This window comes from Xenopus laevis, chromosome 2L (genome assembly GCF_017654675.1).
Source record: "Xenopus laevis strain J_2021 chromosome 2L, Xenopus_laevis_v10.1, whole genome shotgun sequence".
In the NCBI taxonomy this organism is placed as follows: domain Eukaryota; kingdom Metazoa; phylum Chordata; class Amphibia; order Anura; family Pipidae; genus Xenopus; species Xenopus laevis.
Genome location: NC_054373.1, coordinates 62980151 through 63052239, shown reverse-complemented (window position 1 = coordinate 63052239; position 72089 = coordinate 62980151). Strand labels below are relative to the sequence as shown.

General features: G+C 37.9%; 1 protein-coding gene across 1 annotated transcript; it reads right to left on the bottom strand.

Moving 5' to 3' along the window:
* Window positions 1–27995: 27995 nt before the first annotated feature.
* Window positions 27996–54121, bottom strand: guca1c.L (guanylate cyclase activator 1C L homeolog). Its single transcript, XM_018245703.2, has 4 exons — window positions 53846–54121; window positions 37452–37601; window positions 30999–31086; window positions 27996–29757 (listed from the first exon to the last, which is right to left on the bottom strand). Exons 1-4 carry the CDS (start codon window positions 54038–54040, stop codon window positions 29624–29626), a joined length of 567 nt encoding a protein of 188 aa, XP_018101192.1. The 5' UTR covers window positions 54041–54121; the 3' UTR covers window positions 27996–29623.
* Between the last annotated feature and the right edge of the window lie 17968 nt (window positions 54122–72089).

Below are 72089 nucleotides of genomic sequence, written 5' to 3'. Positions count from 1 at the left end.
GACCACATCTCGATATCTTGGTATCAAGAAAAGAGGCATTATCCTGACTAGTGTGGACTGTAAATTTTATACATGGTAATGAGAAATTAATCTCTTCCACAAACATCTAAAGGGACCAATGTAGCCCGTCCACAATGCAAAAACATCATCAATGTATCGAAACCACTTACGACAATGCTTCAAAATCTGTTGTTATACATAAACTGTTCCTCAAACCTGTTCATAGAAATGTTTGCATAGGACAGGGCCACATTGGACCCCATTGTCGCCCCCCGTGTCTTGAACTGGTCTTGAAATATGGAAATAATTATTATAAAGTATCAGTTCTAAACGCTGGAGAACAAACTTCTTTTGAGCACTAGCCATTGCTGGATCTTGGTCCAACTCGATGTGGATGGCCTCCACACCTCCCATAAGGTGTAGAGGCTCACCACATCAAGTGTGACCAATAGCATTACTCCTGGTAAGTCTTTTAACTTCTGTACTCTTAACAAAAAGTCACCTTTATCTCTAATATATGATCGATGTGACATAAGGATTAATAATCTGATCCACAAAGATAGAGAGAAGTGTAGGCCTCCAGGTGGATTCTCCAATTTTTTATGTATCTTGGGCAAGACATAAAATGCAGGTGTTATTGGTTGATCCACTTGTAAGTATGTAGCTAAAGCCCCATCTATAATTAATGAATTAATGCGTAAATTAATTTTTTAGTAGAATTAAGGCATGCAGATTCCAATTACGGAAAGACCCCTTATCCGAAAACCACCAGGTCCCAAGCATTCTGGATAACAGGTTCCACACCTGTATGTGTAAATATATATATATATATATATATATATATATATATATATATATATACATACACACACATATATACACACACACCATGTCAAAATGACAGCACTCACAGGAGTTTGCACAACACAACTGTATTAATCACAATAAACCTCACTTTTGCTTGATTAATACAGTTATGCAAACTCCTGTGAGTGTCATCACTTCGACATGGTGTATTTCATTATAGCCCTGACACCCAGGTATAATAATATGCCTTTGGTGCAATCTATTCTGGATTGTGTGTGTCTGTGTGTCTGTGTGTGTGTGTGTGTAACTAGCCAGGTTTAGATGTCGATTGTTGATAAATGAGTCCTGTAACTGAAAATATCTCTGCTCACTGGATCTTTCACTGAGCAGCCAACCTTTAAGTAAGCTAAGCATGACTTTCCTAGCAAGAGTGCAGAGCCCCTTATTATTTGTATATAAATGGAGCAAAGTTTTTTGACATCACACGCTGCACTTTGGCACACCATATCACAAAATAAAATAGCATTTATTTTAGTAGTAAAATGGTGTCATAATGATATATTAAAACTGGAGAGCCTCAGAGCCTATTGCATAGAATACACAGGCCCGGATTTGCGGCAAGGCCGCATAGGCCCGGGCCTAGGGCGGCAAAAAAATAGGGGCGGCATGCTGCCCAGCCGCATTATGGGGACGCGTGCGTCCCCATTCATTTACAGCAGCTGCGTCGGCGTTTTTTCGGCGGCGCGCTGGGAAAGTGAGGTGAGGTGGGCGCTAGGACCGTGCGGCCGCCTGGTCGGACCGTGCGGCCTAGGGGCGCGCCTCAGTGAAATCCGGCGCTGAGAATACATTTGCTTCAGCTGTATTTTTAAAGAGAGATAGGGGGCAAAGGAAAGAGAGAAGAACCACTAAAACCAGCAGTTTCCATTTCTAATGTCTGTTCATGTACAACTAAATATTATATGGCATCAGACAAGTAGCAAGTGACATTTAACAAGATCATGCATCAATGATCACAGTGACTAGCAGTTCCATGCATTGCTTGCTTTTGATATTGGGAGTTGATCACCTGAAAGGTCTTTTTCTAAGGTCCTATTCTCATATATATATATATATATAAAAGGGTACAATCATAAAATGTGTGCTAACTATGTGGTGTTGTTATACTGTAGAGACGCCAAGACTTTGATGTGTTAAGCAAGTAGTAATTTTATATTGTCCTGAAACATGCTGGGTTACTACAGTGTCCTGTGCTAATGTCTTCAAGCAGTTTCTTTATTAAAGTCAGTATTTGTATGAACCAACCCCTGTGGTTGCTGAAGTCTTTTTTGTGTGCACAGTTCAATTATTTTATTTTAATCCATCATTGCATCATTCCTCTGTTTACTTTGTTTACATGCATGTTTACTTTATAAATTCATTTAAGCTTATTTTGCAAATTATGTGAATGTAATATAAATGGTCACCAGAGGGGGTCCAGGGAGTTCTGGGGCATCCAATTTGAAAACTAGGAATTCGGCTCTTAAAGTTACGGCTCTTAAAGTTACTGCATTTGTTATTTGCTGCCTCTGGTAACCAGTGGGGTGCTGTTGTCTGAAACGAGTTTCTCAACCCACCTCATTGGCTCAGCGCCGCTGTCAGTTAGGTATGTGGCTGAATCCCAGCATTTTTTGCAGGGATTTTTTGTCCAAATCCTGATTCTTTAGCTGAACTGAATCCTAAATGCCATCAGAATTGTAACAAATATGTATAGTTTCCAGTTTGCTGCCCAGTTTCCCAACTTAGACAATTCACTCTGCAAAGTGGCAGCATCCTGCATGGAGTTCTGCACAATTTAGTATCATCTCTAAAAATAGAAATAGTACTTTCAATGTCCACCTCCAGGTCATTAATACACAAGTTGAAAAGCAAAGGACCTAGTACAGAGCCCTGCAGTACTTCTCTAACAACACTGGTCCAATTAGAACATGTTCCATTTACCATCACTCTTTGTAGTCTTTTAGCAAGTTCTCTATCCAGGTACAAATACTATGTTCCAGGCCAACATTCCTTAATTTAACCAGTGATCTTCTGTGTGGCACTATATCCAATGCTTTAGCAAAGTCTAAGTAAATCACATCCTCTGCCATCCCAGAATCGAGGTCCCTGCTTACCTTCTCATAAAAAGAAATTATGTTAGTCTGGCAAGATCTATTACGCATAAAACCATGCTGCCACAAACTCATAGTATTATTATTTGCTTTGAAGTCCAGTATCTTATCCTTTATTAACAATTCAAAAAGCTTTCCTACCACTGACGTCAGACTAACTGGCCTATAGTTTTGAGGCTGAGAACAGGATCCCTTTTTGAATATCAGCACCACATTAGCAATTCGTCAGTCTCTCAGCACCATGTCAGACCTCAATGAGTCCTGAAAAATTAATAAAAAGAGGTTTGGCAATCACAGAGCTAAGCTGGCTTAGTACCCTGAGATGAATACCATCTGGCCCTGGACCTTTGTTTATCTTAACATGTTCTAGTCTCTTTTGAATTTCTTCATGGACCATGTGTCATTGGTTGTATTACTAGAATTGGGACTATTAATAAGGAAACCTTCATTCGCTGGTTCCTCATTTGTGTAGACAGACAAAAAATATGATTTGAGAATCTGAGTTTTTTTTTTTCTCATCAACCAGCTGACCCTCCTCTGATATTAAAGGTCCCACCCCTTCCTGCTTCTTTTTTTACTATTAACATATTTAAAAAATAATTTTGGATTATTTTTACTGCTTACTGCAAAATCCTTTTTCATATTTATTTTAGCTTGCTTGATAGCTTTTTTTGCATGATTTATTGGCCTCCTTGTACCTTAATAAATGATTCGCCTGTCCCAGCTAACACCAACACTTCTATTGAACCAAAAAGGTTTTGCTTTGTAACGACGTTCCTTGCTTACAAGGGGAATATACTGACATGTATATTTATTAAGCAGTATTTTAAAGACTTCCCATTTTTGTTCTGTGTTTAACCCTGTGAAAAGCATTTCCCACTTAATATGTTGCAGAGATGCCATTATACTGTCAAAGTTTGCACCTCTGAAATTTAGTGTTTTAGTTACTCTCTTATAGAATTGCTTCTGCAACAGAATCTTAAAGGAGACCATGTTATGATCACTATTCCCTAAATGCTCACACAAATGTTAGAGATGAGTTCTGTATTATTAGTTAATACTGGGATCCCCAACCTTTTGAACCCGTGAGCAACATTCAGATGTAAAAGGGGTTGGGGAGCAACACTAGCAAGAAAAATGTTCTTGGGGTGCCAAAGCAGTGCTGTGATTGGGCATTTAGTAGCCCCTATGAGGAGTGTCAACCTACATTGAGGCTCTGTTTGGCAGTATGCCTGGTTTTTATACAACCACAACTTGTCCCCAAGCCTGGAATTAAAAAATAAGCACCTGCTTTGAGGCCACTGGGAGCAACATACAAGGGGTTGGAGAGCAACATGTTGCTCACGAGCTACTGGTTGGGGATCCCTGAGTTAATACAAGATCCAAAAGAGAGTTATTCCTAGTAGTTTCTGAATGATCTGGAATAAAAAGTTGTCATCATATTTACTAGCTTATATGTACATATGTACTAGCTTTTTCTGTCTGGCAACCACCTCTGTTCAGGGATGGTTTCTCCTCCTTGACATGAATTGCCTCTTTTAAACCAGCGGCCTTCTTTATCCAAGATTTGGACATTGCTATCTTCAAAGGAGTGTGATCCTTGTCCTTGGACTCTGTATCAGATGCCACACATTCCGCCCTGTGGTGCAGAGTTCTAATGACACCCAGTTTGTGTTCCAGCAGATGGTGGAACAGATATTGATCCATATGAGTGGTTTTCCTGTATACTTCCATTTTCATGTTACCCCCCTCTAAAGCTGGCCATAGACGCAAAGATCCAATCGTACGAATCCTCGAACGATCGGACTGCCCCATCTCCCGACCTGCCATTAACCATTCAGATCAAACAAAGTAGAAAAGAACAGATCAGCCAATTTTTTGCCCCTGACAGCAATCATATGAAAGTTATGTCCGACAAAAGTCTCCCACTGAAAATCGTACGATCGGCAATACACGCAGAGATATTATCGGCAGCCGACAGTAATTTTCTAACCTGTCCAATCGACCGAACAACTGATCTCCGCCGGACGAAAAATGTCAGGACTCTCCACACATGGTCCGAAAATCGTACAAATCCTCGATTGTACATTCGTATCTTTACGTCTATGGCCAGCTTTAGATGTATATCAAACAGTCCAAAAAGGCAACTTTGTTCCCATGGACATCTTCCCTTGGGATCTTGATGTTATTGTCCACTGACTCAGTGTAGTTCCCTGGAATGTAAGTAAGGCTCTTGTTTCCTTCAAGTACAAGTTAGCTACAATGTGAGAGACTGGAGAACCCATTGCACAGCCATGTTTCTGTCTATAAAAAAGGTCCTTGTACTTGAAGTATGTGGTGTTAAGGCACAAGTCTAGCAACAAATATACTTGGTTAGGACTGAGCTTCGTTCTGCTGCTGAGGGTGTTATCTTGTTGCAGTCGATTTCTTACATTCTCAATTACCTCTGTCGTAGGTATACATGTGAACAATGAAGGGACATCATATGATACCATTGTTTCAGATGTCACCTCTCCGAAAAGTTACAATGCACCATTGTGATTGGATTTATATGCCGAGGACTTCCCACACCAGACTTGCCACACCAGCTGTTCGGATGTGTAGTGAAACGTCTTCAATGATTACTCAGCAAGTTCAGTTGTTTTAGAATAACTTATATTAGATATGTCTGATATTTCCTGTAATCAATCTGTTCTCAAAACAAGTTTGTACTCCAAATGACTTTACCCTACAGATTTTGTGCTTTGTAGTGTCAGGAAATGGTAGGGGGCCCTAAGGAGGAATAGGTAGGGAAGGTGAATCCTTCAGGCAGGAGCTGATACTGCATGGACAGGAACAGGACAGAATGGATGAAGAAATTGTGACTGGATGGAAAGGGGCATAGAGGGTGAATTATCTATGATTGGATGTAGACAAGAATGAAGCAGGTTGAAGAGTCAAGATGGTACAGGAATAGAACCAGATCAGGAATTGGATGAAGAATCTAGGACAGAACTGGGCGGGTGTAGAACCAGGTCAGGATAGGGATGACAAGGAGGACTGGAGTAGGACAGGAACAGTATAGTGCAGGCGAGGAGGCATAATCTAAATAAGAACTGGATCACTACTGGGGAGCAGAAAAGACAGGACTGTTAGCAAGAGTAGAACCAGACAGGACTGGAAGCAAGGAGTAAGACCAGACCGGACTAGAAGCAAGGAGTGAGACCAGACAAGACTGGAAACAAGGACTAAGAAGGGTAAAAGTACAGGAGCTAGGCCACATTGTAGTAGCTAATGCTCAAGCAATGACTATGAGGCGGGCAGGGCTATATATAAGGCAGGGTCTGCCCTGTTTCGCTGACCCCAACCCACCAATAAGCATGCTGGGGTGAATTAACTAAGCCCAGGAAAAGGGAATGAGAACTTGCTGACTGCTCTCCTGGCCGGTGGTTAGGCTGAGCAACATGGAAGTCCCAGGATCAAACACCAGCAGAGCCTGACAGTAAAGGGAGAGGAAAGGGAGTGGAAAAATCTAAAGCCATAAGTGATACAACTATAAAATTGCCTGCCTGTATTTTTGTGGAACTGAGCATATTGTTAGTAAGCAATACTAAAATTGTATGGCTTTATACATAGTCTCCCCAACCTGAAAATGATGTGAGATAAAGTTAACAACCACCTTTCACATCAGGAGGACCCCTCTGCTTCTTTATGCCACCAGATCTTATAGTAAGAGCACCAAGAAGAGAGTTCTGGGCAGACAAGGGAACCAAACGTGTGCAGGAAAAAATGGAGAACAATTCGTTGTGGTCGAGGGATAGGCCGGGTCAATACCAATCAGGCAGAGCAGTACAAAATAAGGAGTCAGGAAGGTAGTCAAGGTCACAGGCTAGGTGTAATGGCTTACCCTGATAGTCTAGTGGGGGGATGGCAGGGACACCGGAGATGCCCGTGCGTGGCGCGCCTCTGCTGTGTAAATTGGCGCATGCGTGCTGGCGTGATGATGTGAGCGCGCAATGGCGCGAAATTTGAAAATATTTAAAGGGCCATTATGCAGATTCTCATTGCCCATTATAGGTTTGTTCCTGGTGCCTTTAGCTTTTGCTATTCTGATTCTGAGCTTGATTCTGATGTGACCTCTGCCTGTTCCTGATGATTCTGACTTCTGTATCCTGATCCATTGACTGAATATCGCCTACCTCTTCTGCTACATCCCTCTGATTGATCTCCCGGTTTTGACCCTTGCCTGCCTGACCTCGCTTTGATCGCTGCCTGCCCAGACCCGGCCTGATTTGTTTACGCTCACTTTCTGCCTGCCTCGACCCGGCCAGTTCCGACTACGATTCTGTTTAACACCTTGTACCACGACCTTCTGCCCAAAGACTTTGCTAACAGTCGTGCCCCTCTGCTTATCCAGAACCTCTAGCCTTGCACCTCTCGTTTAAGTCCTGGTGGCATCCAAGTAGCTGAGGGCTCCTCCCGAGGCCAAAGGCGGTCACACTACAGGTGAAGCGCGAGCCAAGACCAGGGCACTTGGCATTTGTTCTGGTGTTGGGTGCTGACCATGACACTAGGTCAGAAACAGTTAAGAGAGACAAGAAAGCACACCCAGGAACTATAAGAAATAGACCCACGATGGGCAACAAACAATTGGCCCCCTTAAATCTTCGAACTTTACGTCAAGCACGATGATGTCCAATGCAGCTCACTGTCGAAACAGTGTCCAAACCTTCGAAGCGACACATGCGTTAATCAAATGCAAATCGTTGCACGAACGGAGAGGAAGTGGTGGGCATCCCCGCTGCACCACTAGACCTCCAGGTAACTTGAATGTGAGACTAGAATATAAAAAGTAGATGGAGCGAATAGAAAGATAAGCAATACAATGTAGCAATAACAAAAGATCTGTAGGTTTACAGAAGAACTGCCCCTTTAATACCTCACCAGAGGGATTTATGGGCCACATGGAAAATGCCACAGGCCATAGACTTGTGTAGGGGAAAAATCAGTAGTACCCTTACTAGGCTGTTGAATTGCCTGTTGAGTTGCAGTTCTTTATGATGCTCAACTGCTAATTTTAATTTACATACCTGTAGGTGGCAAATTAAATGTGAAATGTAGAGTGTATCACTCCTCACTCCCCCTTCTGACGTGATTTAATTATACTTGTATGGTTCTACTCTAATCCTATTGGGTTTATTTCATATTTAAATGTTTTTTAGTAGATTTAAGGTACAAATGACAGAAAGACCTCTTATCTGGGAATCCCCCAGGTCAAAAGTATTACTGTATTGCAAAAACACACTGCCGTTTTATGTGTAAAAGCTGTAAATAATTAATTGGACCCCAGAAAACAATGTTTTTCTGCAAAGTACACATATTAACAGATCCAATATAAATGGCTAAATATGTTTTTTTATTCCGACCTTCCAATCTGCTAAACTAAATTACACAGTGTATTTAACAACGTATTAAATTTCTGAAAATTGTCTCAACTTTTATTTTTTAGCAGATATTCCCCATGTATCCTTACGTACCAACATAAAACATAGTAAATGTAAATGCCAGGGGTCTTCCAAACAGTTTGATGCCCACTATGCATAAATTTACCAAACTGTAGAATGTACTAAAATCACAATTAAAACCGAGCAAATCAATATTTTTTTCCTGTCTAAATTAATGGCCAAAATCACAGTTTCAATCGTTTTGTTATTCTCGCCCAGCATTCATAGTAACTAGGTGAATCAGCTAGGTGGGCCATTGCCAAAATCTTATCATATTTGTCTGGTTTATGATGTATAAGTTCAGAATGTTTTTTTCATAGAGGAAATGCACCATATATTTTTTTTTCCAGAAGCGTTGAAAGGCCAATTTTCCATTTTTTTGGCTTTGGCACACCTGGAAGTAAGGCATATATCGGAGACTGGTTTGAATTCCCTTTTGATAAGGGTCTCTGCATTGCTAAATAGTAATGATAGCCAGGGGTCTGGCAGGACCTCTTCTTGTAATAATATGCTGATTAAAGGAAAACTATACCACCAAACAATGTAGGTCAATAAAAATATATTGCTTAACACAGCTTATATTTAAAACCCTGCTTTATATATATAAACAATTTTCATTGGGTAACACTAAATAAAAAATTGCCATTTTAAGAACTAAGGTCCGACCCCTAGGATTATACAATTCAATCTGCACACAAACAAAGGACATACATAAATGCTATGTTACATGAGCCAATTAACGGACAAAGTTCTGTCTTTTATTCCCACACTTTTTTCTGTTACAGAATAGAGAACTGTATTCTTTCTCAACAGGTAATGTCTGAGGGAGCATACAGACCATCACAAAATGGCAGCTCAAGGTAAAAAAAGGCACTATTTATTGATATCTATATTCCAGTTTGGTAAGATTATTTAATAGACCACTTAACATGATATAAACTATCTGTTGTTTATGGATAAATGTTGGGGGTGTAGTTTTCCTTTTTTTTTTTTTTTGTAACTTATATTTTTATTTCACATCAAAAAGGAAAATACAAGGCAGTAGCATGTTCGGTACAGTCATAACAGAGGAAGCATATTGAACAGTACAAGATCACAAAGACACGTTCACGTCCACTGCTTATTCTCACAGACCATACTAGATATGTCAGGCAGTATCTGTACCGATTAACAGTAAAGCAATTGTACAAAACAATACAGTAGAAAAGAAAAAGAAGAAAATACAGAAAGAGACCAACTAGAGAAAAAGGGTCAGAGGCCAGTAGGGGGGGAGGGGGGGTCCTAGTTCGCTAATTGCAAGTGATATTGCTAAACTGTTTGCGAGTCAAGTTCCAGGCAGAGTGGAATTCGAGAATAGTTCCCATGGAGACCAGATCTTAAGATATAGAGGGACTTTATTTTGCAGTCTAGCCAAGTTATATTCATATTGCTTGATAGTATTAACCCGGCCTTTGACTTCTTGTATGGAGGGAATAGAGGAGGTTCTCCATTTGGCCGCAATGGAAATGCGAGCCGCTGAAAGTATCTGATTAGCCAATTTCTGAGTGTGTTTCGGGAGACGCTTATAAGGTTTCCCCAAGAGTACATGCAGTATGCATTTATCTAAGGTATGGCGGGTCACCTGATTTAACAGGAGTAAAACGTCATCCCAGAATGACAAAATATGAGGACAAAACCAGAAAATGTGGGGCAAGGTCCCCCTGTGCCCGCATTCCCTCCAGCAGTTAGGGGAAGTATCCGGGAATAACCGGTGGAGCTTGACCGGTGTGTGGTACCAGAACATCAAAATTTTAAAGATATTTTCTTGTTGCCTGACACATGTAATCCCGCGTTTAGTATTATCCCAAATCGCTTCCCATTCCTTGGTATCAATCGTCCGCCCTACACAGTCGTCCCATTTGGGCATATAGCTGTGCCTATTTTCCGTACCCGGGGAAGGGCTAATCAGTAGCTTATAAATGGAAGAGATTAGACCTTTTTGGGGTAATCCCTGAACTGCTAGACGTTCAAAGAAGGAGAGCTGTTCTTCCCTCTGCGGTACCAGTAATGGGGTACAGTAGTGTCTCAACTGGAAATACTCATACCATGAAAGTGAGAGATCTGGCGCCCTACCCAATATCGCCTCTCTCGTAGGGAAGGTGCCAATGGCTTGTGAGGTTAGATCCCGTAGAGTGAAAAAAGGGGCATCTTTCCAGCGTTGCAAATATTGTGGGGTCAAAGCCGGTTGGAACTGAGGGTTACCCAAATGGGAAAGTAAGAGGGAGGGATTGGAGGCCAGCCGATGTTTAAATCTCAACTTCCACCAAAGTTTCAAAGTAAGCTCTGTAGACTTAAGCATCGGCACTGGGGGTCTACCTTTGCCAGGGCTGGACCAAAGCCATGCATTAGGGTGATAGGGTCGGAAGTGGTGTGTCTCAATATTAGCCCAAACAATGTCTGAGGACCATCGGGACCATCCCAAGACCTGACGGAGTTGAGCTGCCTCATAGTAAAGCCTAAGCCGGGGCACCCCCATACCACCCATCTGAACCGGGGTTGTTAAGGTGTGTCTATTGATGCGGCGTCTTTTCTTTCCCCATATAAAGACATGGAATAGTGCCTGGACCTCCTTTAACATCGCCTGGGGGACAGGGATGGGCAGGGTCTCAAAGAGGTAAAGAAATTTAGGGAGGATAGACATCTTGAGAGAGGCTATCTTACCCATCCAAGATATAGAGTAACTAGCCCACTTCTGAAGTGTAGATTTTGTCTCATGGACCAAGGGTGGGAAGTTATATCGAAAGAGATCACCGTATCGAGGCGCAATCTTTACTCCTAGGTGGGTAATATAGTCTGTCTTCCAATTATATTTGAAAGTGGCCTGTAGTGCTGCTAAGGACGGAGCAGGGATAAGTAAGGGAAGAGCTTCAGTCTTAGTCACATTAATTTTATACCCAGAGAGAATGCCATATGTGTCTAACAATTTATGAAGGGATGGAAGGGACACATGTGGGTTGGTTATCGTTAAGAGCACATCATCCGCAAAGAGAGCGATTTTGTGGTGATCAGGACCCACCTCTACTCCCGTAATGTCTATATGATTGCGTATATGGGCAGCAAGTGGTTCGATACTTAGTGCATAAAGGAGGGGCGAAAGAGGGCAACCCTGTCTGGTCCCGTTTGAAATTTTAATTGGGGTGCGGGAGTGTCCAGGCAATTTCAGATAGGTTGTGGGGGTGCTATATAAGGCCTGTAAGGCCTGGAGAAAAGGCCCAGTTAAGTGAAGGTGGCGGAGAAGCGTAAAAAGATACGACCAGTCTAGGCGGTCAAACGCCTTTTCGGCGTCCAAACTCAGTACCAGTGCTTGCCGTTTTTGCACTTCCAGTACATTGAGCAAGTCAATTACTCGTCTTGTGTTGTCCCCTGCCTGGCGGCCTGATACAAAACCCACTTGATCCGGATGGATCAGCTTGGGCAGAAGGGGGGCTAGGCGGTTAGCTAGAAGTTTGGAAAATAGCTTCAAATCGGTATTCAAAAGGGCGATGGGCCTATAATTGGTGCATACCGTTGGGTCTTTACCATCCTTAGGGATTAGGGTGAGAAATGAAGTCAAATCCGTTGGGGGGATCGGGGTTCCCTGCAGGTAGCCATTATATAGTTTGGTAAGATAAGGTAAAAGGGTGAGGCGAAAGTGTTTATAGTATTGATAGGGCAACCCATCAGGGCCTGGGGCTTTATTATTAGGTAGAGTCTTAAGTGTGGCTAAGACCTCGTCTTGCGTAATTTCAGCGTTAAGAGTGTCCAAATCAGCATCTTGAAATTTAGGTAAATTTGCGTGGTGTAAGAAATCTGATAGTGACGGGGAGGGTGGCAAGGAACCCAACGGTAAGCCCTGTCTCAAATTGTATAAGGTAGAGTAGTATTTATGAAATTGCGCAGCTATATGGTCTGGATTATGCATCAATGTGCCCGAGTCATCCCTGAGCGCAGCAATGGTGGAACGGACTTTTAAGTCCTTTAATTTGCGAGCCAGGATGGTGTGTTGTTTGTCACCTTTCTCATAATAAGTTTGTCTAGTCCAGAGCAGTGCCTTTTCGACTACAGTTTCTTTCTGGATTCGGAGTTGGCTACGAGTTTGGATAATCTGTTCGAGTAGGGTTTCAGAGGGGTTGTCGTTATATTGAGATTCTAAGGTGCTTAACTGGGATAGGAGGTCTTGTTGTAGTTGCATGTGTTGTTTTTTTCTAGCAGAAGATAGAGCAATAAAGTGACCTCTCATAGTGGCTTTATGTGCCTCCCACAGGGTGGTCAAAGACTGGACAGAGCTTTCATTCATAGCAAAGTACTCTTTTAGCAGAGTTTCCATTTTGGTAAATGTATCCGGGTCATTTAAAATAGTTTCATTAAGTCTCCAGTGAGCTATTTTGGGTGGAGTGGTATGTAAGTCAAGGGTCAGAATAATCGGAGAGTGGTCTGACCATGTAATTGCTGCAATGTCTGCAGTAAAGTGGAGTCTAAGGCAGGGTTGCGAAACAAGAAAGTAGTCTAGACGCGTATGTACTTTGTGCATTGCTGAATAGAATGTATATTGACGGCCTCGAGGGTGGTCTATGCGCCAGGAATCGAACAAGGTTTCCTTATGTAGTAATTGTCGGAATTCTTTAGATAGAGTGTGGGCACTTCTATCTGATGAAGGCGATGATCTGTCCATAGATTGGGTAAAAGAGATGTTGAAATCACCTCCAACAACCCTATAGGGGGCAGTGGAGGTAGAAATTTTGGTAAGTAAGCTTTTGAGAAACCTTATTTGGCCCCGATTAGGTGCATAGACATTTGCAATGAGAAGGGGGGTGTTGGAAATGGTACCCTCCAATATAATATAGCGGCCATTGGGGTCACTAGTGACCCGTGTAACTTGTAACGGGCAATCCTTATGTATAATAATGGCCACCCCTGCGTGTTTGGTAGTAGCTGAGGCATAATATCCCGTTGGGTAATACTTAGATTGCAATTTAGGCGGCTTGTCTTGAGAGAAATGAGTCTCCTGTATTAGAGCAATGTCTGTTTTGTGGAGCCTCAGTTCTCGCAGGGCCAAGTATCGCTTAGCAATAGTGTTAAGACCTTTACAATTAAGACTTGTAAAAACAACCATTTGTGCAATAGACAGGAAGCATAATATCACATTGAAAGCAAAGGAAAAACATACAACCCGGTAGCCTCGTAGAAGAGAAACAGTGCGTAGAGACCAGGGCACTATGCACCATCGGCTGACAGTGATCAGCAGACATGTCGCCACATTGAAGAGTGTCTGGAAAAATATAGGAACAGATGGGTCTTCCGTATAGACTAGGCACGGCAGGGAAGTCACTGACCGGAGGGAACAAACAGTTAGTGCAAAAAACAATAACAGTAGCAAAAAATCTGCATTTGGCCCATAGAGTCATCAACAGAGAAGTAGGACGTTGAGTGAACTGGGAAATAACTAGGGAGGAAAAAACACAAAAAGAAAAAGAGAAAAAAATAGAGAGAAAAAAAAGAAAAAAAAAAAGGGGGAAGAGGTAGTTTCAGTACCGAACCTAAACACCCAGCCGGTGCAGGTTCAAGGGGAGCAATCCGTGCTCCTTATGGGGGGCGTAGATGACAAACCTGGAGAGGCACGTCCAGATGGTAAAAGATGTCTGGAACGATCCGTGCAAGTCCGTAACAAAAAGGGTGACAAGTGTAAAAGCCCTCTAGAGTGGGTAATGCAGAAAATGTGGTAACAGCAGCCTTCAATCTGGTTTGGAGGGGCTGCCTCGACGATCTAGGGAGGAGGATGGAGGCGATGTCGACTGTTGACGATATGAAGACCCTGGGATCTGTTGCCATTGGGGACGAAGTGGAGGCACCTCTGTGTCGGTCCGAGCAGTCGGTCGAGGCTTGTCTTGTAGGCCTAGAGCTGCGAGGAAACGCTGTGCGTTATCTGGGTTCTGTAGGATGTAGGTATGCCCTTGGCGCTGTACCACTAGCTTGAAGGGATAGCCCCAGCGGTACGGAATCTTCATTTCACGAAGATATGCAGTGACAGGCTTAAGCTCCCTCCGTTTGTTCAGGGTAATCGGTGAAATGTCCGCAAAGATTTTGACTTTGTGGTTGAGGTACGTAATATCTGCACTGGTGCGGGCGTGAGCAAGGATAAGTTCCTTTTGCCTGAAGTAATGCAGGCAGGTCACAATGTCCCTGGGCGGTTTAGTCGGAGGAGGTTTTTGGCCCAGTGAGCGGTGAGCTCTGTCGAGCTTCCATTGATCAGGATGCACGGTCGGGCATATAGCAGAGAAGAGGCCGCCCAGATAGCTTGGGATATCCTGTGCCAACACATCCTCCGGCACTCCTCGGATCCTAAGATTTTGCCTCCTAGACCTGTTCTCTAGGTCCTCATACATGCTTTTAAGTTGTTGCAGTTCGTCCCTGAGATTCACGCTCTCTTCCTCCATACTGGCCTGTTTCTGTATGAGGATATCCGTAATAGATTCCAGCTTATCAGTGCGGCCCCCTAGGTCAGAAAGTTCTGAATGGAGTTCCCTCACGGCTACTGCAACAGCATCAGTGACTGCTTTAGTGAGGGCTGTTGTGAGAGTATCTTGCAGGTTTAGTAACTGCGTAGTGAGGGACCGTGTGGTAACTGGGACCAAATCAGGGTCCTGTTCCAGGAAGGCCTGAGAGGGCAGATCCAGGGCCTGGAGTAACTGCGTGTGTGGTAGTTGGGAGTATGCCGATGACTGACCTGTATGGGATCGCTGGGGGGACTCAGCGTCCCGCTGGGAACTCGTCAGGGAAGAGCGTGGGGAGGGAACGCCACGTGCGCACCCGCCATCCGCGCCATCTTGGGCCTCCGCGCGTCCCTTGGCATGGTCCGCCGTCAGAGATCGCTGAGGGGAGTCGGAGTCCTGCAGCGAGGCTCTCGGTGAAGACCGAGGGGTGGAATTCTCCGGCTGGTCTCTGTCCTCGGCGCCATCTTGGAGCGCCATGCGTCTCTCTGCTCGGCTCGCTTTGTGCAAGTATGGGGACATAGTCACCCGCTGCTCTCGCTGCTGTCGCCGTTTCCCCGTCATCTTGCTGCCTAAGGACTCTTGAGGTGTAATGAGCCCCGTGGATATAAAATGAGCTAATGAAAAGTGCTTAAAATCGGGGTTTGAGGCACCCTGGCGACGGAGCTCTCAAGGAATGCGTGCACTCGCCACCATGTCAGGCCACGCCCCCCGTGTAGTTTTCCTTTAATCCCAAAATTTCTTTCCATAATGTGGATATTAGTGGACAGGTCCACCATATGTGTAATTAATATCCTTCCTTTCCACAGGCCTTAAAGCAATTGGATCATAGCCATAAATTTTGCTCAGTTTAGATGGGATCAGATACCAGTTGTATAGCAGCTTGTAAGCACTTGCTTTAATGATAGTGTTAATGATTGCTTCCCTGATGCTATCAAGGATTGATTGCCATTGGTCTGTGTCCAATACTGCATTTAGTCTCTGTTCCCAGCACTTCATACTCCGTATTTTAAGACCAATGTATTCAATTATATAAAAAGTATATCATTTATTTATCAAACAGAATTCTTAAAAACTGGCCAGCCAGGAAACACATTAAATACATAATCAGTAATATTACATAAAAACAATTATCAAGTTACTCCAGGTGGGTGGTCGCGCGTTAAATTTTAATAATACAATAAATATGAAATAGCAAGGAAGGCTGTGAGTTAAAGTTCTCCAACTTAGAAAAGTTATTTTGTGTTTAGAGTGTAAGTTATAGTTATCCAATACGGTAAACCGGTATACGGTACAAGGTACTTCTCTCAGTGGATTATCAAGCTAATTTGTATAAGGCTGTAGATGAAAAACGGGTTTCCAAAGGGATTTGCTGGGGCGTCCCCCACTACCTCTTTTTTTCCAGCTGTAAATGCTCCCCAAAATAACTGGATTGATCTCACCAGATCCTGCGTTCCGGTCTTTCCTCAAAGGCACCACTGGGCATAGACTTTTCGTGATAACCAGCCTGTTCACGATTTCTACACTTTGCAGGTACCTTTTTCCCGAAGATCCAAAATGGCGCCTGGTTCACGTCAGCGCATGCGTTCCACTGCAGAGCGCAATTTTTCGAATCTCCTCACAATTTCTACTATTTTACCGTCCACAAATAAAGCAATTTTAATATTTTCTTGGTTATCCATATGTCTTTTAAACTGATTTTCTGAGCTTGTGGTTTGACAATACAGAGAAAAGGAGGGTGACATTGGGCATCCCTGCTTTGATTTGCAGTGCATACCCGGGCGCCCAAGGCAACCCTGCCGACTACATCTCCCCCCTCATGAAAAGAAGCCGAGCGTGTATGCATGCTCAGAAGATTGCGCACGTCCCGGAAGAAGAGATAGCTGCCACAGGTGGGGAAACAAGGGTCTGAACTAGGGGCAAGGCGGCAGAAGAGTTACGGTGTTACCACCTTTGCGCCCCTCCACCCTTGCATTCTAGGCACTTGCCTCTTCTGCCTACCCCTAGTTCTGGCCCTGCAGATGGATTTAAATCACATGACCGCCTCACAGAATTGTCCGTGGCATCCACAAAAATGTACAGTTTACCAAGTTGAATGCTTCTCCCACATCTAAGGATAGGAAAAATGGATAGAGGAGCTTTCAACATAGTAGAGAAGGTGTGGAATCCTCCTTGTAAGATTGTAATTGGTGGTGTCGCTGCCCACTATGAAAGCCATTTGATCTTTAACATCTGTGTTTATTAATGTTATGGGGCAGTAGTTTTAACAGTACATCAGATGTTTAGGGGATTTGAACAGAAATAATATATTTGCTCTTAGCATGTCAGGGGGTAATTCACATTTATTTTGAAGAAGGTTGCTAAATAGAGACGGCATATGTTAGTAATTCTTTTACTAAGTGTTTGCAATGTAGCATTGTGAAGCCATCAGGCCCAGGGGGGCCTGTCACATCTGAGAGTCATCTGTAGACAATATTGGAAGGACACACTTCTCCAAGTATGCCTGTATCAGAGTTGACAATTTCTTATGTATCAATACTTTAACTAGTACGGTATACACCTTCTATATGCCTTCTCTCTTTTTCCTTTTTGGTGGGAGACCTGGATTGAAAATACATACTATCACATCTCTTGGTTGCACTTTAGGGCTTAGTTTGGGCCTCAAGGCCCTGTTGGCTCTGTCCATTTTAAATTGCTCTGCTCTGTATCTAATCTGCTCTGCATCTGATAGGAGCTGATGGAAGATGTCCATGAGTAGGGTCTTCATGTTTGTTAACTGTCTCAGAGATCAGTTCTCAGCATCCTATTGGGACTAATATATGTGTTTGAATTGTGAGTATATGGTCGCTATATCCTTGTCCACCTGATGTGTGTATTCCATAATGTCCTCCAGACACTGCTCAAGTTCTCTGACTCTTGTCCCCAAAGAGGTAATTTTTAAATCTAATTGTTTAGTTGTTTTAGTAGGCTCCGCATTTGCCAGCTTTTCTTTATTTTGGAACAATAGCTGGAGGTCTTGTTTCCTTACCAGTTCTGTAGTCTCACCTTCTGCTTGGTCTCTAAATTGGGTGCCATCTTGATTTTTCTGGCTTTGTTGAAAGAGTTGTCAGAGGTCCCTAGCAGTCAATAATTTGATTTTTGGGGGCATCATTTTAACCCTCTTTTGTTTTGGTGATGATGATATTGCGATAATGTGGCTAGCAAATAGGTGAAGCTTAAAGTTAAAATGCCCCTTACTTATTTTGATATTAACCTGCCCTCTTACCCATATAACCTATTTAAGCACATTTTAATATTGTGGCTGGTTAAAGCTTCCGTTATAACATAGTAATCAGTACAGAATGTTAGATAAAATTCATACAGCCTTAGGGAAATATTGCTTACATTAAATTGTAAACCACTTTTCCGCACATCCTAAATATAAATCTTCTAGACTTGGAATCAGTAACATGTGACTTTTTTCTGAACTCCATGCTTCACTTATGTGTTTATAATGTATGGGATTTGCTTAAAACAATTATTTAACAAAATTGTTGTGTTTTCATTTATTTTTGTAGCTGTTTAAAGATTAATTTTCCCTCAGGTTAGACTGAAATGTTTATTTTAGGAACATTTAGAAACATAAATATAATTCAATTCTTATAACTACATATGATTTGATTTAGCCACCAAGATTTATGTTAAAAAATAGTTTAACCCCCAGAATACAAAGGGGGGTTGTGGAAGCATGTCATGGTTAAATAAATAAATTAAACCATAATTCTAGTTAGACCGATCTGGCCTAAATTGCTTCAAACATACAAAAATGGAATGATCAATACACATTCCATAATCTCCTTTCTTTTCCATATTGACAAAGTCCGGTTTCTCAGATAAAGCAACCGGAAAGGTCTACGGAATATAAGAATTAAAAGCTCAATTTATTTTGAATTCTACCAACACATGTGAATGGTCAGATAAGCCAATTACCCCTAAATCTGCTGATCGAACATTGTTCAAAATATCAGTAAAAGCAAATATATAATCTTTCCTGGAACCCACATTATGTAGGTGGGAAAAAAGTTAAATCTACCGCTGAGGGGTGGACAGTTCTTCAAATATCAATTAATCTAGCATTTTTTAGGAAGTTAGAGATCAATGAAGACTTATTAAAGGAAGGTTTCTGGTTTCGACCACACTTATCCAGAGAAGTGACATGAGCTGCATTGAAATCTCCACCTATGATTAGCCTGTTTTGGGGTAAAGAGGCAATTTTTGAGTCAGCATTGTGTAAAAGTTACTGTTAGGGGCATAAATGCAACAAAAATTACAAATTTTGTTATAATTAAGGACTTCCTGGTCAGAAAGGTGCATCTCTTGAAGTAAGACAACATCAACCTTGTATTTTGCACTCAAAATACTTTTTCTTTTCACAAATTTAACCCATTAACATTCCAAGTTAATACTTTTAGATTACTCATTGAGGGAATAGGATAGGAATTCAGACCATTAAAAAAAGGCAGCAAGTGTTAAACATAGCTTTTTGTCAGCCAGAAAGGGCAAAACAATTAGGGGCAGATTCATTAAGGGTCGAATTTCGAAGTTAAAAATACTTCGAAATTCGACCCTCGAATTGAAATCCTTCGACTTCGAATATCGAAGTCGAAGGATTTAGCGCTAATCCTGCGATCGATCGATCGAAGGATTTTTCGTTCGATCGAACGATTAAATCCTTCGAATCGAACGATTCGAACGATTTTAATCCAACGATCGAAGGAAAATCCTTCGATCAAAAAAAGGTTAGCAAACCTATGGGGACCTTCCCCATAGGCTAACATTGACTTCGGTAGGTTTTATCTGCCGAAGTAGGGGGTCGAAGTTTTTTTTAAAGGGAAAGTACTTCAACTATCGAATGGTCGAATGGTCGAATAGTCGAACGATTTTTACTTCGATTCGTTCGATTTCGTTCGAATTCGAACGAATTTAACCAATTCGATGGTCGAAGTACCCAAAAAATACTTCGAAATTCTAAGTATTTTTCATTCGAATCCTTCACTCGAGCTTAGTGAATCGGCCCCATAATGATAAAACGGTAAATATTAAAGAAAGAGAAAACAGGAAACCAAAAACTTGAAACAAAATAAACCACCCTAAAAGTAGGGTCATCTTAACCAGTTAAGTCACTTCCTTTTTACTTCAAAAAGAAGAAGGCAAAATGCTTCTCTCGTTGAAAGAGGTAGCCCAGCCAAGCATCCGCCATAATTTGGAAAAAATTATCTGGAAAACCTAGAAAGAAAGTGAAAGAGTAAATCAACAAAATGAAAATCTCCTAGAAAAGTTCATAATGCCAACATAGTATTGGGAAGGCAAATCTAAGAACCATCAAATCTTAATGCTCGGGGGAAGGCGATCTTGGAGATGTCGATCTGTCCTTTGGGTTTTTGAAGAGTTGCGAGATTCAGTATTTTTCACTTTGAGGAATGCAAAAATCTCGAGTTGACTCTGTTTCTTTTGTCAGAGCTGAGGAAGATCCTGAGAAGTTGAGTTGCAGGATGAAGTTCTGTGCCTGTGTTGGCTCATTGACGACAAAGGTTCCTGAAGAATGAATAATCTTTAGTCTGGAGGCATAGTTCAAAGAAAACTAATGTTAATCTTAGATAAAGCTTATGGGAAAGGATAGCTCAGTAGTCTTGGAATAGCAGGATTTTTCCCCATCTACTTCAAGGTTATTTAATTTCTTGTAAATTTGAAACATCAGAGTTTTTTCAGAATAATCCAGAAACTTGATAATGACCGCACGTGGTCTAAGAGTAATGTTTTCCCGAGGCGGACCCAAATGAAATACCTGCTCAATTTATATGTTTGGAATTCTATCATGAATGAAAAGCGCTATCGAGATAGTGTCATTAGAGCATCTGTGTTGTAAAATTCAGGGATTCCAATAAATCTCAGATTATTCCTTATGGCTATTTTCTAAGTAATCAACTTGAGTTGTAAATTGTAAATCTAAAATTTTTTCTCCATATCTTTCAAATGTTTAGATGTGGCAATAGAGTCTTCCTGGACTTTCGATACGGTTTCATGAAGATCTTTAATCTGATTCTCATGTGATGAGATTATTTCTGAAATATCACGTACGTTTTTCTGTAGATATTCAGTAGCTTTGTTGATTGAAGACTTAATAGAAGCTTCAATTATAGGATTTACCAACTTTGCAACTTCCTTTGCAATAGTCAGATAGTCAATACTTGAACAGCTGAGTTGACCTGTGTTTTTTTGAGTAGAACCTCCAAACGAGGGGTAGAACTCCTAACCTTTACTGGGTCCTATTTTATTTTTGTCAGAGGATTCGCCATTCGTTTTCTCCATGTTAAAGGTCAAAGTGAAACAGCACAAAAAGAATCCTTCAACCTTCACTCTCCTCTCCTTTCTTTTTTACATTTTACTCTTTTTTTTACCCTTTTTCTTTTTTCTTACTCCACCTGATTATTATCTCTCCCTTTTTTACTTTTTTTCCCCTTTTCCTTCTTTTTTTGTTTTTTGAGTTTATTTTGTTTTTTAAGTTTTTATTTAAACTTTTACTCTCCCCTCTTCTTCAACAATTGCAATAAAAATAGAAGAAGCTTAGGTGAGATCAGTTCCAAAAGAATTAAATTATTTCGCTATTACTTGGTTGTAGAGAATAAGATAGTAACTCCAAAGATATGCACCACATAGTTTCTTTTAATTTATCTTTCCAGGAAACTGATGACTGATTGGAGGCAAAAATCAATAAAAGCAGTCACTTTTGAGTGTGTGGAAGTCTCACCTAATTAACCTAGGAGATAATACCCGGGCTCCATTGCCATGGGAAAAGCCCAAAAAACTTGAAAGTTGACACCAATAGGGAAGATTAACATGTCACCTAAGAGTTTTCGAATTTAAATGAAACTTTTCCCAATTCTGCAGAGCTATAGATTCGTAGAGTTTCAATGAAGCAATCTTTGGTGCTGCAAGTGAGGGTAAAATGGCCTCCACACCAGCCCACTCCAGCAAAACTACTCTTCAGGTAAGGAAAGATATTCTCCTTAGGCTTGTCAGGGAGTCACTCCAACTACATACAGAAAAGGCTTTACCCTCTGTATCTGTAACTTCCTCACATATCTTCAAAATAGGTGTTGCGCACCTCAGGCTAGCCCCACAACCTCCTCACTCCTGAACTGGAGCTTGCTGGAAATCAGCATTGGATTGGAGAGGACATGTCAAGTAGAAAAAATGGGGTTTCTGATTATAAATTGCAAGAGTAAGCTGATGGTAAGATGGAGCTCTACCTTTGGCGCTCCTTCCACTATAAAGGCAAGTCCTCTCCCTACTCTCCTAATGTCAAAACATACCTTTAAATTAAAACAGATAAAAGGTAAAGCAATGAAGGGTTAATTTTTTGAGCTACAATTCTATACCATTCTAGCAGCTTGATAAATGAATGTCTATTTTAATTATCACACAAATCAAGGTACATAATCGCTGCATAACCTTATATGCATTAACATTATTGAAAATATTTTATGCTACTGTGTTAAATATTTGATTATTAGGTTATTTTGATTATTAGATTACAAGTTGGAGACTCAGGTACTGAAGATATATGCCATGTAATTATCACATACAGTACCTCCCAACAATGTAAAATTGTGAAAAGGGACAAAAAGTAATGTTGGCCACACCCATATTGTGGCCAGTACCACAAATACCACACCCATTTTACACACTTTAATTTGACTGGTTATAGAAAGTTTGAACACATTTCTGACCATCGAAGAGCCATGCTTTAAGTGTTATTACAGTTTTGCTAATAAAGGTGAAATTCCCCACACTGCAAGTCCCATTTCCCCTAAAGGCCAGTTATGGATTCTTGAAGATTTGGGGAAAGTGCCTATTCTCTATTCTAGAAATTCCCAAATGCCCAGCATAAAGGTCAGTTTAAATCATATTTGGGAGAAAACGTACTTTCTGTTCTAGGTACTCTTGAAACTAGCCAAATAGCTAATACAGCTCTAGCTGTAACTTTCTTATCAAGGGTTGCCTGACCATAGATTTGACCTCAAGTGTGCTTTAAACGTAAACCTCTGCTCTATAAAAATAAACTTAAAACTTTCTCAATAATAGTAATAAATTGTAAAATTGTAACTGAAATTTACTAATAAAGTATAATCAAGACAAAAATGGAATACTTGCGTTGACTTTTTCAGTACTTACAGGGGAGCCATCTTCAAAATTAACCTTTACTTTAAAGTTTACCTTTAAAGTTATAGGAATTTGTATTGACCATCACAGTTTTGAATTGTGAGTGCCCTGAACATTCGTGAGGCACAGGCTTGCTGTTGGACAATGTGTACAATTATGAAATTTCACCAAAGCTTGATGGCTGCAGTGTATTTAAAGTAGATACATATATAGTTTTGGCACCCTTGGCTGTATTACATAGTTACAGTAGTTAACTTTGTAAGTAAAAATTAGGAATCGGTATGTTTAAATTTGGAAATGTTAATGCCCAGTTACATTTTATTTCACAAACAATAATCATAAATGTTAATTGTTGCGTGTTGCATATGCAAAAGGCTGAACACCTTTCCACTATGATAAACATTGTGCAAGGGCCCTAACCCTAATGACCTTATTAATCCTTAATAGCCATTAGGAGTTGTCTTCTGGTGAAAACTGCAGAGCTTAACATTTCTGCCCCCCCCCCCAACTTTGGTCTGACACTCAACAATCATGGGTTCCTCTAAGCAACTAAGTGAGGATTGGAAAATGAAGCTAGCTGATGCCTACAAAGCAGAAGAATGCTATAGAAAGACTGGAAAATTCTTCCAGCCCACAAATTTCACTGTCATCAAGACAGTTAAGGGGAACTGCAGAAGTCAAGGCAAGATCAGGAAGACCAAGAACTGCTGGTACTTCTCATATGCTAACCAGAAAGGCAAAGGTAACCCCTCATATGACTGCAAAGGACCTACAGGAAGGTTTGGTTTGCACCATCCCTACTGTGCAGCTTTGTTTGTAAAATATGATCTGAATAGAACAGTTATCAGATGGAAGACTTATCTGTGACCTCAATGGATTCCATCAGCAAATTCTGAACACCAGTGTGTAACAGTCAAAACGTTAAAGCCAAAAGGGGATTTACAAGCTGTTCCAAAGGGGATGCTACTGAGTACTGAGAGTGTTGAAACTTTTCCAGATGCCAAAATTACTATTTTCATTGTTCCTAAGTTTTAAACTTTGTAAAATAACATGTAAACATGCATTAACGTTTACAAATATGTTGTTTTTTACTCACTGATTCCTGCAGTACTTGTTAATTTCTTTGAACTTACAGAATTTACAATATATGCCTGTTTTGTATAGAGGGTGATTTTATCTGGCTTTAACCCTTTAATGCTGAAGTGCTTTAAAGGAGAACTAAACCCTTTAAATGAATTGGACTAAAAATGTCATGCTTTATATACTGAACTTATTGCGCTAGCCTAAAGTTTCAGCTTCTTTACTGCTAAAGGGTTGTGGTTTCCTTGGGCTGGTACAGAAGTACTAAACATAATGTACAACATTTATAGCCTACTTCTTTCATTTAACTTTCCTTGTCCTTTAACAGCCCCGCAACAACACAACTGGCTGTTTATGTCATTAGTAGTCAAAGGATTTCTAACGGCCCCATTTCTTCAAAGTCTGAGTGACTTTTTCTAAATCATAATTTATTTATGTTTTTAAAATATGTGCACTTTATTCCTTATCCTTATGTTAGTGTGCAACTGACCTTTTGAGCTTTTATTTTTTGTTATGTCAGACTTCATTATAGCTATAGTTATTAATTCATTATGGGTACAAATTATTAAGTATAATCAATAAAAAGTATACATATGAGCCATTACTAAATTACTGTCTAAATAATTGATAGGTAAGCATTACACAGTGTTTTACTGAACTCACATTGCAAGCAGGAAACCAGTTAGATACTGTCTTATAATCTCCATGAGGCAGGGATAAAATTGGTAGAATTTACAATGATATAGTGCTGCATGTTTTTGTGCATATAATGTACATGGTCGTGAGGTTACTGTGTTTCTTGCTCTATTTCCAAAAAAAAATACACTACCCAATCATGGATTTTACTGTAAATCTGTTAAAATGTCCAAAACAGACAGTCACAGCCAAGTGCTATGCTTATGGCATATGCTGGCAGTGATGGGTTCTGTTCAGGAACCCATAAAAAACATTTCTGAGTGGAGGCTGCCATGGCACAGTGCTTTACAACATGCATTTCACATATATGTTTGATAATTTGGCCACTTGAGGTCACAGTTTTGCATTGCTCCCTTGTTTTGGTTATTTATACTAATCATGTTGCTGTCCTGAAAACAATACACACGGTTTTATTGAAGCTGGAGTGCTGTCTATTGGAAGGAAAGTCATATATTTTGGTGGAGCCCTTGTGAACAGGCTACATGATGTGCACCTGAATATAATTTAGGCCAAAACAGTAAGTGTGGTTTAATTGGAATTGTGTACTAATATCAATACACATGGAGATAATTCAAGCACCCAGAGAATACCCCCATTTCAAATGGGATTCAAATAACACTTATATAAAAAACACCTATATACTGTCTGTTTAAAGCCTGTAATAGGTGAATCATTATACCAATGCATTATCCTCCCATTAGTGTGCACAAAAGTATCTTTGTGCATACTTCCACTCCTACTCACTGTCCTCCACTCTAAAGGGCCCTTTTTAATAACATTCAAATTTCTTTTTTTTCTCTAAAACTCATATATGTAATATAAGGCATTAAGTTTGCCAAGGAGCAGCGACCCATGGCAACCAATAAGATGCTTGCATTAAAACAGGTGACTAGTAAATTCCACCTGCTGATTGGTTGCTATGGGTTACTGCACAACCCCATGAAAATTTAAGATTTATTAAGGGGCTGACCCAAATTTATGTATTTTTTTATGAAAACAAAGTTGACCTAACTCACTTCCACAAATGAATCACTCTACAAATCAAGCGTCAATTTGTATCATGCGATTGATGTATCCTGAAAACTCAATTTTATCAAATTTTCATTGAGCAAACTTGACTTTTTGGATTATCAGATGTAAACCGGACTTTTTCAGATTATTCATCGCAGATCAGAATGTCAAAAAACAACTTCAGGGACATATGCCATTGACTTCTACATGACATTGACATGAGGTCTCTGATGAAGTGCAGTGACACGAAACGCGTCAGTCCTCATGGCGCTGTGTAAATTGGTGTACCAAGATGTTTAAATAAAGGAAATGTGTTTTAAACGCTGAATTGGAAACGAGCGATTCTGTTCTAAGAGGGCCCTGGAGTGCGCCGTCCAACCAATATACTGCAAGCTGTGGATACGTTTTCCTTGGTGACGGACTCAGGGCGGCAGCACCTGGGTCACAGCACATCCTGGGTAAGATTTTTTGTTGAAAAACGGTTGATGTGAGGGGAGTTTGTACCGCTCCAATTTTATAGCGTGAGGTCCGGGGCATTGAGCACCCGGGCCATAAATTTTGAATGGTGAGCGAGTGCCAAATCTATTTACATACCAGGAATTGTGGCCATAAATTGTGAACGGAGAAATTCCTATTATAGTGCTAGGATTTGTGTTTATTTAGGTTTGAGATGGAGTATTTTTCGCAGCTTTGGGGTATAATGAATCTCTAAAAAAATTGAGGATTTTTTTTTCACAAAATTCAACTTTCCTACCTAAAAATCAAGGTTTAATAAATGGGCTCCTAAGTGTAAGAACCATGAAAAACTCTGATACAAATATTCGCCAGATAAAAGTTGTTAAGTTCCTATACAGTAACACTAAAAAGGCAATAACTAATTCTATTATTTGATAATGTAATATACAGTTTTAAAAAATAAGTTTGCACGTTTGCAAATAAGTTTGCAAGTTTAAATTGAACCCTAGGAACCAAATAGCTGCTGAAATTCCAAAGTGGAGAGCTGCTAAACAAGAAGCTAATAAATTTAAAAATCACAAAATATAGAAAGTGAATACAAACTGTAAATAGTCTTAGAATATCAATGACTATATAATAGGAAAAGTTAATTTAAAAGTGAAAAAACTCTTTAATACATGCCCACATTAGATTTGGCATTTTGGCTGATTGTGGCCGAACTACAGAACTTTAGGAACATGTGGGGCAGGCCAGTTTTGATAGAGAACCCTGTAATTCTATCAGATTGCTGATACCCTCTCTAGTGGGTCAGCCATGCTCTTGCATTAAAGGTGCATGTGGAAAATTAGCAATATCTTTTGGTCTAAATGAATGGAGCAGAAGAATATGGCTATCCATGTTTAGGTCAGTTGTTTGATATCTGTACATTGGCACATCGGATACTGTAGAGGGTCAGCTGGTGATTGGCCACCTTAATTTTTGTTAACTGTTTTACTCTTGTTGTCAATGAGCCATTTAGGGTTATCTTATATGGGGCACTAATACTAATCCTAATACTGAAGTATAACTAGAATCTCAGGCATAAAGCAAGACAGGACTTCTTCTACAAGTAAAGTTTTTTCAAGATGAAATGCAGACAACTGCAACCAGGTGACAGCAATGCAGTAGGATTATCTCTGTACGATTCAAGACAGTTGCAGGCACAAACAAATTTCCAAATTCACATGTTAACGTATACTACATTTTCAGTTTTACAAAATATACAAATATACACATGACATGAATTCATAATCATTTAACAATGCACCTTTTAATTTACTGATATATTATGTCTCCTAAACAATAATTAGATCATTATTCAAAATAATGATTTCAATTATTAATCTGCACAGTGATCTATTGTAATACAAAAAACACATTATTTGAGGGCTTAAACTTTAAATGTGCACTTAAGAGTTAGTTATAATCACATACATGTTCAACTTATGTATGGTCTTTAAGGTCAGATCTTCTTTTCAAATTTCCAGATTTATTAGGATTTCATGGCACACAAGACTTTAGGCACAGAAGGTAAGGGAGTGGAGGGGGGAGAAAGATGGTTGAGCTGCTATAAAGTGGGAATGGAGGATCCCTTCAGCACTGAAGATATTTTGATCTTGCCTATTTCTGACCATGTTAAAAGCTGTTTTAACATTGACTTAGAGAATTATTGCTCTTACTCCAGTGCTAAAAGGGTAAACAATCATTTGCTTGCAGTTGCTGTTTGACTACACTTGAGCTTACTTAGGTAACCTGTTATCCTTTAGAACTGTTGCAATGTCACCTGTGACCTGAAACTTTTTTCTGACCATTCAGCTTGCTAATTTTTATTCCTTCACAAGGGTTGTGTTTTGTGTATGTGCTCTTCTCTTTATACCCAAAACAAATTACTACTAAAAATAATCTGAAGTAAGTACAGGTATAGGATCTAATATTCAAAATCTTTTCCAAATAAGGGCTCTTTTCATAATTTGACTCAATTCTGCTAAAAAAAACATTTAGACATTCAGTAAACCCAATAGGGTTGGTTTGCTATCAATATGGATTCCTGCATCTTAGTTCAAGTACAAGAGATTACTTTTATAAATTAGAGTTATCTTATTATAATGGACTTTATGGCAAATGGCCATCCCATACCTGTACTGCCTCAAAAATAATAATAAGAAAAGGTAGTTTGTCTCTGAAGGGCTCAGAGACAAACTACCTTTGACTCTCAGGACTTATAGATGAATAGCTTGGCTTTGTATCTCTCTGTAATGCTTCCATTCTGAGTGATAACAAAATCCATATACTTTCACTAGCTGAGGCCAACACATAACATATCCACCACCATTCTGAACAGCTAAGAACATAACATTTTGAGCTGAAATCTTTCTTTAGCTTTCTCCAATAAGATGTAGAAGAGTAAAACACAATTCCTAGAGCCATATAACATTCTTCAAAAGCACAAGCACACAATTTGCATATAGCAGCGTTGCCTTTGTATGTTCATTTTAAAAACTAGGCCTTCAATATATAGATTTAGCTCCTTGGTCATTTTTGAGGTCCTATCTTGTAAATATATTATTGTTAGTAATGTTTGATCTTCCTATTTCAGTTTTTTTTTATATTTGCCGTAGGTCACATACAGCACATCCTTGACAAATTAAACATTTCTGATGGTCATTTCCAACTGGCAAAATAGTTATACTATTACAAATAAGTGAAGTCCAATTAAAATAATATGTTATGAATTCCCATAGAGGGTGGTTTCCTTGTGTTTCTTCTTTGCTTGATATGTGGATGTTGTTATTTTTTAAAGTTCATAAAAAAAGCTTTGACAGTGTTAATATATTAAAATAAATAGAACAAAATATTAAACCAATGTTTTTCTGCCTGTACATTTTTCTCCCTGGTTACCTTCAAGTCAAAAAAATCGTAAGAAACAGATTACTATTGTTAGCAGCAATAAGTTTCATCCAAAGCTTATGCAATGTCTTCTCTGTTCTTATTTACTCAAGACACAAGTCTTAAATGAGATTTAATTACTTAAAGGATTAGGTTGGGGTTTTCTTAGGACAGTCCATTATGCAAGTTTGTAGTTATCAGAACTGGAGTGAGTGAAGGCCATCAGAATGTTTGCACACCTTCTCTTCATTGTGTTCAACCAATGAGAGAACATGAATAGTGTTTCACAAATAAAACATATCATCTCATGTCAAGGAAAACTCAGCCGCCTTCCATTTTGAATTGTTTTCAGTACATTTGACAAGTCAAAAGTTTTTGAAATCATTTCCAGAAGCTGTTCATCTTTCTGTATTCCATTAATAAATTCTTCTAGAGTCAACTCACCTAGAAACAAGAAACACAATAACATATGTATTATTAAGAGTTATTCCTTAAAAGGATATCTTCAGTGTAAATTAGGTAAAGACAAACATCTCATGAGTTAAGATATTACATCAATGGATGTAGTTTTTTTTTAATTTTGATTATGTGGTTATAGTTTACACTGTTCTTCAAAATTCCAATAGTTTTCATATAAATAACAAAGTCAACAGAATCCATTCTGCAGTATATCCCATGAAAAATTTGTTAACAGATATGCTTGAATTATATATTAATCATCTCAACAGATATAAAGTTCCACTTTGCGTAATAAAATTAGATGTAAGGCATAAAATGTAATCTGTTAAATTCTTCTTCTGAGTCGAATAGACTGTGTTGTTATCCTAAAAAGCATTGTAACACTTTGAACTACACTCATCTGGAAACATGAAATAGAAAATGATATAACCAAATCAAAATACCTAGCCAAAAAATTGGAAAGGGGCTGTACATAACAGTATTTATAAATTGTTTTATTCCCTTAAATTAAGGAATTACAATAACGTTTAGCAGATCCTGAAAGGCACCATAAGGTTCTCCAAACAAGCCTATGGGTTTGTGATGGTAATTTTGGCAAGAATTCTAGGCATTTTAATTTTACAAAATCAAATATGAAACAGCGTCTAATATTGAAATTCATAATTAAAAAGCAGATATTTGATAAACAAGGACTTTAAACACTGTTCATCAATGGTTTTGATTAAATGTCCCAAAATGATGTAGTAAAAATAGAAATGTTTTTGACACAAATTGGAGTCAAGCCATGAATATCGTCAATAATGACTTGCCTGTGCCATAGCCTCACTAGTGGACATAGGCTTATCTCAAAGTCAATTCCTAGTATTTATTTTTTTATCCTAGAAAATACGCTCCAAGTCTTAGAGGCACTGGTCTGGACAGCTAAAAAAGCTTTGGGTGTGATACTTTGCAGGTTCATAAAAGGTTGAAAGAACTTGCAATAAATCTACTGATTACTCGCTAATTTTACTTGTGCTGGAAATATACCTTACACTCACTAATATAAAAGTTCCACATGTTTTAGCTGCTGAATATTTTCATTCAAATTTTCAAGATTTTTCCATTAGGTGATTTTGGAAAACTCAAATTTGAATATAAATTTGCCCATTCTACATATTCACAAAACTAATAAAAAATACTTTCATCATGACAAAACAGTATTTACTGTAAAAATATCAGATATTTACCATCTCCATTGACGTCAATCTTTTCAAATACCATAGAGGTAAATTCATCAGCACTCATACCCCGGTGTCCATTTATAGCCTGAACTGCCTAAAAAAAAAAATTCTTAATGATTAGGAAATCATTATTTATTATCAGTAGTATGAACTGCTCATTTCTTTATGGTGCCTCTTGGGCAGTAACCCAATAGCAACCAATTATATATATTTGCTTTCATTTTTTAATTTGTCATAGACATATCACTAATTGGTTGCTATGGGTAAATGAACGTGTGCAATTTAGCTTTTTACTAAGCCCTTCTAACTTCTACTTAGAATTGAGCAGCCTCATTGGCAGTGTGTCTCTGATTGGAGCAATGCCATGGCTTTAAATATACATAGTAGACAAGCTAAGCAATAATAAGGGGGTGGCTACAGAAGATTACTTGTTTTCAGTAGAATTTACACACTAATTAAGGTTTTATTTCATTTTAAGCTGTAAAGTATTAATAAAAGTATCAGTGCTCAGGTGTTTGCTTTTGAATATTCGAGTGGCCTTGTTTTTTATTGCTTGCTGTGAGCTACTGGACCTAGAAAAATTCTTTTTATTACATTAGTGCTCGAAAATTGTACATAATAGAAGAAATAATGACAAATATGACACAGCAGTACATTTGCCATTATATCTACCATCCAAGGGGTTATCGCCATGACATTTGGAATGCTTTTTTCCTCCTTGCACTGGTGACATTTGTGGGCAGCTAGGCACACTATGGCTGCACATGTCCTGGTCTAGTATATTGTAAATGAGACATCTGAACCTAAAAGGCATTCCTTCCATCTGGTGCAAACATCATATTTATTCTGTGCCAGCCCACCATGCAATGCTCTCAGCAACCGCAATGCAAAGAACATCCAAAAACTGACTCAACCTAATGCTCTGAAGAAATTGCAATAAAATTGCAGTTGAGATGGACTCTATGTGGTTTTGCTTTCCAAATGCAAAGTCGTATACACTACTCTGTTACTACTTCTATAAAGGAATACAGGAATGGGACCTGTTATCCAGAAAGCTAAGGCTTTCCAGATATTAGATCTTTCCGTAATTTGGATCTTTATACCTTAAGTCTAATAGAAAATCATATATACATTAATGAAACCCAATAGGCTGGTTTTGCTTCCAATAAGGATTAATTACATCTTTGTTTGGATCATGCGCAAGGTACTGTTTTATTACTACAGAGAAAAAGGAAATCATTTTTAAAAATTTGGATTATTTGGATAAAATGGAGTCTATGGGAGATAGCCTTTCCGTAATTTGGAGCTTTCTGGATGATGGGTTTCTGAATAACGGATCCCATACCTGTACAACTTAACTAATCAAAAAAAAGGGATTGCTGTATGCACGTTTCTTAGCTAAGTGTTTTGCTAGTGATTCATTTGCAAACAGTGGTTTTAAATCACAAGTTTATGATTATTAGATTTTTAAAACACAATACCCATTTCAAGGTAAACCCTATATGTGATCCTAAATATTTACCTCTATCAGGCCCTGACTGGCAATCTGTTATTCTGGGAAATGCAAAAAGGGCTGTTAAAAAATGCCATAGGCAGCTACTTGTTAATGTATCTTCAAAGGTTATGTTGGGCCTCAATGTACTTGAAATGCCAGGGACTATTTTAAATCGCAGTCCAGACAGGACTTCTGGTCATGTTTTTCATAGACTGGCACCACCCTGCTTGGTTGCATTTCTTGATCTGCTGGCCAATGTATTGATCTGACAGGTTGATTCTACTAAATTTCAATAATTGTGGCCAGGGCCGGATTTACATAGTGGGCGCCCCTAGGCTCACTGCCGTTCGTTGCCCCTGTCCCCTCCAGGGGTACAGGAGCAATGGGGATTGGTGCACAGGAAATTTAAAAAATTATTGTATCTCCAGCGCATCCCCAGTGTTTTTGAACCAATGTGGGTGTGGTTGGGCAGCATGCTGCCCCCCTAAAATCCTGCCACCCTAGGCCTGGGCCTAGGTGGCCTTTCCACAAATCCGGGCCTGATTGTGGCAGAGTCCAGTTAAGTAGAAGTTAGTGGAGTTTGAGAGCGATGCAAAAAAGCAGGGTAATTTGTAAACCTAACCTGGCCCAGGAGTAAAGAAATATTAGTGCTGCTTTCCTCTTGCAGTAGCATCTATATGGTCAGAGAACATTGTCCACCCACTTCTTAAAGGGATGCTGTCATGATTTTTATGATGTCATTTTTATTTCTAAATTACACGTTTTACTCTGCAAATCATTCACAATATAAATTTAATTCCTGAACCAGCAGGATTTTTTAGTTGTAATATGTGTAGGCAGCCATCTCAGGTCATTTTGCCTGGTCATGTGCTTTCAGAAAGAGCCAGCACTTTAGGATGGAACTGTTTTCTGACAGGCTGTTGTTTCTCCTACTCAATGTAACTGAAAGTGTAGCAGTGGGCCCTGGATTTTACTATTGAGTGCTGTTCTTATATCTACCAGGGAGCTGTTATCTTTTGTTAGGAAGCTGCTATCTGGTTACCTTCCCATTGTTCTGTTAGGCTGCTGGGTGGGGGGAAGGGGGGGTGATATCACTCCAACTTGCAATACAGCACTTTATTTTGACCTCTCTGCATTTTTGTGCTCTTCTTCCACCAACTTGATCTTCCACCAGCTTTTCTATAATTCATCTTCTTATTCCTCTACGTAACCTCAAGCAAGATAGCAGGGCTCACTTGCTAAAGGTTGTTGTATGCTGAATTATTTGTTAATAATTACAGCTCTGCACATTTTTTTTTTAATTATGGAAAAAAGTATTCCATAATGATACAGTTAAAGTGTTTTGCATTTCCATATTGAATGTTTAAGTCTTGTTTACTTGAAATATTCAAATCAGATGTTTTTTCCCTAACTTTCTTAGGTTGGCCATCTGCTGTGATTGATGGTACATACTTTGTGCATAAATTGTACAACAGTAGGTGGTACTGTGATAATTCTCCATCAACATGCAGCCTGTTAAGTTTCCCTCTAAAGAGCAATATGGTCCCTGTTTGTATTGCCTTATATTAAGCTCCATTACACTGTGTAACCAGTTTCCTGTCTGTTTACGCTTTAGAAATGCAAAATCTGTTTTCATTAATTCAAATATCAAGGCGCTTGTAAGAATAGCCATCATTTGCATAGGAAGTAATTATTTATAATTAGCATTATTTTCAAACTCAGGGTTTTGGATCATATGTAGAAGAACTGAAAATACATTTACTGTATGTTTAGAAAGAACCAATTGAGGATGGATTATTTTACTCAGCTGTCATCCATAGTTACACCTATTGGGTGCTTTGTTTTTAGGCTTGGAGACATGTATTTTTATTAAACACATACACAGCTGCCTGAATTATCTCCTTTTTAGGTTTTAGCTACTAAATTCCTCACTTTGCAAACATTTATTTGCATTGTGAACAAATTGCAAATGATTTTTGCATTAGCGACCAATATTAAATTCCTCCCGTTGAGTAGTAATATGTGGTGCTGGCCATGTTTGGTGTGTGCCTGGCACTTAAACAATTAAAGTTTAGGGTTATAACTAAGGTATATTTTCTATATAGGCATCAGAGTTGATGTACCTTGCAGGTTCATGAAGGTTTCCTATATATTAAAAATAGTAATTTTTTTAAACTACCACAACCTACTGCAGGAATTTTCCTTTCTCCTGCCAGACTTGGTGACCTATACTATTCTGATATATATATGTGTGTGTGTATATATATAAATATATATATACTGTATATATATATATACTGTATGTGTGTGTATATATATATATATATATATATATATATATATATATATATATATATATATATATATATAGAATGGAGGTAACAAGAAGAGCCCGCACACACAGGGCTCTTCTTGTTACCTCCATTCTATGTTTAATTGCTCCAGCACCTAGGCATCCATTTTGTGCTCTGTGTGCACCGACCCCTTGGTTGTTATATATATATATATATATACACAGGTATGGGATCCGTTATCCGGAAACCCATTATCTAGAAAGCGCTGAATCCCATAGACTCCATTATAATGAAATAAACCAAATGTTTAAAAATGATTTCCTTTTTCTCTGTAATAATAAAACAGTACCTTGTACTTGAACCCAACTAAGATATAATTAATCCTTATTGGAAGTAAAACCAGCCTATTGGGTTTATTTAATATTTACATGATTTTCTAGTAGACTGGTATGAAGATCCGAATTACAGAAAGATCCGTTATCCGGATGTACTTTACTGATGTGGGAAAACATGTTTTTTTTCAAAATGCATCTGTTAATAGTGCTGCTCCAGCATAATTCTGCACTAAAATTAGTTTTTTTTAAAAGAGCAAACTGATTTTTTTAAATTTAATTTTGAAATTTGGCATGGGCCTAGACATATTGTCAGTTTCCCAGGAGCCCTCAGGTCATGTGACGTGTGCTCTGATAAACTTCAGTCACTCTTTACTGCTGCACTGCAAGTTGGAGTGATATCACCCCCCTTCCCTCCCCAGCAGCCCATCAGCAGTCTATCAACAGAACAATGGGCAGTTAATCAGATAGCAGCTATCTGACACCTCTGCTGAAGGATTTGTTTGCATTACCAAAAGCAGGAAAATCCCTATATATAGACCACACCCCCAATTTTGTGGCGCTGCTCTTTGTGCGTTGCTGATGTGTCCGTTTTATTAGATCTAAATTTGACATCTCTGTAACACTTCTGCAGAAAGGGTAATTGATGCAATTGATAACCTTCTGGTAGATGTGGTGCAAACTAAATCATAAAGAGATATAAAATATATGTGAAAAATATAAAGCAAACTAAATGACTCTAGAATCAGGTATATAACTGTCAGACTATATAATTCTATGTCTATGACTTATTTTCCATAAAGCTATAAAGTTGTATGATACCCACTGTACTTTGTTAGGAGCATGTATTTGGTATCTATATAACTAAAGTTATTATATTACTTTTACGCTAAAATCTTCCCAAGGGTTTTAACAACTGGTGTCCTTACACACATAGCCTGTCTGCATAAATTTTTGTTTTTATTCAGAGACTGTGCTTTCATATATGATTATTTTCAAAGCTAAAATGTACCTTGTACATAAACTGATTTAAAAATTTGTTTATCCCTTAAGCTATGCATACCTGGAAAGATTCACTCTTGTGGCCAGATGAGAGGATTTTTACTCAATGTGGCCATCCATAATAGGGGCAGTTGTATGCAATGTTATTGTCAAACTAGTTAACACCAAGGGGACGATTAGGGGCAGATTTATCAAAATGTGAGATTAGAGGAAACCTTACCACTTTCATTCCTATGGGATTTTTAGAAGGATATTTTTTGAATGGATGAAGCCATTTGATAATCCAATGGTAATAAACAGAAAATGGGTAGATTTTCCTGTGGTGAGCTCTAATCTCACATTTTGATATATCTATCCCATAGCCAGATGCCGATTGGACAGGCTGCCTTTTTAGCCCCATACACTGCACACTATGCTGGTGACTTTTACAGAGGCTGAGTTGGCAGCTATTGTTGTCCTTTGTACAGCCAGCTAAAGAAGCAAAGGGCAGTTTGTGGTGTCTTCTGATCTACGGTAATAATCATTCACATTGTTACCAATGAGTCTTGTTCTACACACAAAACTAAGGGTACAATTAATTACGAATTGCTATATTTTTTGGATAGCTACAATTTAAAGTATAAGAAGCAAATATTATCAAACTGCTACAGCTAAATTATACATATGGTATACCCTAGAAACCGAAAACATAAATCTTTTTAAAAGTCCAGGAATTATTGAAAATCATAGATGTGATTTAGGGTCAAAATGTAGATGAGAAAGGGGACAGCCAAATTTGTGCCGTTAGAACTAGGCTGAGTACAAGTAGCTAATATTTGTTATACTTTTGCAATACAACCTGGATTTCCTTTTGTGATCTCTGTTGTATACATAGTGGGGGGACTTTAAATTTTAATATAAACATATACATGTTATTTATAACCATTGGGCTTTTTAACTACTATTTATTAGAAACTTCTGTTTTAGCAGTTAATGCTTTCAAAGCATACCAAATTATATCACGGAAATCTCATTTTATATAAAATGCAGACAGGCCCAAGTTGCATATTCAGGACTTTCATGAAGCATGCAGAGGAAATAAATCTATAGAGAGTCTTTGTATTATTTAGTTTAGCTTGAACTTTGCAAGGCCTATAACTCCCAGCTGAACACAGTGGGCTGCTTGAATCACGTCAAACAATTTATGTGGCATCAGGGTCATATAAACCAACAGATGGAATATTTACAGTAGCAACAAGGATGACTAGTCTAAGAAGAATGATATATGGCTCTTTCAGTAAACAGCATTTAATTCCAAGAGAGAGTGTGTTACATATCATGGAACTTTTATACTTACCGTTAGTATACTTAGCAATTCTTTTCGGTCAATCGATCCGTTTCCATCTGCATCATACAGTTTAAAATACCACTTTAATTTCTGATCAATTTTTCCTCTTAAAACTAAGTTTATTGCAGCAATAAATTCCAAGAAGTCAATAAATCCATCCTGTGAATGGAAAAACAAAGAGTAAGCAGATTGAAGAAATAAACAGGAGTGTATACAGTATATATTTTAACTGAATGCATTTTGTTGCTTACATTTAGGTGCATTTACATACTGTATAGCAAATGCAAAACAGGACCAAATTTAAAATAAAATTACAAACATACAGCATTACATGTATTTTCATGATTAAAAATGTACTGTAGTGTAAATTGACACAATCATAGTTGTGGGAAGTACTGCTGCATTACAATAAACACCCCAGTACTTCTATGTATTGTATGTATTGTATTATAAAGTGATGGCACACAATGCATTTATGGAAGGGACAAACCTACAGAGGAGTTTTCATAGTTCTTGTACATTTAGGAGTAGTATATAGTCCCATACTTCCTCTTTTTAGAGTAATAATTTACAAATATTCATAGGATACTCACAATAGTCGCAATATCTATTCAACAAGCAAGCTAATTGGATCACTTGTAATGGGTAGAAAAATCCTTTTTCTAGAATAAATTTTGGCACAATGTCTAGTTGCCAGGCATACTAACCATAAGCTCATCTGTAGCTGAGATAAAGGCAATTTCATTTTTAAAGCAGCTTTCAACAAAGGATTTTTGTTACAGAACAAGTATTACAACTCAAAGATAAAGTAAAAGCAACATGGTACAGTGTTAGGGTTAGTTGGCTTACTCTCCATACAATCAGCAAAAATTGGATGAATATGGGGTTAGAACTATGGTGCTGGATATTAATCTTGACTTTCAGTTGTGCGTTGGAAAAACCAGTCTAGCATCCTGTTTGTTGGTATGTAGTTCACTGTATTTGTTGTGATTTATTTATCAGATTGATCACACCCCCTGCTGGTGTAGGCATTGATTACATAGCTTTTTTTTATTTTGTGTCTTGTTGTTGGGTCTGTTGCTGCTGTAATTTCCAGTTTTGTTTAAGGTAAAGACAGTAGTAAGGAATTAGAAGTATAGTTAATGAAATGTGTCTACAACAAAGTGGAGAAACATCACCCAAAATGTGTAGGATTATATAGTCTCCTATACTCCAGTCTGATATGTGGTAGGACCAGGGACTCTCGTTATTGCATAATGAAAGTTGCTAAGCATTCCACCAGTCAAGTAAGAGCCCTAATTGCATGAGGGCAACCGTTGTATTTTCTATGCAATGTTCATATAAACAAGTCCATGCAGTATGGAAAATACATAACAGTTATCAATCTTCAACTTGGGACACACCAATAGTTTCCCTGACATTAGCTGACTGAACTGGGTTTACTTTGATAGCAACTGCCCAACATCGCCATATGAACCCGCAGTTCAAGCAGGAAAGTTCCACCAGTGATCACCTGAGAGCTGCATGCAGGAGTAACCACTGTTGTATGGTGGAAATGAAAAACAGATAGAAGGCTACTGGAGAAAGCATGCAGCCATAAGTAGATAGGGGTTGAAGAAACTCAAGAAAATAATTGTTCTTAGAATGTAAGATCCTATTCTACAGTGGGTTATTACATTTTGAATACCACAGGCAGCAACTGTTATTGTCTAGCGGCAAACAACTATTCCTTGTATAACCTTAAAGGAATTGTTCAGTGTGAAAATAAAAACTGGGTAAATAGATAGCCCGTGCAAAATAAAAAAATTTTTAATGTAGTTAGTTAGCCAAAAATGTAATCTATAAAGGTTAGAGTGACTGAATGTCTCACTTAATAGCCAGAACACTACTTCCTGTTGTGAAGCTCTCTGGGTTTCCACTGATTGGTTACCAGGAAATAACCAATGACAGAGAGATAAAAAGCAGGAAGTTGTATTCTGTTCTGTTTTGTTAGACATCCAGTCACTCGAGCCTTTATACATTACATTACATTTTGGCTAACTAACTATATTAGAAACATTTTTTATTTTGCACAACCTATCTATTTACCCAGTTTTATTTTTACACTGAACTGTTCCTTTAACATAATAAATATCTGAATGAAAAGCTTTAAATAGCAGGGAGATTTAGACAAACTGTTTGTTAACAATGTCTTGAGATCTACTGACCACCATCTGAAAGCCTACTGGTAAATCATGATCTACCTTTTTGGCACCCCTGCCCTAGCCATTAAATTAGTAATTAGCTTCTAGTCGCTATTAGCAAGAATCAAGAGGATATTTTAGTCTAGCTGATTTGACACAGTAGTGCTTAAAGGAGTCCTACACCAAAGAACTTTTTTTGTCATCATGAAACAAAAATGTTATTCTAAGAAGATGTCCTCTCTACTTTTATTAAAAATAGTTTTTGTAACTTTCAAAAGTTCTTTGTAAATGTAACTGCAATTTAAATCAGTATTTATTATACCCTGAGTATTTGTTATGTTCTCTGAGTGTGGGGCTAGGTTGGTGAGGTTTTTATTAACCCCGAATGTTTGCTTATTTATGTAAAAACTCGAATGTAAAAAACTCAATTGAATGCAATAGGGGTTATTTATATTTATATTGAGTTTATAGGTTAAAAAACCTTGGATACCTTGAACTTTTCAAGGCAAACCACCGTAAAACTCCCAAAGGCAAAACAAATTCAATTGGTTAAAGGGACCTCTGCCATTGCCTTCTATATGACCTCAACAGGTTTTAGCTGGAGAATTTTTGGATTTGGGCTTCAGGGATAAATAAATCTTGGAAAAGATTTTTTTCTCTAAAAATTTGATGTTTTTTATTGAAACTACCCTAGAAAAACTCTAAGTTTCAAGAAAACGCAATTTGATAAATAACCCCCTTAGTAGCACAATGTCAAATAACTATGAAAGATTATATAAATGTTGAATGGATTACTGGGCAACTTTTGACTTTTATTAAAGGATCTGTAATTTAATCTGTTTTGGTGCTGTCTGTAAGGTTTGGCTAATATTAGAGCAAGAAGACAAATTCTTGTACCGGGTTTGTAGGACAGAGTTATTGTCAGGCAGTAGAAGTCAGTCACTACTAGCAAGAAAAGGCCCCCATACACGAGCTGATAAAAGCTGCCGACAGACAGAGTTTGCAGCTTATTGGCCCGTGTGTGGGGTCCTCCGACGGGCAGATGTCAATTGGAAGATTGGGCAGATGTCAATCAGCAGGATAAAAAATCCGTCAGATTGCGGCCACAATCTGACCTCACGTATTGCCTCCATTCTGATCCGATTGTTGGGCCCTACTGATCCATAGTTACATTGTTAAATCGGGTTGAAAAAAGACAAAGTCCATCAAGTTCAACCCCTCCAAATGAAAACCCAGTATCCACACACACCCCTCCATATTTTCACATAAATGAGATATACCCATACTAACTATAGAGTTTAGTATCCCAATAGCAGTTGATATTCTGTCTGTCCAAAAAAATCATCCAAGCCACTCTTAAAGGCATTAACTGAATCACATCATATCACCCGGCAGTGCATTCCACAACCTCATTCTCCTGACTGTGAAGAACCCCCTACGTTGCTTCAAATGAAAGTTCTTTTCTTCTAGTCTGAAGGGGTGCCCTCTGGTACGGTGATCCACTATATGGGTAAAAAGGTCCCCTGCTATTTGTCTATAATGTAAAGTGTAATCATGTCCTTTCACAAGCGCCTTTTTTTTCCAGAGAAAACAACCCCAACCATGACAGTCTACCCTCATAATTTAATTCTTCCATCCCTCTAACCAGTTTAGTTGCACGTATCTGCACTCTCTCCAGCTCATTTATATCCCTCTTAAGGAGTGGAGTCCAAAACTGCACTGCATACTCCAGATGAGGCCTTACCAGGGACCTATAAAGAGGCATAATTATGTTTTCATCCCTTGAGTTAATGCCCTTTTTTTATGCAAGACAGAACTTTATTTGCTTTAGTAGCCACAGAATGACACTGCCCAGAATTCGACAGCTTGTTATCTACAAAAACCCCTAGATCCTTCTCATTTAAGGAAACTCCCAACATACTGCCGTTTAGTGTATAACTTGCATTTATATTATTTATATTACATTTTAGTGCATAACCTTGCATTTATCAACATTGAACCGCATTTACCAGTTTGCTGCCCAGTTTCCCAACTTAAACAAATCACTCTGCAAAGTGGCAGCATCCTGCATGGAACCAATAGTTCTGCACAATTTAGTATCATCTGCAAAAATAGAAACAGTACTTTCAATGCCCACCTCCAGGTCATTAATAAGCAAGTTGAAAAGCAAGGGACCTAGTACAGAGCCCTGTGGTACTCTACTAACAACACTGGTCCAATTAGAAAATGTTCCATTTACCACCACTCTTTGTAGTCTATCTTTTAGCCAGTTCTCTATCCGGGTACAAATACTGTGTTCCAGGCCAACATTCCTTAATTTAACCAGTAACCTTTTGTGTGGCACTGTATCAAAAGCTTTAGCACTGCCAATCCCAGAATCGAGGTCCCTAGGGCCCACGATCTGATCAGTCCAATCTTGACCACTCCAATGTTGGCATATCGAGAGAGATCTGCTCGTTTGGCAACATCACCAAACAAGCAGATCTCCCTGTGTATGGCCACCTTTAGGGTTATTTCTGCATTGGCCGAGTTCGGATTTTAGGTTTGGGAACTGAAGGTTAATGTGGGGACACTCTACAAGTGTTATATAACATCAGAAAACGACAGTAATCTATATATATATATATATATATATATATATATATATATATATATATATTAAATATCAGCCTGAGAATATGCAGAATATGCACTGAATGGGATATATGTTTTCTTTTCAGTCTCATTACTGTCTATCTATGGCTCCTGCATGATGTTTATTGCTTCCCTGATTGCATTATCCATGATTCTTTAGGTTATACTCAATAAGTGCACAGGCTTAGGATGAAAAACAGCCTTTCACCTCCTGCTGAGTGCAGAATGACTACAGAGAAAATTGGTTTCAGTGCTGTCAGCCTTTAGTGTAGGTCAGTAGTTGAATTTTATCATAGTTGACATTTACTCATAAAATGGCAAAACCCATTCCATGTGTTAAACAATAACATTACTCTGACCATTGCAAAGAACCACATTCAAATGGGCAGTGCTGCACATACCTTTCTACAGCCTAGTTCTGCTCTCACTTGGCACTGACTACTCTTTCGTCTTTCCTTCTGCAGGTGAACTGGTTTTCTCATTACATGTGTCTGAAATAATGTACTTTGCAGATTTAGGTTTTACATTTTTAGGAGAAATATATATAACAAAGTAAACATGCTGTGTTACTCTTTAAATCTTGTGAACAGAAATTCTGTTGGCAACAAGTTTTAGTAAAATGATAATTCAAAAGGTGGAGTTTGTGTAAATAAATCCAGTAACAATAAATAAGTCTAAGGTTTGCTTACCAAAGAACTTTTTTGGATTTGTTTTATAGGGATACATGACCAGTGCTCCCAACTAGTTTGTAAGGTTACTCCACTGTCCATCTCTTTGTCACTTGGGAACGAGTAAACGTGCAGCCTCCCATTACATAAAAAATGTAAGAATTTCAAAATAATTTTTTGTGAAAACACAAAATGTTATATTAATTCTGACCTGAGCACACAGATGTTAAAAACTTTGCACACAAGTTTAAACATTGGAGATAGGTACCAGTTGGAGCAAAAATGTGAAACCTAAATAGAGTAAGTAGTATATTCTGACAGGAGAAACTGTTAATATATGCAATATATACAAAAAGCTGTTATATGTAGACATATGTTTAACGCTTAAAGCAGTTGCCAATAAAGAAAACTTCTGAAAACTTGCAGTGTATGCTTCAGCTGTTATATTATTTCCATACCAAATTGGATTTTGCATGAATCAGGAAATAAAAGTCTTTCATCAAAGCAGAACAAATAATTATAGATAAAATTCAATGATACTCTTCCTTACAACACTTGATATGTTTACAGACACAAAAACAAAACCTTTTTATTTTGGCCATTCAAATGCTGCTAGAATTAGCTCAGGTCTTTTTTTCCTTAAACTATTCTTGACTTAATTTCTAAGCAGTATTCAACTGTAAAGTACATAATAGCTTATGTATAGGCCTATTGTATAATAGGCATCCAACAAGGACACCATGGTCCCCCCAACTGGTAATTTATATAAGAGACAGATTCACTGTCATTAAAAGTAACCTTGAAAAACGAGAATTGCAGTCTTTTACTTTACGTTTTAATAAAAATATGTATTTTGCTGTTATTAAAATAGAAAACCAAATACTTTACTTTCTTTGAGTACGGCGCACAGGAATGATTGTAGATTGTTACTGTTATCACCAGATTTAGTTTGTTATGGCAATACTTTCGAAAAAAAAGTCTAATACTGTATTAACCACTTAACCGGCAGAAAAAGCTAATGATAATTGTCACTCAGCACATTGCCTGTGTTTTACTCCCTCAATTCTTTTGTTGCAAATTAAAATTTTGATTTAGGAATTTTTCAATTCAAATTTTTACTGCAATTTCATTTTGTTTGGAGCTAAACCCCCACAAACTCAGATTACCGTTTCCAAAACTGAAATGTTTCATATTTATTAAGCACAAAAGATTTGAAAAACTCAAATGTAAAACTTCAGCATCTACTGTAAAAGCTTGCAAGTTCATGTAGTCAAGTCAATGGGAGTTGTCATAGGCTAACTTTAAGAGTTTTTTTTTTAATTCTTTTTTTTTTTTTTTTTAAAGTTCTTCAAAACATTTTTTAGATTTTTTAGACATATAAAATGATGAGTAGAATACAAATTTGATGTGTTCAAGTTTTTTCTCAGGGTTTTATGCTACTGAGTTTTTTTTGAGTATTTAGAGAATTTTTTCAGTGGTGATTTTTTTAAATTTGAGTTTTCAAATTTTTTAGAGAAAACATAACTCTTTCAAGAACAAGTTTTATTACACTGCACACTTTCGTAAACTATAAAAATTCCAATCACTTTTCTATATTCAAATGAGTAACAAACTATTTGCAAAATGTTTATTACATTTGTGCAAAGGCAAAATTGTAACTTTGCAAACATTTATTCGCTATGAGAACAAACTGCAAACAATTTTTCCATTAGTGACCAATATTACATTCCCCCATTTGTCTTTATTTTTTACTATGTTTGAAACATTTACATTTTTTATTATGCAATGCTTATGGGCAAATTCACTAACCTGCGGGAATTCGCCAGCAACAACTTTGCTCACTTCGCCATACAAAAATTCGAAAATACGAAAATTCGCCAGGACAACGCTAATTCACTAATGCGAAGTTGTGTCCAGGGCGCTGAACGATGGTGACATTTCGCTAGCGTTAATTCGTCAAGCAAAGCGAAGTTGCACTAGCGTTGGCTAATTTGCATACAGCGAGAAGTTAAATTTCAATGGACGTATATGTTGCAGCAAATACATTACACTACACAAGCCCAGGGAACCTTAATAAAAGAAAATAAAGTTGTTATATTGCCCTACACATGTGTCCAGTGTATAGTTTATGTGCCATATGTAAGGAAATGTAGGGGGGAAGCCATGTACCCTAAAAAAAATTACGATCTTTTGCAGTCTATCAACTTGAAAAATTGAAAAGTCGCCAGCATTTTTTGAAGAATTTTCAAGTATTTTTTGAGGAACTCCTATCTACTCTATTGCACGTCGCCTGGTCTGAGGTGGCGTAGGCAATTCTGGCGCAAGAGGTAACGTTCATTAAAATCTGCATCTTAGTGAATTTGTGTAGTTACGTCCACGCGCCAGAATGAAAATTTGCAAAGTAGAATTAGTGCGACGTAGCACTACAGTCTATCTTCTTTGCTAGCGAATATACACCTGTGCCTGTTAGTAAATCGGCAAAATGATGTAACGCTAGCGAATTTTCGCTAACGTTAGTCACTTCGCCCTTTAGTGAATTTCCCCCTTAGTCTCTCTGAAATTTCAACTGTTATCTGATTGCTAGGGTTTAATTGCAAAAGCAATCAGGCAGCAGTGACCCTAACAGCCAGAAAACATTTTAGTAGCTGGCTGCAAGTAGGTAGAATAGTAACAATAATAATCTTAAAACAAAAATAAACAATAATGACTGATTAGAAGGGTATTTAGCATATATATAAATATATATATTTATTTATTTTAAAAAAATGTTTAAGTGAAATTCCCCTTAGCGGCTCTTGGCTTTTTGCCAAGAGGTCAGAATGTGGTCAATTTGGTTACAGGAGGAAATGTTATTGACATAGGCTGCAATCAACAAAGTGCACAACTTACAATGAACCTCACAGTTTTATAGCTTGTCAATTTGATGAATATGTATATATATTTCACAGGAAACTGATCCAAGAGCTTGCAATTTACAGGAAAATGGCATTCATGTTTTGCATTTTGCCAAGACATAAAATAACCGAATCAGTTTGGATGTATTATATAAAGGGATTTTACACAATAAAGGTATGTTGATTCTCTGTATGTTTCTACAATACTTAGGAGACTTTCAGGTTCATAATCTTGAACCTAGAATGAGGTATAAAGCTTAATTAATGTAAATACATCTCAATGTCCAAAACCATTTATGGAGATATCTATGATAATAAATAGGCCTGTTAGTATTTTGTTTCCCCTACCAATAATGATTAATCTAGACAGTAGTGGGTTTGCAAAGTTCAATGCAATGTAGAGAGGGATTCCATAAAATATTAAACAGATTATACCTGTAGAATTTATGCGAAATATGTTCCATAGTAAAAGCTACAGTATATGATGCAGGCGTTGCTTTTACATCACTCCTTACTACAAACCCATTTGCTGAGAGCACTAGGCCAGATTAGAATAATAAGTATGTGTTTTGAAATCAGCACCACATATTAAATAACAAAATTGTGTAACCCATCACAAAATGTTATATGTTGCAAAATGTAATTGTTCCAAATTTAGATATTGAAAAAGGACTAGCTATTTCAAGTTACATGTAAATGTAGTTTGGTCAAAGCAATGAATCTGTAAGAGCTGTCATAAGTAGATCTTTTTTCCAAATCTAATAAAAAAAGGACAATGGAGATGCACACTTGTCGGTATCAGTTTGATGTGTCTCGTCATATAGAAGAAGACCAAAAAAGCAGAAGGAACAGAGGCAACCGCAGAAAGACACATGATGATCATTCAGCCATTCGTTCCCTTTCTAACCTATTAACTGCGACAAACCACATTTACAATTGGCCTCAGCACATGGAATAGACATTATAATTAACACAAACAGGATGAAATTGAAAGCTTAACTTCATTCACGCTATACTGAAAGAGTTGTGTAATTCAAATAGGGAGGTTATGCTTTTTTACGTACCATTTGTATCTCCTTAACAGACACACTAAATAGTTTTGGTTCTTGTGCTCAGATAAAATAGAAAGAATTATGTTTTTAAATTATTGTTTAAAATTGTCATTTACTGACAACATTGCCCTGATCCTGCACATTTTTACTCTTTAGCTCTTTAACAAAGGATTCATCTGAAACAGAAGAGGCCATAATCTGTATTTACACATAAAGAGAATATCATGTAGTATTTAGTTATTTTAATTATTATAGAATTTCAGTGCATGTTCCACTTTATAGATTAATACAAGGCATATTTATCACAAGGTGAAAAGGCAATGCTCTGGAAACCTACAGCATATTTCTTGTGCAACTGCCAATAACATGACCTCAAACTTCTCCACCACAACCTGAAAGGTTTAAGGCATGACCCTAGGCCCATGTTAGCAAAAAATATGAGCAAACCCCCTCCAGCTCATACGTGAGTTTAATATTTGAGGCAAATGCATTTAAAAAGGTAATTTAAAAAGTCAGCACAAAGCCATTTGTTACAGTTTACTGTTTTTAAGCACCATTTTATTTAGTGACAAGGCATACCTTAGTTACATTTTCTAATCTCAAAAGCACATAAGGAATGCTCATGTGTAATGGGAACACCTGTAGTAAGCACTAATTAACAAACGTTTAATGCTACATTAGCATCAGACATCTTAGGTCTATTGCGCATAACACCATTTTGGTTATGATTACACAAATACATTTAAAGATATTGAGCTTTTGCTGCCAGGCATAATCTACCTTTATTAGGAGTCCATTATTGGCAGTAAAAAGTAAAAGGAGAAGAAAAAAAGTGAATACCTATTTATTTTTTATAAGATATTTTTAACACACACCCCTTTATGTATATCGCTCCTCTTCTTGGGTGTCCATATTTAGGCAGGACAGTTAAAAAAATGTGGGGGTTTTAGTCTAATGGGGGCTACATTGTTTTGTTAGTTTTGAATTATTGGGAAATATAATATGTTAAATGCATTAAAAAAGGATTGTATGAATAGAGGAGCTGCCTGGACAAAAGTGCAAGAGTGATGTAAAAGCACATATATGCCTCCCCCTGCCCCTCTTGAATAAGGGTTGCTGAACACAGGCAGCACTGTATCCATGGGGTAAACCTTTCTTAAATGGTTTTGCTGTATATGTGACCTAGAAAATGTCTTTTAGCAGAATATGAAATCTACCAATACAGCTAAGGATTTTATTATACAAATGAAATGCAAGGCTGCAGTTACCGTATATACTCGTGTATAAGCCGACCCGAGTATAAGCCGAGGTACCTAATTTACCTAAGAAAACTGGAAAAATGTATTGACTCGTGTATAAGCCTAGGGGTGAGAAATTATTTTAGGACATGGCCAATTTAAAGCTTTAACGTTGCTGCTTACTCACTGATCTGAAGCATGCACTGACTCCTCCATGCTGCTGCACATACTTCTCCCCCCTCCTCGCTTAATTCTGCTCCAGCCCCTCCCCTCTCAGCTCTTGTCAATCAGTCCTCCCTCTTCAGCCCTTCCCCTCCGTGCTCAAAGCTCAAATGACAATGGTAGCTCACAAACTTACACAGAGTGTTAAAGGAGAAGTAAATGTTTAAAATAAAAACCTTTTTTTTTTAATCATAGCAAGCCATAGGACACGATACATTAAACAATGATCTGGCACTAACTTTTCTCCACAGATTGACCCACGCTTTGCCTCTCTTCTTTCTGACAGGCACCATAAAGTATTTAAAAAGTACCGTATAACTCCAGAGCTGCAGCCCCTCCCGCAACTGAAATCAGGCTACAGGGAAGCGCAGGATACGAACGGAATGTGAGGCCGCGCCCCCTTAGCTGTCAACTGCCGCCTCCTTTCCCCCTATTACGAGGCTGCAGCGTCCCAGGGCACGTCACAAAGGGAGAAGACGCGCGCCTCCGCTCCCTGTACAGGTGCGTGCTCGTATCACAGAGTGAGCGCGCACCTCATCCACGTCTCGAGCGCTCCTCTTCTAAACTCTTGTGCGCTCCTACGCGCAATACGGTAATGCGCACACATTTTCCCACATCTCCTGCGCAAAAAGGGGAATGGCTGAGGAGTACTGAGTGACGAGAGCTGAGAGGGGAGGGGCTGAGGGCTAAGGAAGCCACGAGCGGGGAGAAGTATGGGCAGCACGGAGGAGTCACTGCACACTTCAATCAGTGAGTAAGCGGCAACCTTTTTTAGCTGACCCGCGTATAAGCCGAGGTAGAGTTTTTCAGCACATTTTGGGTGCTGAAAAACTCGGCTTATACGCGAGTATATACGGTATGTAATACAAATGCAACACTGAGGGGCATTTTTAAAAATGTAAAAAGATTGTGGTTGTGCAAACTGAGGGAGAAAACACAAGTCAATGCACTCAGAAATGGAGCACAGAGACCTGGGGCAATTCTGCAGTTATGCGCTTTGGCAATTCTGTCTGGGGTCTAAGCAAATGATCCAGCAGAAAGAATCCCAAGGCACACAGGATAATTGCAAGCAAGCTGCCTTGCGTGTTTATTGCGAAGTTTCGGGGTCTTTCTCAAGCAAATGATCCCTATAACACCAAATCTACAGTAACCTTTGATCTGTCTAAATATGGTAACATGATGGTTGCAAATTCAGGACTGATTCATGATTGCAAAGTCAAAAAAAAACTTGAAAAAACCAAATAAACCAAATATATAACATTTTTGTATGGCTTCTAGAGGGCATCCAAAAATATTTGTTGTGTCAATGTCAATGTATGAAATATTTTAATTCCTAAGATCAATAATCTTTTTATTATCTAGCTCCCTGAATAGCATGCCAATCTATTTTAAAGAACATACACTGGAAATGTCCTAATATAAAGAAATCCCTTAATAATATATATTAATACTTCATATGCACTAATTGTTTTCTGCATCTGTTTTTGCGGCAGTTCAGGCCTAGCCCACTGGGATACCAGGAAAACTTCCATTGGGCCCTCCTGCTCCTCACAACCATTTGCCTTAAATATGCCCATACCATGGCCATTTCCCAAGAGAAGATGAAGCATTTAAGAGAATAAAAAAAATGATTGAAGAGAGAAGGAAAAGAGAGTGGGCCTGTACATTATCAAGTCTTTGTCATATGCACTCTGCATTTATACTCTCTCTGAGCCTTTTGGAAGGATGCTCATTTCTAGTACTTCAGAATCCCCATGAGACCCACTAATTTCACAGAAAGCAGTGTAGCATGTAACATTACTGAATGTGCTATGGTTTGGACTATATTAAAATGCAATGTTTCTGTTCTTTTTTAATGTGTTAAAGCACCTGCAGCACTTTTTACAGTGCAAGTATGATTTTATTGAATCATTTTTTCACGCCCAATGTTAAAATACCACCTGGCCATCAGCGGATTAAATATGTAAACATGGCTCCCAGTTCAGGCAACATAATTGGACGCTGAAAGAAAAGAAACCCAAAAAAGCCATTGCCCAGCACACAAATTATTTCCACACAGAAGAGATCAGAGCTTTAATCCTGTGTACCCTGCTAATTAATTTGTGGGAAATATTTTGTTGCATTTATCATTGGTGAAAACTTGGGGTATTTATTTTAAACACACCTATGATACAGACAGGTCTATTTACTAACTAACAATCATCCCACCAAGCCTTGTGTATATAAATACATAGAAATATTGAGGCCAGTGCACAGTGAAAAAAAATTAACCCTGGTGTTATCCACTAAAGCTGTATTTAGAAAACTTGAGGATGCACACAGGGATTTTTAGAAAAATTAAAAAAATCTTACTCTTTATTCAATACATCTTGAAAAAGCAGGTTGAAGTTTCAGTCTGTATCTAAGACCTTTCTCAAGACCACATAAAATAAAATAAATATATATATATATATATATATACAGTACATAATGCTCAGCTGTGTTAACTGTAAAATAATAGCAGAGTAGTGACATTTATTTAAAAAAAATATTTTAATCAATACACTAAGGACTGTACATTTTGGCATATTAGCTTCCCCAGTAGGTAGCCAAACTCCAGTCAGTGTTAAGCAGATTTGATTTGTCCAAATACTTTTTTTTGTCCAGACAGACCAACTTACACATTTGCAAAGTTATTATGAAATGCTGTGATCTGCATACTATGACCTGTGCAGGTGGGTCCCAATCTGAAGGTCTGCATGAATACAATTAAGGTGATAATATCAGTTTGCTGTCCTAGATAATCTTTTATTATTACAGAGAAAAACATAACCAGTCAGTAAATAAAAATTGGTTACTTCCTATAGTAAAATTATTGAAATTGAGCTTTGATTTCAGTGGCAAGAAACTACTATTCACTATTTAGGAGTTGACATCCCTCGTGACATCTCACCACAACTATCCCCAACTTTGGAAAATGGCAAGAAACTCTGCAACACTGGTCAAAGATGCATCTCTCTTGGTTGGAAAAACACACACATTCAAAATTACCCTTCTGCCTAAATTGCTATATATGTTTAGAGTGTCACCTAATCGTGATCTCAAGACCATGCAGAAAAGGTACTTCAGTTTATCTGGGCAGATAAACATCCCAGAATTACTAGAAGAACCATGTGCAGAACTAAATATCAAGGAAGCTTGTGTTCCAAATTTATTATATTATTATTTGGTACATCTTATACATATGAACGCCTCTGCACCTCCCAAGTGGGTAACTATTCTGAAGCATGAGCTACACCCAGTCTCCCCATGCAAAAAATCCTTTCTGACATTATTCTTTGGAGATCTGGGATAAGTATAAATATTCACATCACAGAAGAAACTTGGTCCCAGATATGGGACTCTAATGCACGTTGGTACATGGTTCCTTCACCAACTCCCCAAAAAACATTTATTCCTATTTCTCAATTTAAGGACACAATTAACTGGGTCATGACTAATGAAAAATTGACCAGCATATTTAAAGACAGAAATGTAAAATCTAGGAAAATCTGGGACCCTTGGGATACAGTATTTACTCTTTCTCAACTGCAGAGACCATCTCTATACTTTCGATTTAGACCCAGTTCAGGAACAAAGGTTCTCACATACTGTGGAATTGTCAATGCCAATGATTTCATCATTTTCATTTACTCATTTTCTTTTGTTTTGAGGCTCTTTGATAGTTGAGCCTTCCCACAACTGCAAGCCAATAAAATAATCTTTCTACCTATATTAAAGGGACCTCTCAGGAATCATCATATTGAACTCATTGTTTAAATTTATATTGCTATTAGTAGATGATTTGTTAATTTAACCCTTTGTTTTTTTATGGACACCAGATACTTACAAAGCTATTATTCGCTGTCTATCCTATACATGTTGAAAAAGCAAATAAAAATCACTGAAAAGAAAAATGGGTTCCCCCTACCAGAAAGTTCTGGATAATAAGTTCCATATCTGCAAGTTCTATGTTTGCAGGTTCCTCTAGATATGTTTTCAGCATGCACCCAGTCAATAACTAACTAAACAGATTTTATGAATTTTGCACCTTCTTTATTTCTTAAAAGATTATGTGAAGGTACTACTGGGTCAAATGCAGTTTTAGACATGTTTGAGCAGCCAGACTGCACTGCAGACTGGTCACAAGCTTCTGATCTCCTCTCACAGGGTACCTTTTGTTTATATAAACCAAATTACAATAACACAAGTAAGTAGTGGCTTGATAGACAAGGGGCAACATTAGAGGAGTCACCAGTCGAACAAGGCTGTAAGTGGAACACTTCGGGGCCCATTCATTAACTTTGAGTGAAGGAATAGAAGAAAAAAAACGTTGAATTTCGAAGTTTTTTTTGGCTACTTCGACCATCGAATGGGCTACTTCGACCTTCGACTATGACTTCGACTTCGACTTCGAATCGAACGATTCGAACTAAAAATCGTTCGACTATTCGACCATTCGATAGTCGAAGTACTGTCTCTTTAAGAAAAAACTTCGACCCCCCTAGTCCGCCACCTAAAAGCTACCGAACTCAATGTTAGCCTATGGGGAAGGTCCCCATTGGTTGAAGGATAATCCTTCGATCGTTGGATTAAAATCCTTTGAATCGTTCGATTCGAAGGATTTAATCGTTCGATTGAACGATTATTCCTTCGATCGTTCGATCAAAGTATTTGCGCAAAATCCTTCGACTTCAATATTCGAAGTCGAAGGATTTTCATTCCCCAGTCAAATATCGAGGGTTAATTAACCCTCGATATTCGACCCTTGATGCATCTGCGCCTTCATATCATAGACAACTCATAAAAGGACATATCCATGAAAACATATAGCATCTCATAACATTAGCAGTGGCAAGTAAAAAGCTAATGATACTAAAAAGGTATTCACAAAAGTTATTATATATATATATATCGTGCAGCTACATACCGCACCAGCTACATTAATGCATAGGCCACAGGGTGAGAATTAGAGAAGAAACTCAAAATCATTGGGGAGATCCAATTTGTTAGACACCATCAAAAGATGATTACTACCCTGGACTGCTGCACCTCTCCATGCCCCATGTTCCTTCTTTCTCCATGGGACATTACTACCCTGCATGACTGCACTCAGCAAGGGATCCCTGATAGAATGGAACAGAATGTCTTCCAAGTTGGTACCTACAGTGATTTTGAGATACCGTCTCCTTTTAACAAAAATGACTACATTCAATTTTGTTCTATATTTTAGTGCGATTGCAGAAAAATATATGTATTTTAACTGTCCACCAAGCCATAAATCTAATTACAGTAAACAGATAATCATTTCTGTCTATTGATAACTTTTTTTTACAGGAGAGATTGTAGATCTTCTCAGTGAGATGAATGCATAACAATATAGTTTACTTTTTCTTTTTAATAGACTATCTTTGGGGAATAAGGAATTCCATACAGCAGTATCAAGCACTATGCAAGGGCAAATAACCAATATGTTCACATGCAACAAACTTACCTTGTTCATGTCAAATGTACTGAACACTTGGTGAATGTATCTGTTTGCTTCAAAATTCATTCCTTGCAAGCCAAGTAATCCTTTAAACTCATGGAGGCTCAGCTGCCCAGAAGGACATTCTTTCATAAATTTCCCATACCAGTGATGGATTTCCATAGCATTGATATCATCTGCTGTTGAGGTACTAGCTCCCATTCTCTTTAATCAAACACGTTTTTTAATTCTGTGATTCCAACAGACAATAACAGAGTCCAGCTTCATCTACTTGCCTCTCAATGTTTCCCAAATCAGCATTACATACTACAGATCTTTTTCTAAACCTCTTAAAGCTTGTTACAGAGAAAGACTGTAAGTGTAAAAATAGAATCATTGGGGGATTAGACACATTGTCAAGTAATTAATCTTGCAAAGGAGAGAGATTCTATTTCTCAGACAAGAATGTGGCCTAATACACACCTTTATTCATTTTCTGATTTTCTGTATACAGTATCAGAAAACTATAGTCTATGGATGGTAAATTGCCTGCTGGGTGTTTGAAACCATTTTTTATAAGTCTCTATGTCCAAATGATTCTGCAAAGAAATGTATAGTTCATAGTCAAGTTCAAAATAAATATAAAAAAATTAACAATAACCTGTTTTAGGAAATATTAGAAAAAAATGACTGTACAACAGTTAAAACAGAACAAACTTCATAGTAAGAGGATGAACCATTTTTTAAAGCACAGATGTAAAGTGATCTAAATTTCCGAGAAATAACAGACATGAGCCTATTATTTGTATACGGGGTTGCCACATAGTGCTATCATTATGACTCAACTAAAAAATATCTATCAATTTGTCTTTAGAAAGGTTATCCCAAAGCAGCACTCAAATTATGAGTTATGTGAACAATCTTTGCTGTGGTTTTGAATTTACAAAGCAGAACCTTCCTAGACAAGAAGCAAAATTACATAGTATTTCTCTGGGGTTAGGGATCTTGTAGTAGCTCACTGATTGACACAAATGACATGTGACAGCCTAACAATCAGAAGCAGCTTAAAACCCCTCTCTATTAAGCTTTTTTTCTAGGTAATGAGCTGGTTAAATACAGGGATGGTCTGGAACGTGATAGTCTCGAAGTCTATTAAAACTAACTTTTCTAATCCCCAGCCTAGGTGCCCAAATGTCATGTGTTCCATGTCAGTCAATCTTTTCTCTATCCAGTGTTGGACTGGTTGCCAGGGGCCCATCAGGAAACATTAGTCCAGGGGCCCATTCTCCAAACTATTTTTCTTCTTCCTCACCTCACTCAACCTATCTATCTATTTTTCAGGTCTCTTTTCTTTCTATTCTATTATTTATTATTCTTCATATTTAGCCTCTGTTCCCATAAAGAAGTAGGTATTGACCAAAAAAGGCCAAATGGTTAGAAGCTGGAGAGCCCACTGACAATTGGGCCCACCGGGAGTTTTCCTGGTCAAGAAATGCTATCTTGTCAAGAATATCAACAAGTAAACAAAATATAAATAAAGGAGGATGGCTGTTTTTATGAACATTGTTAGTAAAAAAAACAACAAAGTTTTTTTGGTCTATAATTGATGGCCATGCAGTTCCAAAAATCAAATTCAGTTTTTTTAAAAAAAAAAAAATTAGTAAATCATTTCTTCTGTGTGGCGCTAATTTCAGGTTATGTACACAGGGGCATCTATTCCTACATCCAGGAGCAATGCATGGAAAGACTGAAAGTATTGATACCCATGTGAATGCTGATTTTCTTTGCTTATACTACAAGCCTCTAAAATGTTTTTGTTATACTTATATTTTTTTTATAATGGTCCTTCTCCTGTTTATATTTTACTCTTATTTACAAACGCTGCCAGGATGCCACTCTAGTAACCCAACAGAAACTTAAACCTTAAGCTGCAGAACAAAATACTAAATAACTCAAATCCCCCCTCCCTTGGCATTTGTCTTAGTATACAAATGTGTATACAATACCAGAAGGCAAAGTATTATGAAAAATGTAACAAAGATGATCAATGTGATCAATTCACGGGATCAATTCACGGGAAATGCCATTAATAGAATGAAATCTCACAATGTCTATAAAGTCTCTGGGCAGTTTGGTTTCCATAAAAATTCTGGATAGTACTTGTCTGTCTGAAAGACTCATTGATTCTGTGCTTAGTAGCTTCTACTTGTATTTGAATAGAAACAGAGTTAACATTTTATCTTCTTATTTCATATTTAAACAATTAACCAATTTTTATCCAGCTATAAGCAGGAAGGCAGGGGAGGCAGTTTGGGTAGATTAATCACCCCAAAGAAGAGGAGATTTGTCGCCAGCCAACCAACTTTTATCCAGCTATAAGCGGGAAGGCAGGGGAGGCAGTTCGGGGAAATTAGTCGCCCCGAAGAAGAGGAGATTTGTCACCAGGCGACTAATCTCCCTGAATCTGCCTGTGTGCCCTGACCCTTAAAGTTACCAGAGGCGGCTTTTTGCCACCCCTGATTACTGTCCGCTCCATGCTGCCTGAGGCAAGGCTCTCACCTTCACCCTCTGATAAATAGGCCCTTGGTTTTTTTTGGCAAGGGTTATATGGGGCCTCTATTTTTTTCACACATCTTAAAATAATTGAGGTTTTCGAGATATTTATATTTTTTAGTGCATCGTTCAGCATATTTTTAATTTGGATCTTTTAATAACTTTCATGGCATTTGTGGTTTTAGAGAAAGTGAGTTTATTCGTGATTTTAAAACCCTCTAAAACCACTAAAATGAGCTCCATGCTGCCTGAGGCAAGGCTCTCACCTTCACCCTCTGCCTCATGACAGGAGCACCCTTTCAGTGGGAATGTTTACAAATGGAAATCATGTTGTAAGAAAATCTCTTTAAGAACACTTGTTAACATGGAGAATTAGGCCTATTTTTATATTATTATCACTATTGTATAAAAGTATTAAATTCCAATTATATTCCCCACTCTCGCTAATTAGCTTAGCAGATTTAATGACTATACTGGATAAGGGAAATAAGCAGTTAGAATTAATTTACCCTAAACTCAGTGAGTTTTCATTTAATTTTTTGAACATTTTTTTCTGCTTACAAAATGTATCCTTTTCCATCCAGAGAAATACAGAAATACCATATTCCCACAAATATACAAGATTTAACATATTTAACAATGGGACATGTTTGCTGCACTGCAGTTCTCTGATAGTACTCACATTAAATCAAAGCTAATTGTTGAGGTCTCTGAGCTGGAACAAATGTCAGGCTAATTTAAGGCCAATGTCAAGATTTGGGTCATTAATAAGAATGCAATTTTATTAAGGCATAACATTAATAAGATCATGCTATAACATTGTAATCTTCCAAACATCGTATAATTATCAAACTAAAGGGTAACTACACTATGGGGCCAATTTATTATACTGTGTAAAACAAATATTTCCAGAAAAAGGTGTAAAATAAATGGTGAATTTATCAAGGTTTTTATGCCATCCGAACACCAGTTTTGAATTTGTTATTCTACTCCACTCCTCGGGGAACTCAATGTCAATAGGGAAAATTTGAGCAGTAAGTAAGTTCTGGCAAAAATCTCTCTAGGACAAACAGTATAAAAGCCACGATGGGTGAATACCATATTTCCCATAGCATTTTCAAGCAGCTGCTTTTGAACTGAATTTGTAGACTAAGTTATGCTGTTGCTGAAAGTCATTACAAAACTTGATAAGTACATATTGAACATTTGTTGTCCTTTTTTCTACACAGCATAATAAATAGGCCCTTGGTTTTTTTGGCAAGGGTTATATGGGGCCTTTATAAACATTTGAATTTCTATTTTTTTCACACATCTTAAAATAATTGTGGTTTTCCTATAATTCTTTAAAACACTCAAAGTTCAACATTTTTTAAGCGGAATAAGGTAAAAGTTGTCCAGGTCCTATAGAAGGACCTGCACTGATCCTATTTGACCAATTTTAATGAATTTGGAGGTTTTAATTTAAAAAAAAAAAAAAAACGAAATTCTGCTAGAAATTGTCAGAAAAACTAAACATTTTAGAGTTTTTGAGATATTTATTTTTTTTAGTGCATCGTTCAGCATATTTTTAATTTGGATCTTTTAATAACTTTCATGGCATTTGTGGTTGTAGATAAAGTGAGTTTATTCGTGATTTTAAAACCCTCTAAATCCACTAAAATGAGACTGTTGATAAGTAGGGCTCCACGTGTTTTGTATATATATATTTTAATACCTATGCTGTATTTCTGCTTCATAATAATAAGCCAGATAAGTGACACTATTAATGTTAAAGCCATTTTATGTGGCTAGAGCTGCATTATTGGAATGGTTGTCCAACTTCCAATAGTTAAGCCAATAAAGAAAAACACTCCAAACTCACGTAGACAGGTAAAAATAAAAACAAAAATAAGAGAGGATTATAAGTATGTATGGAATTTAAGTGTTGCATGAAACAATATGTTGGCCGCTCAATTTGGTGCCTGAAGGACAGGATAAGAGATCACATGAGGGCCATTGAGAAGAAATATTTTTAGGTAATTTTTCTATTCTATTTTTGAGTAATATTTGTTTTTCTGAATATCTTTTTCCTTTTAAATCACACATATTTCATTTAAATACACTTTTTTCAATAAAGGCCTGTTCTTTGATGTAGGCTAGCCTATATGAGTACTGAGTATACCCAGTTTCTCATTTTGTATTCGTAAATATATATACTGAGAAAACCTTATCAAACCAGACTGGCAATGTTAATTTTAATTTTTTGGTTTCATTTCTTCTAGTTCTTTTCTTTTTCTTCATTTGCAATTATTAGATTGCTTTATATATATACACACATTTTCTTCTTTATTTGTGATTTTTCAATTATTTTTTTTTTGAGGTGTATCTTTTTTGTACATTGTGCATGTATTATATATATATATATATGCTTTATATATATACACACATTTTCTTCTTTATTTGTGATTTTTCAATTTTTTTTTTTTTGAGGTGTATCTTTTTTGTACATTGTGCATGTATGTAACAGTTAGCTTTCTAACCACTAGGTGGAATTTGACTAATTGCATTGGATTGGTAACATGTGTTTGTAACTTTGTGATTGGTCACAGCCCCTATATAACATGTGTACAGGGGTGTGCCATTTATCCTATGAGTAAGTGCCCCAATAGGCACGAAACGCGTTAGGTATCATGTCCTAATAAATTTTCTACTTTTTACATTTGTTTTCGCATTTTTGGAGATCCTCACATTCCGTTTGGACACAGTAATTTCCATTGAGAAGAAGGCAAACTTTTTTTTTCATATTCCCCCAAGGGTGTTCAAGATTTAAGGGTGAAGGTTATAGAGTGATTCAAAAATATGAGCAGGAGCTGCACAGTGGCGGAACTACGGAGGTGCAAAGGGTCCACCTGCACCAGGGTCCGTGCCCCTGCAACCCAGGAGAGGAGTCAGGACAAAAGTGAGGAGAATGTTAATTGAAAGAACAAGAAAGTCTGGAGAGTCTTTGCAAGTGTGTAGTTTTATTATCGCAGATGTGCGATAATAAAACTACACACTTGCAAAGACTCTCCAGACTTTCTTGTTCTTTTATGTTACTGAGGTGGAGATGGCTACTCCATTGGTCTGTGGAAGAGTCTGATTTACTAAAAGCTACTGGTGGATCACTGAGGAATAATTTCCAGTTTTCATTATACTAGAGAATGTTAATTGCCAGGTTCTTCAAGGCCGCGGTGTGCTCTGCGGTGTGCTGTGTGTGAGCTCACTGGTGGCGCACTGACATTGCATGTGATGTCGCCTCTCGGGTACTGCTAACTGCCAAGTTCAGTCAGATCATGCTCAGGGGGCAGACCACAGGTAAGATCGCAGACCCCGCTGTCACAGCCTATTGTAGCACGCACCTAAATATTGCCTTTGTTGCCCTAAGAATGACAGGTTCCAGTACAGCTCCAATCTCTCCAGAATTTCAGCATCAGCATTGGCACCTTTATTTAGTCATCTTAAGGAGTGCAGCTATATGTTACCAATAGTAGTTCTGCCACTGCTTACAGTCAATTCCAAAGGGTTCAGTTGCCTATCCGTCTGCACTCAGTATTTTGCAGTGCTCGCATTGTTCCTCTGTAACCCCCAACACTGTCACATTTAAAGGAAGGGCAGGGACAGTCATCTGTAAGAAGCAGGTACACCTGGGCTTGTCTCTGATGGAACCTTTGCAGGACAGTGCTGAGAAGGGGAATGTGTAACACCAACCCTATGCCCATGCAGCTTTATGTTAAAGAAACTGATGGATGCTAACAATGCCAAAAAAGGGGCAACAACTATTTACTATGCAAGCAATACTCCTAAGCGTCTGTAAGTACCAAATCTGGAAACACAGACGGTGCAATTTAACGTTTTTTGGTTAAAGGGCAAGTTAATCCCACAGGTGAAGGGAAATAGACACTTTGCCTAATGGGAATTAACCCCAACCTCACTGCAGGTGTAACAGTTAATTAAGAAATACTATATTTCCGATAACGGAAGCCAGTGTTAGCCACTCCCTGTTTTTAGACCACACCCACTTTAAACCACACCCATGTTACCGCAAGACCATGTCCACATTAATAGCACACCAAAAAACCAAATGGTTGGTGCTCACTGCGCGATGTGCATACACGCATTAATGAGGTCACTGATGTGATGACAGAGAGAGGCAGAGAGCTGGCGGCCTGCTTGGTGTGGCTCGCTCTCGCTGCTCTCAGCCTTGCACAGTTGCACTGAACTGAAGACATTCTTTCTATACTGTAAAGTGTGACCCTTCCTGCTGGCACAGCCAGGTACAGATTTGGGGGCCATATGTTTGCTGTTGCTGCTGGGCTGGGCTCTGGCACAGGTACATAAATACTTGGGGGCAATATGATGTGATCAGATTTATTTTTGGCTGCTGCTAGCACAGGTAAAGATTGGGGGCAATATAATGGCTGCTGGAGGGCTGTATGATGGATGGCTGCTGAGCTTGCAGGTACAGGGGGCAGTAATATAAATGAAAAAGTGTTGTACACTTTCTTGCTCTCTTTATTTAAAAACCATCATGGTAAGGAGGGACATTGTAATGCAGGACAGGGGGCACTGAGTGAAGCTCTTGCCTAGGGTGCCAAACTACCTTGTGCCTGCCCTGGCAAGGGTGTCACTCATATGTGAAAAAAGCTAAATCATATTAAGACATACCCATAAATCCATATGCCTCCTCCTCCCCTGTGTATAATACAGTACCCCAGTATATGATTAAACACCTTAGGGGCCACTAACAATCATTTTCAAATGCTAACAAACCCCCAGAACAAATACCAAAGTATGACACACACATGGAGCATATGGAAGACAGAACAGAGCAGGAGACAGGAATCAGGACCAGTCTAATATGTACTACATACAGTGACACAGTGCTGGTGCCCCATTAGCATTTTGAATAAAGTGTGAACAGGTGAACAATGTGGGCAGTTTCAGTCTGGATCTCATGTGTGAACAGTACAGGCCTTTAGGGGATTGAACAATAGAGGTGTCACAAGTGTGATCAATGCAGGGGGATCACAGGTGTGAACAATGCAGGAGATTAGTCTGAATTTAAGGTTTAGACAATGCAGGGGCTAGTTAATCTCTGTAGTGATACCTTTTAAAATTTACATATGGTAAGTAGAAACAGCAAGCAGACTCCAGTTGGACAGCCCTGCTATATATTATCATTTCTCTGTCTATCCCGAGTTTATAGCGCTACATTCGACACAAATTTTACTGCTGTTTATCTGAAGGAGAACGGATCATTTGAACTGGCAAAAGGAGTGAACTACAGAAACCTTGGATTCTCTTTCTTTATCCTTTAATTGAGTTTGTTTAGGTCAGTAATGCTGTGCTCCAGCTAGGGTTGCCACCTGGTCGGTATTTTACTGGCCTGGCCGGTAAATATGATGGTTGATCCCAATGTTATTAATAGGGAAAAAAGATACATATATAGGAAGGCCAGTGACATGATCCCATTGTTAGTAATAGGGAATAAAGATAAATATATAGGAAGGCCGGTATTTTTTTCCAGAAAACGTGGCAACACTAGCTCCAGCCCAATGTGTGGAGGTGGGGGGTGGCAGGGGTTAGGGGGGCTCAGTTGTAAATTTCTGTACCAGGACCCTCAGGAGTCTAGTTACGCCACTGGAGCTGCATCTCCCACCATGAGAGAAGTTCAGCAGCCCTTCTGTTGGTCCAGAATCTGCAGTGTGTCAATGATAGCAAATCCAAGCAGGCTGTCACCTACAAGCAGTAGTAGCGTCTGTATCAATCAACAGGAGAGAACTTCCTTTCTCCCTCTTCTAAATGTACCTGTTCAGTACTCTGGCAAGGGCCTACCTCTGCTGTGACAAATAAAAACTTAAAATACATTATCTTATATCCACTATTGTGATCCAGAGGAAGGCAAAAATCTCAGCCTGAAGATACTGCCATTTATGGCAAGAGGGAAAAATTCCTTCCTCACCCCAATGACGATCGGAAACATTCCCTGGATCATTTGACATTCATGAATAATAACATGCAAATTCTCTCTCATGTTTATACTGTATAACAGACAATTCCAATTAGACCGCACTTACTGAATAGACAAATATATCATCGGGTGCACGTCATATGGCCTGTTCATCAAGGCTCCATTGTTGTATTAATTCTCTCCCAGTAGACAGCACTCCAGTTTTCGTAAAACCGTCTTTATTGTGTATGGGACAGCAGCATAAAATTACAACGTTTCTAGTGGCACTCCACTCTTTGTCAAGTATAAAAAACACACATCACCACCTGACCTTAAATACAATGTATCACAGTGCCCCCTTGTGTCAAGTCATATATACATAACATACTTTTAGTGATTAAAAGCTTTTCATATGTATCCAAATAACTTCCAGCTGTACTTATCTTTCAATGTATCCATCAAATACAAAATCATTGAAGAATATCGTAGTTACATCCCACTCCCAGGAAGCGGATACAAATGTCCATGTAATAACCTATAAATAAATAAGATCAGTAGCACATTAAAAACTATTTCAATAAAAATGGATTCAGGTCATACTCATGGTTCAACCCATGTGGGGATAAAGTCCCCAACCTCCTGATCCACTGAGCTTCCTTGCGTAGTAATTCTTTGTCCCGATTACCCCCACGTCTCCTTTGTGGAACTGTATCTAAAACTTGGAAGCGTAACTGACTAATAGTGTGACCACTTTCATTGAAATGTTTCGCAATAGGCTGGTTTAATTTATTCCTAATAGCTGACTTGTGCTCGGTAAGTCTATCCCTTAGACAGCGAATAGTTTTTCCCACATATATTTTCCCACAGGGGCATTTAATACTGTATACAACAAATGTGGACATACAAGTAAAAAAAACCCTGATGGGAATACGGGTACCTTGTAAGGGATGATGAATCCATTCTCCTTTTAATACATTGCTACAATGACTGCATCCACAACATGGAAAAGTTCAATTTTTAGGGGTTTTCAAATGGGTCTGTACGTATTTTGTTGATGAACCTAAATCTGCCTTTACCAATTTGGTTCCTATTGTTTCTGCCTTTGAATAGGACATCACCGGTGGAGATCGGAATATCATTTTATCTGGAAAATTTCTAGTTAATAAACTCCATTCCTTCCTTACTATTTTAGAGATTTCCCCACTCAGTACATTATATTGGTTAACAAATGGTATTCTTTTCGAGATTCGCTTTGTTTGACGTTCACTGTTTGCTGATTCCCCTTCAGTCACCCTATCTATTCCATCAAGGATTTTAGATGGATAACCCCTCGTTCTGAATTTATCCTTCATTTCCTCAACTCTATCTGCTTGTTGTTGTTCATTTTGGACAATGCGTTTCACTCTCATCACTTGAGATCTAGGTAAAGATTTTTTTATGTGCGAGGGATGAAAGGAATCAAATCGCAGTAACGTGTTCCTGTCAGTTTGTTTAACAAATAAATCGGTGTCTAAACGGCCATTCCCTGGATCATTTGACATTCATGAATAATAACATGCAAATTCTCTCTCATGTTTATACTGTATAACATGCAGGAAAACATCCACATTTGCTTATTAATAGATAATATTAGAACATAAAGAGAAACTCCTGACATTTCACAAAATATGCCAAAAAGGGGAAGATTTTAGGCAAAAAAAACCCCAAAAGATAACGGTACAATGAATAAATAAAAAAAGACCTGTTTGTGAGTTTTTGTGTATATATGTTTGTGCACTTCTAAAAGTTGTCTGAGTGTGTAAATATATAGTGAATAAAGTACCCCCTCTTGTAAAATATAAGGATATTATAAGTTACCGAGGAGTTTCATGACCATATAAAAACGCGAGGCCGAAGGCCGAGTGTTTTTATACAGGTCATGGAACTCCGAGGTAACTTATAATATCCTCATGTTTTACAACTGGGGGTACTTTATTAATTATAATACACAAATTTTAGTGAGTCATGTGACAGAAATTACATCACTACTCACCGTTTATAACTGATGACATCACTACTCACCGTTTATAAGGATATAATTTACAAGATATTCATGGCTTTTGTGTATTATATGTAAATAAGTGTACAAAAGGGGGCAAGTGTGCTACAATAAAAAAAAAAGTAAAAAATACCAATCTTTACTATAATGTGTGTAAGTGTATAAATGTACTGTAAGTATATGTAAGGGCATGTAAGTGTGTAAAAAACATGCACCTTGTTGCCCATGGGCTGTCATCACTCCCACTCTCTGCGGAGGCGGCAAAAACTGCCAATGCAAAGAGAATAGCTTGGCTGCTAAAGAACGGGCGATGTACGTTCTTGGCAGCCTGAGCATGTGCCTGTCAGCGTGTACGTCGTACGTGCATGGCAGACAAAGGGTTAAATATGAACCAGTGTAATCTGGCTGCTGGTCATTTGGATCCCATGTCATGCAGCTCCAGGGCTTTCCTTTATGGATTCTAGAAATAGATACCAGAGTACCTAGGGGCCTCAATACTAGACACGACATTGAGACTTCTTGTAATCCTTATTCCTCAACTGTTTTATTTATGCAATAATATAATGTTGTTTACCTCATCACCTGTAAAGTTTTTCTTGATTCTAGAAAACCTGAAGTCATTAAAGGTCTATTATAGGCACTTTTCAACTTAACTTTGTGATACTTTGCTTTGGTTTTAACAGCTTAATTTGCTTTTTATGAAATTCTACCTCATTTTTTGATCCAGAGCAAGGGGCAAAATAGTATATATATAACTTCCCTAACTCTTTTTCAAAACCAGAACCTGGGGAAGAAGGGTTACATCTGCCTTTTATCTGGTGCTCACCTGTTGGTTCAGGCAGTGCTGAGGGCCCCATAATGCTATGAAGGTGGAGAACACCCTTCACTGTTCCACTTAGTGGGTAGGTCCATATATATCACCATCTATGGCAACTTGTGTTTTTATGAAGTATGCTCCTGCAGATGGCTATGTAAGGGTTGTGGTTTTAGAACAGGTGGTGAGTCAGGTTTGGACACAGTTCTAAGGAATTAATTTATAATGGGGAGGATATATCATGTTTTAGATTACAGTTAAAATAACTAAAGAATCTACTGTTAAATGGAAACATTAATTGCTGCAATATGTAAATCACACTTGCAAAATCTCTTCAAAAACATAAAAAAGATCTTTATCTTAAACATAAGTAAGAAGGCCCAAAAATATGTAAATGATCAGCTACAGTTTGTAATGATCTAGTGTAAATGTCCTCATTTGTACACTAGTGAAAAGACCTGATCTAAATATTATATATATATATATATATATAATTATAAGATTACAAAAGTCTTATATAGGATAATAAAAGTAAAAAAAATATATAAAATATCCTGTATCTAAAAAGTAACTATTTAACCACAAGGCAAAACGCTCCCAACTGTATTTTACGAAAGCCACTCAGGAAAGAGTTTTGTGCACAAACTTTTGTCTCTCAGATTTCACTTTGGTCTTGAAGCAGAATCTTTTCAAAACTCCTCTGGCACATTCTAGGGAAGAGGAAAACCATTGTCTTCATCAATTTACAGTAGATAACACCATATGAAATGTAAGACTCCATTACTGGAATTCAATATATTATATATTATATAAAACATATTACATATTAATAATTGCTATATTTCTGCATTCTCAGATATCATCAGTTGCAGTCAACTAAAGTTTTTTTCATATGTAACTTTGTTTACAAAACTGCATTTATTTTTCTTAATATGCTGATTGGATGTTAGGATGTTTATGTTATTTAATTTATTATTTTACACTTTCATCATCAAGTACAGGTTGGAAGCCCTCTGAAAAACGTTATAGCCAATCACATTTTCACATTTTAATTTACAGGCTATAATTTAATCTGCCTGCCATTAAATGAAAGATTTTTATGTTAAGTCTGAACATTAGACATCTTTTTTTCTTGGATACAGTAGGCATCCCTGCTTGTGAGTATTGAAATAAACATTAAATCTTGCTAATGTATCCAATACTGTGTGTATGCTTAGCTTGTTACACTAATTAGATCAATATATTGATTGCAACACAGAATGATTTATATATCTGACTGAATGCTTTGTGAACTTAAAGGAACAGTAACATCAATATTTTTTAAAAAAAATTCATTAGTATACATCAAAAAATAAACACCAAGACAAATAAAACTTTAAAATTGCAAAGCCTTTATTAAGAAATAACTTACCGAAACTCCACTTCCCGTCCTGTTCAGAAAAGGCGATATGGCGACCATCCATTGTGCGGCGCTGGATTTCTCCTCCCTGGCTCTCTCTCATGGTGTACTGACAACAAGTGAAGCGGCTGCACCTCGATGTGGACGTGCTGCATCGGAAGGGTGATCACATCAAACTCTATGGACATGGACAGCACATCAGCCACAACACTTTCCCCCTTGCTGATCCCTGTGCTCTGCGTCCCCCTCTCTCTTCAGCTCCAGCCTCCTGCTGCCGCACAGCTCTCAGACATTGTGACATGGAACGATCTGTTGCAGCGTTGTGTGCTGGATGTGCAATGCTGCTGCTGCCCTTCACCTCTTGAGCCGGTGACTGCTGCCCCTGCGCACCGGCACCTTGTCTTCTTGGCCCAGTCTCTCCTCTTGCTGGCTGTCCGTAGATCTCTTACTGCTGCCTCTAGGGAGAAGAAGTGCTCACAGCGCTTATGTATTGTATTCCCAAGCACGGAATCCTATAGCTGAATTTCAGTTCCCACGAATAAAGAAATTACCGAGAGCTGGAGAAGGAGATGGGCGCGAATTTGCTGGTGAAGGAACTAATCTGAAATAGCGCCGGTGTGAGCGCCCAGGCGCAGGGACTGAGAACGCGCATTGCCGGCAGTTGTGCACAACTCAACGCGTGTTCTCAGTCCCTGCGCCTGGGCGCTCACCAAATTTTTTTTTTTGATGTTACTGTTCCTCTGTATGTAAGGAAAGTAAATGGGTGTATTTACTTGAACAAATAGAGAATATTTATGCAGCTTAAGTTACAAAAATTTATATGAAACCCGTTATCCAGGAAGCTTCAAATTACGAGAAGGCTAGACTCTATTTTAACCAAATAATTAAAAAAATTTAAAAAAAAAAATAGATTTTTCTATGTAATACAGGTATGGGATCCAGTATCCGTACCTGAAACATTTTGCTTATTACCAGCAACTAACCATTTATTTTGAAGGATAACAAGTTGCCTTAAAGATGGATCTGTTTACAATCAACAATCAATATTTCTGTTTTTGACTGTAACATATAGATATAAATAACAAATCTTGAAAAGTGGAAAATTCTGCCAACTTTAAATACAGCCACATTGGTCAAACATTCATTCTTTATAACTTATCTAACCATCTGCATACATCTACAGTATATTCAAACTATTTATACTATTTATACTAAGATGTAATTTTTTACCAGTGATCTCAACTGTGTCTGGTCTCCTTTATATATAGTCTCAAGTATTGGCAGCTGACAATCCGGTACAAAATATGAAATTAACTCTCTATGAAATGAGAAAATAAATATGTTAACCTATGTTATATTTGGTATAGTCAAATTTAAAAAATAGTTATTTTGATGATGAGGCAAATGTTGGCTTTAGTGTTATGTGGATTATTTATGGTGGCCCTGACCAGAACTAATTTTAATGCATTCTAGTTTAGGTGCTGAGATTACCCATGGTACATTTATCCATGCAATGGAGTTGCATGTGTCTGAATTAATTACTAAGATTGCCACTCTAAATGCAATTGTATTTAGTGTGGTGATCTACAAGCCAAGACTGAGTCCAACCAGATAATAAAGCTGTTTAAAGTGGCCCTGTCCTGTGTAGTTAGTTCTAATGAAAGCCTAGCTAATCTCTACAGGGCAAACTCAGCATATAGTTGCTTGAAGAAAGGAGAGGGTGCTCCAGTAGGTGAGCACTAGTTATGCCATTGCTGACTTTGCAGAATTTTACTCACTGACTGAGGATGTATTGTGGTTCAAACTAAAAAAATTATAAAATAACCTAGATGAGAATGTATTACAGTTAAAAGAGTAAAGGCTGTGTAGCTCTGGGGAGTAACGTGTAAGAAGAAGTGTAAGAAATGTTTAAGGTAACATGATGATCATTGTATGATTTAGATTTCGAAGAACATGTGTATGCTACTTCAGTTTATATCTGTAACCCTATTTATGACTGTATTGGCATGTCTCATTTTGTGTTTTATCTGTATCTTTTTGGTGCAAATAAAACCATAAACCATAAAAGACATTTTTTGAAAAAAGAGTAAAGGCTTTTTTGGATTTTATGGAGATTTAGCTCTCAAAATAAGAAAATATTGAGATATCATACATTATTGTGATTTGACTTCTGTGTCTGCATACAAAGCAGTTTACCCTAAAGTAAAGTTTTTTTCTTCTTTTTCTGATCTTTTGGCTGAGCACAAAATTTCCTCAAGGGTTTTGCCAACTTTGGCTGTACATAATCTTAAATTAGCTTAACTCACTGGAAGTTCAGGTCTTAATGCATAAAACAGAAAAATATTCTGAGTTTGAAGATTTATCAAAATCAGAAATAAAAAGATAGAAATCTAAGGGGCAAATTCACTAAAGGACAAATTTTTCACCAGGTGTAAATTCCTAACCACTACACTAATTCACTAAAATGCGAAATTGTGTCCTGGGGGCCGAACACTGGCGACTTTTCGCTAGCGTTACTTCGGCAGTGCAAGCGTTTCAAAGTAAAAGTACGCTAGCAATTGCTTCTGCCTAGCGAAACTTCTTTAGTTCTCTTACACTTAGGTCAATTTGAATAGGGCGGGTACATTAAAGTTGTATTGACGTCTTTATTAGAGATATCGGTGCAAATGCTTGAAGTGGCCCCTTTTTATTACAAATGTCCAAAGAACCTGAGTAAAGAGAAAAGATCCTCCAACACCCTACACATTCGCCAACCCTAAAACGAATGTTCCATGCCCCTCAAATGTCTCGGGAAAAATGTTAACACAAAAAAGTTTAATAGTTAGGACTTTTGTAGGCAATCCCGCTTAATAAAAGGACAAGTCGCCAACAATAAAAGGACAACTTTAATGCATTTCAGGATATAATGTAACTGACATAGGATTGAGGAAGATGTAGCTTCATTTTAGCAGTTCGCCTGGTTTGAGATGGCAAAGGAAACTCTGATGAAAGAGGTAACGTTCAGTAAAATTTGCATCTTAGAGTTACGCTGTTCGCTAGAAGGAAAAATCGCATGGCGTTAGAGTGCGAATGAACAATATCGATGGCCCGTTCACTAGTGAATTGCCGCTTAGTAAATTGCAGATGTACCTGCGGATGGGATTTCAGGTGAAATGTTGCTAGCGTTAGCCCCTATGTGTCCTAAATTTAAGTGGGTTCAGCTTATGTGAAGGACTTTGCAAAAGAAGCACTTTCCCAAATAAATCATTGTATCAAAAATGTATTGTTTGAATTGCATCAATAACCACAATAAGGGTGCATTGAACAGTTTCAGAATGTAAAAATAATTTACACACAAGTGTAGTCATGTATTGATGGTATTTATTAATGGATGCAACTTTTCACACGGCCACAATTAAGCTGGAATCCTGGTGAAAAGATCAGATGAATGTCAGATGAGTGTCAGATGAATGATCCAATATAACTTATGGGGGGGGGGCTCCTTTTGATGTATTAGAGCTCACTCTATTAAAATCACCAGAAATCTAGAATCTCGACATGCAGAATTTGTACAAAAGGCAGTTATTTTGTTTGTACTGGAATCAGTTATTTGAGTGAGCTCTAATACATGTGCTAGGAAAGGGAGACCCTTGGATCATTCATCTGTCACCCAACTGCTGCAAGAAGACAGAATGAAGAGAAACAGATGCTGAGAGAGGAATAGTTTAATTAATTGTATTTAGAAAGTTTCTAATTTCAGCATGAGGAAGCTGATATTAAAATTTTCACAACAGTTCCCCTTTAAGAAGGGAAACTTTATAGTAACTCACTACCTATTAACGCTCAGGGGCATATTTATCAAGGTTCGAAGTTCGAGTTTATAGGAGTTTATAATTCGAAAAAAAAACACCGACCAATTGAAATAGGGTGAATAGGATCGACCTGCAAATTCGAATCGAATTTGATTCAAGTTTTTTCTCCAAAAAATTTTCAAAAATATTTTTTTTCCAAAAGTCCACCAAACGACTCCAAATTGATTGTAGGAGGTCCCCCAAAGGCTAAAACACCAATTTGGTATATTTTAAATGGTGAATAATCAACTGTGAATAGTCGAATTTGAAGTACATGATAAATTTCGAAATTTGAATGTTGAATTTTTTTAAAACTCGAATTGAATTTGGACTATTCCTTGTCAAATTATAAACTAAAATAAACTCAAAATTCTAATTTAAAAATCTGAGTTTTCAATTAGACCCTTGATAAACCTGCCCCTCAGTGTATACCCTCATCCATATACCCTGCTACAACAAGTGTGTTAATATAACTACACTTAAGAAAGGGATATAAAGCACTTTATGAACGATAAAAGCACCCTTACAGCAGTCTCTACAAAGTTCTTTTTTATGATCTTTTAAAATTATTAGGGATGCACCGAATCCACTATTTTGGATTCGGGCGAACCCCCGAATCCTTTGCGAGAGATTCAGCCGAATACCGAACCAAATCCTAATTTGCATATGTATATTAGGGGTGGGAAGGGAAAACCATATTTTACTTCCTTGTTTTGTGACAAAAAGTGTCACAAAAACAAAAATGTGATTTCCCTCCCGCCCCTAATTTGCATATGCAAATTAGGATTCGGATTCGGTTCGGCCGGGCAGAAGGATTCGGCAGAATCTGAATCCTGCTGATAAAGGCCGATTCCTGGGTGAAACCCGAACCGAATCTTGGATTCGGTGCATCCCTAAAAATTAGAATTATTACCTTTGGCACTCTCCAGGGTGAGTTCAGGATTCAAGCAAATACAAATGATTGTGCGGGATTTAGATATTTGGTCAAAATCATTCTGAGTCTATGCTATCATGTGACAAAATGCTCATCAATTAAATGTGACACTTTTTATGATTATGAGGATTTGTAATCAGTTTTGGCCAAATTGTTTAGAGGATGGAGGATATGGTATATAGGAAAATCCTAAAAATATAAATTTAGTTGATCCCTACTTTATTCTTTTTGTTAAGATGTGTCACCCTACAGTGACTGAAGATGAATTCAATCCCTGCAAAAAATAGCATTTAACTCCTTTTTTTATTACCTTGGCTTCTTTAGCCACTTCACGTTTGTAAATATGGTGTAAAGTAGCCTAACAGTTTATGGCCAAGATCTACCTGTGACAGAAATAGTCTAGCAGAAATATAATTCACTTCCTTATTCCCCTTTTCCACAATTAAGTTGTTTTTGCCCCATAAGCAATGCACACTGGTAGAAAATGTACTAATCCTCAGGCAGCTGTCCTGCAGTCTTAACTAAATGAAAAAGATGGAATTAGCAGTGCAGGTTTCACTGTAAGGAGATACATGTGATCAAGTTATAGGAATCTAACAATACAAAAAGGTATCCCTTTCATAAACCTGTCTGCTATGTCATGTCAAGTGTCATGCATCTTATGTGACATACATTTTGGGAGAGTTTCTCACACACTGAAAGGCTTGAATGTCACAAAATGTGCCTGCCGCCTGG

What these genes read in the sequence shown, in the direction of transcription:
- guca1c.L (XM_018245703.2), bottom strand. Translation starts at nt 54,040, where the DNA reads ATGGGAGCTAGTACCTCAACAGCAGATGATATCAATGCTATGGAAATC. An exon ending in GTACATTTGACATGAACAAG is followed by an intron (nt 37,602 to 53,845) that starts GTAAGTTTGTTG and finishes TTCCATTCACAG; the next exon opens with GATGGATTTATTGACTTCTT. An exon ending in AATTGCTAAGTATACTAACG is followed by an intron (nt 31,087 to 37,451) that starts GTAAGTATAAAA and finishes TTTTTTTTTTAG; the next exon opens with GCAGTTCAGGCTATAAATGG.